This window comes from Melanotaenia boesemani, chromosome 2 (genome assembly GCF_017639745.1).
Source record: "Melanotaenia boesemani isolate fMelBoe1 chromosome 2, fMelBoe1.pri, whole genome shotgun sequence".
Lineage (NCBI taxonomy): Eukaryota > Metazoa > Chordata > Actinopteri > Atheriniformes > Melanotaeniidae > Melanotaenia > Melanotaenia boesemani.
This window is the reverse complement of record NC_055683.1, coordinates 6,209,309-6,281,397: the sequence shown is the minus strand read 5'-3', so window position 1 is coordinate 6,281,397 and position 72,089 is coordinate 6,209,309. Positions and strand designations below refer to the sequence as shown.

The 72,089-nt window shown below is 40.3% G+C and overlaps 2 protein-coding genes and 1 pseudogene across 2 annotated transcripts in view; 2 read left to right on the top strand and 1 right to left on the bottom strand.

The window, feature by feature from the left end:
• The window catches only part of LOC121654212, a 6,305-nt gene extending 5,940 nt beyond the window's left edge, over window positions 1-365 (top strand). The window contains exon 7 of the mRNA XM_042008239.1: window positions 1-365. This exon is cut by the window's left edge and continues 231 nt beyond it. The gene's annotated coding sequence lies outside the window, so the exon portion shown is untranslated.
• A 123-nt stretch (window positions 366-488) lies between these two features.
• LOC121654576 lies at window positions 489-3,075 on the bottom strand. Its single transcript, XM_042008788.1, has 5 exons — window positions 2,816-3,075; window positions 2,538-2,663; window positions 2,070-2,210; window positions 1,406-1,529; window positions 489-1,182 (listed from the first exon to the last, which is right to left on the bottom strand). The coding sequence occupies exons 1-5, from the start codon at window positions 2,981-2,983 to the stop codon at window positions 965-967; spliced, it is 777 nt and encodes a 258-aa protein (XP_041864722.1). The 5' UTR covers window positions 2,984-3,075; the 3' UTR covers window positions 489-964.
• Window positions 3,076-39,546: 36,471 nt separating this feature from the next.
• Window positions 39,547-54,828, top strand: LOC121653685 (annotated as a pseudogene).
• The last annotated feature ends 17,261 nt before the right edge of the window (window positions 54,829-72,089 follow it).

The window sequence follows — 72,089 nt, the reverse complement described above, 5'->3', positions numbered from 1 at the left end:
AAGGGAGGAAGTATGAGAGGAAAGAAGAACAGTTGAAATAGATGGTCAGTTTAAATGTTAATGTACTGCTGTATTGTTGTTCAGGGAACTTGTCATTGTAAAGTGCAATGGTGTTTTAGGACAGACTTAAAAACAAATGCATTTATTAAACAATTGCAAAGTTTTTCCTCTAAATACTTTGTGACAGAGCCCTACTTGATTTTAGACCATGGCTAGATTGAAAAGGCTGTTGACAATTTAGTTTAAAGAAAAGCTCTACAAAATGTGAATGGTCCCTTTTCATCATTGTGTCTCTGAAGTATAATTTTATCTGCTCATTTGTCATTGCTTAGTGAAATGGTATAGGGGTACTGTGCTGTCACCGTGTGAAATTCAAATTTTTTCCTTGTACTTTGAAAAAATAAAGAATTTGGAAAGAACCCATCTTCTGCTTAGTTGTTCAAGAGATAGTCAGGTGCAAGAGTAATATACAGTAGGACAGTTTTTACCAAAACTTTATTGTAATGTTACAATACAGTTAAACTAGTGGTATGTCGATTGCATACACAAGAATCTTTACTTGAACAAATTCTGCAGAATCCCAAGATGAATTTTTATAGTAAGTGATTGCTCCACAACAAAACTGAGTTGGACTATTGTATACACTATACAATATATAGCATTTCAAGTACCTGAACAATTGCAGTTTTTTTTTCTCCAACTACATTTTAAAATGCCTATGTCACAGGTTGTACTGTATACAAAATTTACTAAAGCACCCCAATTTAAGTGCCTGAACAATGGCAGTAAGACAATATAGAATTTTTTTTTCAAAGTGACAAGTGCAAGACCTTATTTCAACCTGAACCTACTAAACAAAACCAAAGCCAGAGGCCTTCCATCAAGTCTACGAACAATTACTTAAAACTATGCATCAATTAGTAGCAGTCCCCACCCCCTTTTAACACCTTGGGTCACATTTGCACTACACCATCCCAAAGCCAGAGCTGATGGAATTGAGGGCCATCATCACATCTTGGTGGAACATTGTGTAGGTCTGGTAGTGGCAAGGAAGCTCCAATGTGTGCAAGCAGGTGTGCGCTACTGGATAAGTTGAGCGTACAACCTTCATGTAGAGACAACTCATTTGCTGCTCCCAGCCAACCCAGAACCTCATGAGGTCACGCAGCACCTCTGGTGATGCTATGTAGAATAACGTTAAAAATGTGACACCGCAAATGCAAGTATAATAAGATGTTATTACAAATGTGCAAACACTTAGCAATAATAGCCGATCTACAAGCGTGCAATGTGTTGTGCAATGTTAGTAGGCAAGCTTGTAGATCTGCAATTTCACTGAACAGCCATCTATTATAACCAAGATACTACTGGAGATGCAACGCATAAGGAAATAAGATACCGTTACCTTCCTCTATGAATCTCCTCAAAAATCCAGTGACTGCACTGATGTTCATCAATGGAACAGGCTCGTCCTCTTCCTCATCGCTGTCACATGAAGGTTGTGGCCAGCGAATGGTCTCGATCATGGTCTACAGTTCAGATAAGAAGTATTTCATGTTAAGATTCTGAGTGATTGTGTTAAGCAGTTATCTCAGCTATAGCATTGCGACTGAATGTTTGTCCAGTAACAGGAGTCTGTTTACAGCTTTTTAACAGGAAATAGATTTTCATTTGTGTCAATTTCCTCCCATCATGAGAAAAACAAATATCTTTGATAATACTTTAATTCTGTCCGCTTATTTCTTTGTGATCACTTCCAATATCACTTGATTACCCAGCTGCTTGATTTGATTTTTTACTGAATTAAACTAGTATCAGTATCCCTAACTGACATTTTTTATTTTGTTAGGACCTAAAGAGATCCCTGTTACAGAGCAAACACTCAGCATCACACAATACTTTGAGAATACAGAGCAAATAACTTATTTTAACATGGAAAATAAATGCTGTAAGATTAAAACTCAGATGCTGCAGGATGATCTACCATCATATGGCATTGAACTCCAAATACACTTACTCAAATCTTTAAAATATGCCAGAAATGATAATCAAGACACATGCCATCTTACCTGTGAGTTAAGTTCCACATTTGACTCCCTTGGGAAAAGTATGGGGTGGACATCTGGTCTGGCTGAAATTAGCGGCCAGATTCCAGTTTCTTTCAGGCCTTTCCGGATCTGCTTAATAGGCTGGATTCCATTGTGAAGTACCTGCAAAACAGGAGTGACAGGACAGAAGGTTGTTATTGCAGACGCTAAGACACTATTTTATCTTAAAAGTCATTACAGGTACACAGATACAACACAAGTGTAACAATAGCCAACCTCCATTATTTATCCCAATTGCTGCGGCTGGTAACACTAGGTTAAATTCAGAAAACCTTTATTTGTCCCACAGTGGAGAAATTTGCAGCTCAACAGCAGCGAATAGACAAAGGATAAAATAGCAATAAGAAAAAGTAAACAAGTCAAATTGTTAAATTTATATAAGTAGTCTCATGTCAGCAGTATGCTGTCTCAATAAGGTAAAATGCTTACTGCTTTTGTAAGCAGCAACTGGAACAGCCAGTCATGATTGGTGGAGGTAGGAGTAGGTTGATACCAGGACAGGCAAAGATCAGTCAAACTGTTGGTTTCTTCTGCAGTAAGTTCTGCCTTCTTGAGCTACAGACAGGGACACAAAAAGTTTGTAAAATTTCCCCAACACTGACCAATAATTTTGCCATCATTTGATGATACATATGCAACACATGCAGCACTGTGGTGCATTGATGTATTACAAGCTAACTTTTAAGTTAGCTTGGTGAGTTACTCACCAAACCAATAGTTTCCCGATGATCAAGATCAGCAACATCCTCAAGGGTCAGAGCTGCTGCGGCAGTTTCAGTCTCCCCCCCAGTTAACAGAGTCACGACAGCCAAACTGAGTCCTGGGAATCCAGAGCCGCCATGAATGAAGTTATGGCCAAGAATCCGACCAGCCATCTGAAACAGCTTGCATTCCCGAAGTACACCAGCTACTGAGGGAACCAGATGATCTTTTTCCCCTTCAAAAAGGGGTGTAAGACTAGCAGAGCCTTAAAAGATAAAATGCATAAAAGATATTTCAAATGAAAAAAAATAAAATAAAGGCACCTGCATTCATCTAAGCAACCCATCTACTGAAAAGGTGACAGGATTCAAAAGAGAGACGCTTGGGGGTGGAGGAGTGAGGTGGAGTCTGAAGAGGTGAGTTTTCAGACAGCGTTATAAAATTGCTTGTTGGCAGGTCGGAACACAGGAGGGTGTTTAAGGAAAGGCTTAAAACAGACTTTGTGCTAGGCGTTTAAAGTGAGTGGGATGGGGTTGGAGGAGTGAAAACTTTACGATAAAGTAGATGTTTAACCATGATGGCGAACACTATCTTTCTCTTTGTCTCCTCCGGCCGGGTCCAGTGTTAAAGGAATACTTCACCCTCAGAATGATGTGCCTTCATTTTCTAATCATCCTCATGCTGATTAACACTCTGGAACACTTTTTTGACATTTATCATGCAGCCAGAGATGTGGGGAGATTTTCACTCTTCATCAATTATGTTACAGTGATGTTGAACGCCGTCAGTTCAGATAGGTCCATAAAAGTCCACAAAAACTTGGCAATATTCCTTCATACTGTGACGCATACATAGTGTCCTGAGTGGGTAGCATCCATAATTTTATTGAAACTATATCATTTAGTATATTATTTTTATGGCTTTAACAGTAGTGCACGGCATTTCGTGGATGAGTTCCACAACACAATGGAAGCCGCAGCAGACCAAACCATCTGGGGAGTGCGTACAGCCCATATTCTGACATTAATACAAGCGTAGAAGAAGAAATTTGCTGTTTATACTGTGCTAAGCAACCAAGCTGAGGTCAAACAAAAGGAAGAAAGAAAAAGGGGCTGTAAGCGCTTCCCGGATGGTTTGGTTTGCCGAGGCTTCTATAGTGTCATGGACGTTCATTGGGGAAATGTCATGCACTACTGTTAAAGCCGTAAAAATATAATAAATTATGTTGTTCCGAGTTTGGACGGTACCCACTCAGGACACTTACAATAAATTGGACAAGCAGTATGGAAGAATATTACCAAGTTTTTGTGGACTTATCTGAACTGACGGTGTTCAACATCACTGTAACAGAATTGATGGAGAAGGAAAACCTGCCCACCATGATAAATATAAAAAGAGTGTTAATCATCATGAGGGTGAGTAGAAAATGAAGGCACATCATTCTGAGGGTGAATTATTCTTTTAACTTGTATGCCATAAATTAACACAACTTGTATTCAGGGTTAAGATTTTTGGAAATCTAGACTAATCTTTGGATCTTGTGTTGCCCAATGTCTTAAATTAGAACTGCATCACCTTTTCAAGGCCTCCCTCATGGTAGGAGCACTGGGCTGAGTACTCAAGGGTCTGCTGCTTCCAGCCATGACTGGGGTGGTTTGGTCTGATGAAGACAACTTGCTGCCCAATAGTTCACATAAAGATTTAGCTGTACGCAGGACCAAAGGTGATAGTTCCTATAAAAATATAAATAACCAGTGAGTAAAAAAGTCATCAAAAGACACAGGCAGACAGAGTCACAGATACATGAAATGATAAAGCAATGCTTATTTTGTGATTATCTTATGTGCCAGAGCTCATTAATGTGAACTTGAAGATATATTCTTTTCCATAAAATACATTTAACTATCAAGGAATTATGACACAAGATCCTCTCCAGTGAACTCAAATGAGTTGGCTCACGGCTTCTGAGACATGGATCAGATTTATTTTCGGATCAGCAAAAAGGAGAAAAAGGACCAGATAAATTTAACTCTACTGAAGTATTTTTCCCAAATAAAACATTAAAACTTAAAACTAGTTCAACTCTATAAAAACAAATGAAGGTGCAACATAGGACATATAATAAAACCTAAAAAGCAATGAAGGTATCATTGCTCCCTACAGTGAACATGAAGAGGGGAATACATTTTTTGCTTCATACTGCACATAACTACTTTCTTCATCAATAAACACAAGCAGTAAGATTATGAACTAATTCCCTGTTAATTTTAGAAGTATTTTACAAACCACTCTGATACTGACAAACATCTTAAACATGTAAACAATTATGCTGTTTTCCAAATCATTAATTAATGAACTTTGTTATTCTATTGCCAGAAAATCCAGAACCATCATGATGATCTGTATTGAGAGATGGTCCAGCAGCCCTCTGATGCAGATATTATTACAAGCAGAGTTTTGTCCCCTCCGTCCGGAAGTTCAGATGTTTTCTCGTTACGCTTTATGGCCAGAAACATTTCCCTGTGACTATTCTAGTCAGTTTGTAAGTGAAAACATAAAATATTGCTGAAGTAAGCATTTATTGAAGGGTAGTTCGTCTAATCACCTGCGCATGCTAACCGCTAGCTTGCCAATTGCATTTCCCGTAGACGTTAGCGTTAAGCTAACGTATCGGTTTTCCAACATGTTTGTGTGTAATGTTACGTGATGTCATTCAGACATTGAAGGTATTTCCAATGAGATACTGATGTATTCTCTGTATGTCTCCTTACTTTCACAGTTTTCCTGAGTAAATGTTTCTAAACGAAATAAAAACCTTGATTTGACATAAATGCCTTGCCCTGTGTATATACATAGCCCCTTAGTTTATTTTCATACGAAAGTTCACGGCTATAATTATTCATAAGTATGCAGTGTCCGAACCACTTGTCTGATGTGTATAACAAATCAAGGGGGTTGAAAATCGGTATAAAATTGAGCAAGTAGTGGTTATTTATAAACTACATGCCCCATTAAATTAATGTTAAAAGTGAGCGAGCGGCCAGTGGTAAGATGGCGGCCCAGTGTAGACGTTCCAGCGCACTGGCCAGCAGCGCGGGCGAGTCATCTAGCCTTTATTTTGTACATCTATGGGGGACCCGGAGCTGCACACGAACAGTCTTTCACTTTGTTTGGACATTGGCTAGGCCCCACAGGTTGCATTTTTAAAAACTCAGACGTCAGAAAGAAAGTTCTGGGCTACAGCCCTACCTGACACAATGTCTGGACTGAACTGAACATAAAGCATGCAAACATGTAACTGGGCTGAGCAGAACGTTTCAATTGTTAATTCGATAACATTACATGATTTACAACGAGGGAATGTAAGATAAATGTGTTACTTACAGGTTGTGATTGTTGCGTCTCCTCCATGTCTGCCCGCTAGTTGGACTTGAACTACCATGCTCAAATAGCTCTGCGACAGGTTTAAAAGTATGGAGAAAATGTAAGGAGCAGTATGATTGGCTGAATGCAAACACACCTGATTGACTGATGAATCTGTCAATCACACTCGGAAATTTGATTGACAGATTAGTCAACCAATGGTGACATTCGTTACCCTGCGACGTCAGGGGAGTCTCAAAATCCACCGCAGAGAATTCTCTCACGAATGCAGAGATGTTCACAAATGAGAAGCAGTTCGTAAATGCACGTTCAGCAATTCGTATAATCTTACAAGTGTGCCTCAAAATTATATTTGTGAATCAGAGCATGTGCATTTGTGAAACAGCAAGTGTGCATTTCCGATTCTGAAATACAAATGCAAACCAGAGCATGTGCATTTGTGAAACAGCAAGTGTGCATTTCCGATTCTGAAATACAAATGCAAACCAGAGCATGTGCATTTGTGAAACAGTAAGTGTGCATTTCCGATTCTGAAATACAAATGCAAACCAGAGCATGTGCATTTGTGAAAAACCTGGCGTGAGTTCATTCCTATTGAGACTGATCTGGCCTCATAAATTCAGGGTCTGCACACTTCGAAGTGCACAGACTACGTAGGCTACAGAGTGTCCTCCGTAGTCTACACACTTCGAAGTCTGCTTAACGTTCATGAAATGGGACAGCCTACCTACTCTAGAAGAATTTCCCGTAGCAACAACACAGGACATTGAATCACTTAAACCTCCGAAATTACTCGTAGGAAATGTCAGTAGACGCTGAACACGGAGCACAGTAAAAAAAAAAAAAAAAAAAACGGTTTGAGGCTCTGTTGTTTTCCAGCTGGTACACACTTCATTAACCCCTTAAAAGTCACTGAATATCAAATATTACCGAATTTTAATGTCACCATTTAACAAACATGCTTTAAATGTACTTGATTTTGTAACGTTTATACTAAAGTGTAGTTAAAAAACATACTTTTTTTAAAATAAAACTTTATTTAAACTTAATACGACTCTTCTGAGGTTGCTGATTCGCCACCGTCCTGTGCGCAATGAATTGTGGGAGAAGAGAGGCCGTGAAGGATGCATCGCCAGCAGCCTTCGTTTGAGGCCAAACGAAGTGCGGATTCGAAGGGTGGATTCGGAGGGTCCTTCAAATTCTGTGAATTGGGACAGTACTTCGCGCACTGCGATGACGTATGTGGCCGACGAATCCGCACTTCGAAGTGTGCAGACCCTGAATTGGGACACACCCATTAAGTTCTATCCATGTTTACCCTGTTATCTTCCCATCAGCCACCGCGGAGCCAACGTCATGACGTCACATTCGCGTCCCTCATAACAAAATGTCTTGCAAATGTAACTTCTCCAAACAGCAATGGCGACTTTTAACATACAATTAGCTAAAGCTCTGCTTCGTTGTATTAAGTACGCGCCACTCTTCGCTTAGCTTCTTCACATCCCCACTTCCGGTCAAACACAAATGCACTACGTTCCATGGTATACAGCGCGGTGATGTAATCCTTTCTCCAACCACAGTGCTGCCACCTGCTGACGTAAATAATAACCACAACGTACAACTCTTCATTTGGGGAAACTTCTTCAATTAAATAGTTTACCTTTCTCATACTTATTCTCTGACAAGTGTTGATTTTACCTTGCAATTCAACACTTTCTTGTTTAAAATATTTTTTTTACAAATACTTTACACTTTTGACAAAAAAAATAAAAGGAAAAACAATTATTACAATCTCAAATGGTCCACAAATTATAATGGCTTTCAGATGAAACCCAAACCTTTCATTTGCTCAATGTCTAAAACACTGCATATTTTACTCCCTCCCATAGCTATCTATAGAAAACTTTAACACATAACCTCAACAAAAAAATTAAAAACCACCACCACAAATTACCAAACAATTTTTTTTTTATTTTAAATTACATAATAGTGTAACTGAACATGATAATTTCTTTTAATCATCCCTCTCCTCCTCAGTTTGAGTGGATCCATCTACAGCTTCTGGAATGCCATGACATGTAAAAAACAAACAGAAAACAAAAAAGAATTCATGAATAGTCAGGAATTACTATATACATCTTATTCAAATTTTCTAATACTTTTTTTTATTAACAATTACAAAAAATAATAATAAAAACAAATAAAATAAAAATAAATAAACAAAATAAAAATAATAAAAAAATAATCTTATTTAAGTCAATGAACAATGTCACCTTCAACTCAATAAATTTATAGCAAATTGTATCAATAGTGTCAACTATGTTGGGGTATACAGTCTAAATTAATTTACCCTACCCATATCAGTTGTTTGCCTTTTAAATGAATGTTTACTGTATCAAATTATGAAAAATAAACACAAAATTAACACATTAATCACAGCACAATACTTGATATACCTAATATATATAACTTTGTTTACATCAATTTACAGTTATATTATAAACACACTTAATATCCAATCACCAGTTTACTTGCTTTCAAATAAACCTATAAATGTAGTACAATTTATTTGACAGAGATAATGTCTAGTTTTACAATGTTATAAAGAAGTGACATCTTTTTCAAACCCACATAAAAGCCAGTTAGAGGCACTCATCCCGAACACAATAGTAGCTTTTATCTTGGATTTTTATTTAAAATAATGTATCTATTCAACAGTCTACAAACGTCTGCTATTGGCAGTCTTTGCCCTATGACTTTGTCATTATTTTGTTATTTTATCTACAGGTGAGTTTTACATACTAGTTTAATTTTAAATGTATTTTGTTTGATTTTCTGGTTCTCATTTATCCTTTCCACTCAGAAAATCCTGGCCTTTCACACTGTAGAAAATAATCATAAAACAACATTGCAGACCCACTTCCTGACACCCCCTTTATTTTTAGCTGACAAAAACTATGACCACAAATTGTCTAATTAATCATCCACTTATACAAAATTACTTACAAAATACTTACCATCTTTCTGGAAGATGGATGACACCTCAAGGACTTCAATTTTCAGCCTAGCCTCCTGCAGTTCAGTTGATTTTTTCTGGAGCTCTCCTGACAGGACTGCTGTCCTCCGCTCTGCAGCCTTTTTAAGGCGCATGTTGCGACACAGCAGGTCCAACACAGTCCGGTTTGCAGCAGACACCTTTTGAAAAACCTCCTCACGGGTCAGGCCTTGATCAAGACACGCATACTGCAAATACAAAAATCAATATGTTAACACATAACATCATCCATCTATACTTCAGCTGCTCACTGTCCAGTGAACAGCTGATGATTCAGCCAACAGGGACAAGATTAAGTCTCTGTCATTAGTTTCAAGAAACAATTTGAACATGAAAACATCAAAGGCTGATTATAAAATTGTGGAAGTCAGAACATCAAAACAGTGAAGATTCCATCCTTTTCATAGCTTGACAAGAATATAGAGGAGAGCATCAGGTTACTTGATGTCCATGTCTCTGCTAATCTCACCTTGTCCCCAACATCTGTTTTCAAGTTAGGAAAGCCCAGCAGAGGTTTTACTTTCTTTGCAGACTGCATCAGCCCACCCTCTCTAACCCCTGCTAAGAAACTACTACAGACACATTATTGAAAATGTCCTCACCTACTTATGTACAGGGTTATTTAGCTAAACACAGTGAAGAAGACACCTCCTACATGGGGTAAAAAGTGCAGAAAAAGTTCATGTTAACACAATTACTGAGAACACCTGTTGGATTGTCAAAAACCCAACACATCCTGTACATTCCCTCTTCTCACTCCTTTCTTCTGGCAAACACTACATAGCATTTAAGTCCAGCACAGGCCTCTTAAACAGATTTTACAACTACCTGTTTAACACAACTCATCCCCCATAGAGAAACTACTGGAGTAACTGTGCTTAAAATAAATACTAAAATCTCAGGGACAGTAGAATCACAGTACAGACTGTTGCTAACTCTACTGTTTATAGTTTTATATAAGAGCAGTTTAACTAACTGCTATTGACTCACTAGTGCTATTCTGCAGATGAGATTTCAACCTATTTTATTGTAATATTTGTTCTTTACTATTGTTATACAAATTTCCTATTCCATTACTTGAAATTACTCTTTTACTTTAAGTTATTTTTAATTGCTGTTATGTACAAATAACCTTGCAGCTATTACTGTACAATGCTACATAAATAATTATCTCTCTTCTGCAACAATAACCATAAAAAATTACTGTACTTTATTCAGATTCATTCTAAGTAATTATGTGCATACTAATAACCTTCTGCAGCTGCTGTGTTTGAAACTATAAGCCATGTCATTCATGATCTCAAAATAACTAAAACAGATATATTACAATGCTATAGTGGATTTGTAATGTTAATTATACATATTTACAATGCAATAAACATTTTACTTACCTACACCAACAAAACCATATAAGACATGTTTTATATTGCACCTCCACTATAACTGGGAACTTTGCTACTTGTTTTTTTTATTAATGCTTTTAACTAAGTAACCCAGTAAGAAGTAACAGACAGTTTTTGCCATTAAAGATTTTTTACAAGTATTACCAATTACTCAAATGTACTGTTAGTAAATCATACCATAATAAAACACTGCCTTAATGTTGACCCAGTATGAACTTAAAGGTGAAATCCTCTCCTCCTTCATTTAATTTATTTTTAAAATGGGGGTAAATTATTTGTTTTTAATATTTAACTTTTTGAAGTTGTGATGCATTTATTCTTTAATAGAACTAGGTTAGAATTACACCTTCACAATCCGGAAATTACAAACAATGCATTTAAAACAAATAGGCCATGATTAATCACTAGAACTAAACTTTAAAAATATTACTAATTTACTTTGCAACATCCTTAAAGAATAAAATATTGGAAATTATAAATTTCTGATAGTAATAATCTGTGTTGTCTCAATGAATCCTCACATGCAGCCTTCACTCTGATACAACCATTTCTGCAGCAAGTCAAACAGTATATTAGTTCAGGCCTGCTGCTCACATCTCTAATCACATAAATTAAAACTGTTGGCTTCCCCCCATTTATCTGTCTACACACTGTACGAATGCTACTCTGAACCGACCATGCATGAACTTTAGAAAATTCGCTTCTTAAAACGGGCAAAATTGCACAAGCAATTGCTCTAAAACATCATTTACTTACAGCGGACAACTGCAACTTGTCACGGACCGACAAAACTTCGGGGTCGTTTGTGCTGGGAAATTTCGACGGAGAAAGAGCAGCCATACTGAAAGACGATAAATAAATACATAATATAAAAAACAAACACTTTAACTTAATACTATCCTTAAGATAAATGCTTTACAACTAAACTAAGTTAAAAAAAAATTAGAACACAATACTGCATGCACAAACCTTTCCTCCAAGACGACAAAAGAACGTTTCAGTTCTAACCTTGTCTTATAAATATTTAGGGTGGAACCATTTCGTACGATCTAGCGCAGGGGTGCCCAAGTTCAGTCGTCGAGATCTATAATCCTGCAACTTTTAGATGCAACCCTTCTCCAACACACTTGAATCAGATGTCATCTGCATGTCATTCAGCTCTGCAGAGGCCTGGTCATTTGATTCAGGTATGCTGGAGAAGGGTTGCATCTAAACATTGCAGGATGGTAGATCTTGAGGACCGGACTTGGGCACCCCTGATCTAGCGCTTCGGATAGGTTAATTTAAAAACTCAAAACGAATGAGGAATAGCAACAGCGACATAATGATCCAATGGCAAAAAAGTTAGTTTGTCATATATTGAAACAACAATAACACAATCTACATAGCTACTTTACAAAGAAAAATCTATCCAAGTCATGCTTCTCAATGACATCAATGTCAATATATTTGATCAACATGAACTTCTACAAATGCACAACACTTAAAAAATACTTGCAATTCTTGTCACTCACCCAATCAGAGCGCTGATTAGACGAACATAAGCCACTTCCTACGAACATTTTTTTGCCATATCTTTATTGAACATATATACAAATACAACAAAATGCATATAAACATTACAGTTGTTGTTTAGGCCGCTTGAACACAGGATGAGCTAAGAGAGCAAAGTTTAAACAATCTTTTCCAACAATATGAACAATTTGAAAACTGACTCATTCTCCACTCTCTTCAAAGACCTCATAAATAAACTTCGATTGGATCTCCAGTAAATGAAACTTCGTACGAACAACTGTCCCAGTCACAAACAAGGAAACAGATGAAGAAAATAACTTCAAAATAAAACTACATAACCAAATACAGGAAGTGACAGCTTCGCTCAATTAAAACGTCCATTGCTTACCCAGGTATACATCATGAGATTAAAACTCTCAGCATGAAAATATTTCTATTAACAATAAACAGTAAATTACTTTAAAGTTTAAATATACTATTTCTATACTTGTTAATCACAATAACACTCATAATATACATATGAAATAGACAGTTTCATTTTTAGATAATAAGCATTATAATAACTAACTATTCATAGAGAACATGATATGATAGAATAATAATATTAATGCACTATAAAATAATATAGTAATATAATATAAAATATCAAACATTAGATTATGTAGTAATGATAATGACAGTAATAACAAAAATTTAATAATTTAATTATTTTAATCATCTGTCATAATCCTACCATGATGCCACTGTAGAAATCTATATTCCTTCTAAAAATACATAAACACTGATACAATAAAAAAGGAAGAAAAATCGTTATATTCCACATATAGAAAGCAACAGCTTTAAAAATCTTAGCATATTTTATGAGTATAATGCCATATATACACTATTAAAATGTGCAAAAAATGAAATTTAAATGCTTATATCATCAGCCCTCATTACTTAACAAATGGAGAAAATTTCGCAAAGATTTTGGCAACTTGTCAGTACCTAGATTAATCAAACAGAAAATCAGATCTATTTAGTTAGAATCTTTTCATTTGAGTTAATGAACAAAGAGGATGCAGTTGCAGAACAAGAAGTAAAGTGTAAAGAGAACATGTCCAACAAACAACAAAATAACTATCAGATAATATAAAAGATGTATTCTCAAATATTTTTTCATCTGCTTGGGGTCAACTGCATAGATCCAAATGTTTAGATTAGATTTAAACACATTATTTGCATATACAATTAAAATGATAAACATCCTGATCGCATCTACATGTTCAGATTGTTCCAGTGCTAACTCTTACAACACAAACAATCAATTCAAAGTCTAAATTATATGACATGCTACACTGGCTAAGCAAGAGGTTCAGAAACCATGCAAGGGAGGCCAATGACTTATTTGACATTAAATAAAAATGATTACATAAATAAAAAATACATAAACTAATTAAATACATTAAAAAATGTTCATTTTGGCTTTCATGTAAGTTCATCTACAATAACATAACTTGTTGACTTTGTCAAGTTTCATGAACATTAATATCATGAGATGGAGTCACCACATCAGAATATAATCAAATGTATCAGCATCAGATAATTCATACCTAAAAAATTATACATGAACTGCTCATAACTAACACAAAACATATAGAATAGAATAGAATAGAATAGAATAGAATAGAAATACTTTATTAATCCCTTTGGAGAGTCCTCAGAGAAATTTGGGTACCAGCAGCAATACAACACCAACAGTAAAGCAGGACAAGCACAAGACACAATATATACAGGTACAAAGTGTAACCTCCCCCTGCCTCTGTTGCTTGGTTAAGCAAGGGTTGTCGAGTAAAGCAAGGGGGATGGCTTCTAAAACTAGGTTCTATGAGGAGATTGGCTCAAGGCTATCTGCTTAGTCACAGTGATAACCCTGTAGTGACCACCCCAATAATACACGCAGAACGGAAATTGAGGAAATCAGAGGTAGAAATGTATTGCAACATATGCACTTTTAGCAGAAAAATAGAGCTACACAGTATGGGAGGCACAGGTTTACCTCAACAATCCTGTCACCTTTACAGATTTCAGTTCAAATAATTTAACAAAAAAACCTGAGATCTCAGAAAACCAATTGAAAGAAAATAAACAATGTAATAACCCAAAACTGAGTGCACTCAGACTGTCCTACCGCCCTTCCTCACAGTACTGTCCAGGGACCTTAATGCAGCTGGGATGGATGATGGTGCTGTGGAGGGGACTTTTGATGAAGGGGGGGGATGGGGGAAGACGTGAAGATGCTGATAGACCAGGGACGAGGATGGTGGCGAAGAACCAGACTGAGCTCCCACGAAGATTCTCACCAAGGAAAAAAACCAGCCTGCACAAACGCGCAGGAATTTACTTATCCAGTCCATGATGAATTTAACTTTACACACAATTTTCTTAATAACTACTGTAGTCAATATAAACATGAAATAACATAACATTCTGTATTAAACCAGGTTGTACTTTGGTTTGTTTCTTTTTACAAAACACTAAATTATTATATACAATTGCATTTAACAGTCTAGCACTGTAAGTAGCATAAGCACAGAAATATACTCGCACCATGCTAAATTGAACTCTACACACTGGCTGAGCACGTGTAGCATTTAGCAGGCCAGCACAATCGGCTACAGGTATTTACACACAGTAAACCACCAACACATTTATAAAACCACTCATAGACACTGTAACAATCATCTCAGTTATCTTGGTTCACATTTTATCCTGACTGGTTTTGACATAACATAATACATTTCGTTACAGGTTCCTTTTAGCAATGCTTGACAGTTTGCTAAGGCTTCTAGCATGCTAACACATAGCAGCCTGGCTACAATAACTCACCAGGATATCAACTTTTCAGAGTCGCGTAGTCTCACGCTACTCCGTCCGAAGTCACAGTTCTGAATGAGTTAACCGCTTGTATTCTCTGGGTAAGTTCCTTTCCGGCTTAAATCTTTATATCTCTCTTGTTATATCTTTCTTCTACAAGTTAACTCTAATCGTTCTCTGATTGTTCAGCAACAAATGCGACGTCGGCAGGAAAAAAACAGTACGTGACAAGGTAAGATGGCCACTCCTACTCATTTTTCACCGCTGAAAACGCGGCACAACTAACTGTCCACCTTTTCAAACGAACAATCTCTTAGTGAGGGGGCTAACTTAACACACAGGAGTGATACCTCCTTCCTGCCAGCCTGTGTTTACAATAAAGCCTAATTCAACGTCAAGGCTGTTTCAGGGAAGGCTGACCCATAAAAAATAATAATAACAATAATAATTCAGGGGGGGGGTAAATCAACTGGGTTACAAAAGCAAAATAGAGGCAACAAGGTGCAAGAAAGGCACAAATAGAATGCAATAAATAACAATAAGATAAGTTAAATAAAACAATATAAACAAGCATTGCACACAGTAGAGGTGGTACAGATTCCCAGTTCACTATTGCACGTATAAGTTATTTCAACTGTTTGTATGGGTTATTGTGCATGTGTTCTATCAGGCGGACTGCACACCTCCCTCTCCCCTCTCCTTCTCCCCCTCCTGCCTAATGCAGAGTTGTACAGTTTGATGGCTCGGGGGACAAAGGAATCTCTGAGCCGGTTGGTCCTACTCTTGGGGAGGAGCAGCCTGTTACTGGTCAGGCTTCTCTGTGTACTGATGACAGTGTGCAGAGGGTGACTGGCATCATTCACAATAGCCAGTAGTTTTTTTAGTGTTCTCCTCTCTGCCACTGTCACCAGGGAGTCCAGCTTCATGCCAACCACAGAGCCTGCCCGCCTGATGAGTTTTTCCAGCCTGTTAGCACACCTTTTTGTCATGTTACCCCCCCAGCAGACAACAGCATAAAAAAGCGTACTAGGCACCACATACTGATAGAACATCCACAGGAGTTTCCTGCAGATGTTAAAAGATCCCAGTCTTTGCAGGAAGTACAGACAGCTTTGGCCCTTCTTGCACAGGTGATCTGTACAGCATGTCCAGTGCAGCTTGTTATCCAGCCACAACCCGAGGTACCTGTAGTTGTCTACAGTCTCCACCTTGTCGTCCATGATGGTCACTGGACGTGGTTGTGGGCTGGACTTCCTGAAGTCAATAACCAGCTCCTTAGTCTTTAAGGTGTTAAGCTGGAGATGGTTCATCTGACTCCAGGTGACAAAGTCACTGACCAGATTCCTGTACTTGTCCTCTCCATCATCCCTGATACACCCCACGATGGCTGTGTCATCTGCAAACTTCTGGATGTGACACAGCTCTGAGTTGTAACAGAAGTCTGAGGTGTAGAGTGTGAAGAGGAGGGGGGCCAGCACCGTCCCCTGGGGTGCTCCTGTGCTGCTAATAACAGTGTCAAATGTGGTGTCCATTAGCCTGACGTACTGCGGTCTCTCTGTGAGGTAGTTACCAATCCAGGACACCAAGCAGGGGTCCACCTGCATCTCCCTCAGTTTGTCCAGAATCATCAGGGGCTGGATTGTGTTGAAGGCACTTGAAAAATCCAAGAAGAGGATCCTCACTGTGCCCCTCCCCTTATCCAGATGTACTTGGACACGGTGTAGGAGGTAGAGAATAGCATCCTCCACACCCACACCTGCGCGATAGGCAAACTGTAGGGGGTCCTGGGCCTGTTGCACTTGGGGCTTGAGGAGATTGAGGATGAGCCTCTCCATCGTCTTCATCAGATCAATCAATCAAGATGTTACTGTCAGTAGTACAATATTCAGAAAACATGTACGGTCTCCTCTATACACCACCATTCATTAATTCTTTCCTACAGGCTTTTAAATATCTATTAAATTATGTACATTTTTGGATGCCCTGCATCTTTGAGATTAATCCATTGAATGTCTCAAGAATAGGATTGTTACACTTAAAGCTGCAAGGGCTGACAATCATATTCTTCTCCACATTGATCTTGCAGCCAAACTGGTTGATGGCTTCTGCCATGTGTCTGCCATGTGTCTCTGTCACCAGATGACTGCAGTCCAATAGACTACGTCTAGAAATAGAAACGTTCTAACTTAAATTGCTTTTAATCATTTTAATGTAATTTATTATTTTATTGTCTTTCCCCACACGGAAATTTTATTTCTTGCATTTTATCTGTTTTATTTCATTAATTGCATTTCTTTTAATCTTTTAATCTTTTTTTCCCCCTTTATTATTGCTTTCTGCAACCTGCTGAAATGTTTTATGTAAAGCACTTTAAATTGTCTTGTACATGAAATGTGCTATACAAATAAATTTGCCTTGCCTTGCCTTGCCTTCCCTTGCCTTGCCTACCCAAATAGTGCTGATACCTGAAAAAGAAGAAACATTATGGATGTTTGAAAGCAGTTTAAATAAATTAAATGAAATAGTATACTGTTTCAGATTTACACAGTCTTTAGATTTCATATGAATGGAACATCAGTGACAATTATACAGAATTTTTAGATTTAAAAAAAACTTAAAAGTAATCATCCCTGCTGCCATTTCTTATGCACAATAATTGATAGAAAGCTTTTGTCCTGACCAGCAAAACTAAAGAAGGAATTGGATGGCAAAAGGACACTTTCACCTGTTACTATTTCAAATAGTTAATTTCAACTTGAACCAATACATTTCTACATTTTGTCTAATCAAATACAGCAAAGGATTTTACATTACTTGAACTAAGTCACATCCTTTTCTAAGTCTAACAGTGACCTCATATCCAAGAAAAACCTTAGCAATGATAACTGAAATGCAGTAGAGTGGAATGCCTGGAAAATATCTTTCAACTCATCATTTACCGCCAGTCCTTCCCCTCCACCATCCATCTACAGAGATTCTTTACTATTCCAAAACAACCTAATAAAAATAGCAAAAAAAACAAACAAACAAACAAAAAAAAAGCAAACAACAAAAAATAAATAAACAAACAAGAAACAAAAAACTAACAAAAAAAATAAATGAATGAAAATAAAATAAAATAAAAAAAGACAAAGAAAAGATCAGGAGAAACTTATTCTTTCATGTCGTGGATGGATGTCTGCTTGAAGACAAAAACTCAGAAACCAATCTTAAATAGTAGAAAATGAAAAACAAAAAAAACTAACAAAAAATTATTCATTCATTCATTCATTTATTATCTTGACCGCTTATTCCATGTCGGGTCGTGGGTGACCTGGAGCCTATCCCAGCATTTTAACAGGTGAGAGGCAGGGTACACCCTGGACAGGTCACCAGTCTGTCGCAGGGCCAACACAGATAGACAAACAACCATTCACACGCACACAAAAAAATATATATATCTCATAACATCTTGGTCTTTGACACTTAATGGAGACAAATCTGACATATTTCTGCAAGCAAGACTTGCACTTGCCAACACCATACTTCTCTTCTACTGACAGTAGCCGTAACACCATCAGCAAATCTTACATACGCCACCAGAGGGTGCTAGCTCCTCCCACAAGTAGCCCTGCCCTGGAAAACAAGCACTCCAATTAAAGCACAACACACTGAAAATACAAAGAAAGTTCACACAACTACAATCCACATCCAAAAGAAAGCCAATACAGTATGCAACAGTGATGCAAAGTCTGAAAGTGACAACATAGCGGAGGCGTGGCCTCAAACTTTCATATCTCGCCATGAGAGACGACATTGATATAACTTACATATGAAACAATGTATCTTAACCAAATTGGCCATGCATGATGTCCTTTCCATGCTGACCACATCTACATGTCCTGATGTTGTCACCGCCATAGCCCCGCCCCCTGGAAACAGGAAGTTCCACATTTTTACCATTGAAAACCTTAAAAACCTAATCAATTTAATCAATATCATTCCTGGAGACCTCATCATTGAAAATATCACAATCTCCATACACCATCATGATTCAAATGGCTGCCTGGGAGGTTTCAGTCTCTCGCCATCAAACAGGAAGTGGCTATAACTCTGGACTCAGTTGACCAAAGGATGTGATATTTGCCAGTTGTCATTAAAGTCCCAACCTGAACATGTTAGTACATGATCAAACACTATAACGCCACCTACTGGCCATGTTGATATCTGCGGATCTTCAAACCATGCTTTTGTTTGTATTTATTTCACACAATTGGTCAGAACATGGTCATGAACACTTCTGATGTCATTATTTGGCCCATCGATGTACCAGGTGATCCTCAGAGCGAGACGATAACCATCCAAGGCAGAAAACCTGGGTACGAGGGAGCATGCGGTTACCAGCGAGAGTGACCGGTTAGGGGAGGGAGATTGCCGGCTGGTGGGGCGGTGCAATAGGCCGCAGCGGCACCAGAGGTGCGAGGGCCTTCATCACTGCTTGCAGCTTTAATTTTTTATTGTTTTTACTATTAACACGGCACAGCACACTTTGTTTATATTTGAATGTCAAACTATTTCAAAAGCTAATAAAAAAAGTAAATAAAAAGTATTTTAATCAGGCACACAGAGGGCACCTCACATGTAGGGTCCTACTGAAAGGGCCTTAGAGTGAGGACACCGAAGTGGGAAGATCAAAGAGCGATGTTGCCACTGGTATTAAAACGGACACAATCAGCTCTACAAAAGGCTTGTCAGAAAGCATATGATAAAACCACCAGCACTTCATTTTAATGGTTTTCTGCCAACTGTCGGTGGGGTTTAAATAATTACAGGGATGATGGCTAGCGCTAACATGATGTAGATGACCTGGAATGAATGGCAATATAGTTACCGTTACATGCGCTAATTTTACGAAGCTAACATTAGCCAACGTTCAGCAAATCAAGCCATTCATGAGTTAACGTTTGCACACGTTAGGTAGTTAAAAACATTATTAACCTTATCTTCGTTAGATGGAGAACATTTCTAACAACCTTCTTAGCTGTCTGAATGCCACTGCCCAGGCAGCTAACATTATAAGGAATTTGCTATAATAGCGTCATGATTAAATTAGTCACTGTGTGCTAACGTTGTGTCATTTTGCAGACAATGAAGAGAAAGTCTTCCAAAGATATTGAGTGTGTCTCAAACCGCGCACTTACGTGAGTGCACTGAAAGGTAGTGCGTAGTGCACACTATCATTGGTCAGTGCCGACCCAAATGGAGCACTGAAGTTTTGCACTTACCGGTAGTGAAATACCAGAATTTGACCGCAATTCTTCTGCCTGCCAACAGATCTGCCTGCTTTAATTCAACTTAAAGAATGCATTTTCTACTCGTGATTTTACTTTTTTTTGTTTACCCCTTACTTCCCCCCACCTTTAAACTATGTCGCAGTCAACGGCGATGCAGGATCCTCTTTCTATTAGCTGAACGTGAACTGGTACGTATGCCTATTTATTTTTTTATTTACATGACCCTCCTACATGTTGCCTGATGGCAGCGCCGCTTAATTGGCTTAGCTTTGCGGTAAAAGTCCGCCTGACTAAGTTCTTTGCAAGAAGTTGTATAAATAAATCCAAAATAATGACTTATGACCTCAACTGTATTAGTGTACCTCAGTTAATAGAAAGCACCATCAGCACACATTCATGTGTGTTCACATGTCTTCCCCATTTCTATTAGCATAAAGTGCAATTCAAAACATTAGTAAAACAGCTTTTAAATATATAAAGAAATCTTCACTGAATTAATGTACTTTACATCATATACATGTTTTCATTGGTGTGTACACTGATACAGTGCACATTTGGCAAAAGGAACTCAGTTATACTTGGATACCATAGTTTTAAAAAAAATGCAATGTAGTAAGGAAGATGATAAAACAAGGATGCAGCAAACTTGTTATTGAAACATTTTATTTAAATATTTCTCTCTTGCCTCCCCATCTTCTCCACAGCAGCGTCCTAGCCCCAGGCAGTACTGCCACATAAATGCATCAGTGCCACTGCTGGCTCGTTACTTTGATGGCCACAGTGACCTACGGGTTGACTTCCGCCTGTCACGACAGTATTTAAAGCCCTAACGGCTGTGTTGGGTACTGAATGCGACCATGGTTGGGGCTCAGAAATTGACACCTTGGTGTTTCTGTTCTGGCTGCCCAGCGCCACCTCTTACCGTGTGGTTGCCAGGGCGTTTGACATGCCTCGGGCAACTATTCACCGGGCAGTGCAGAGGGTGGGTGCGAAGATTGCTGGCCTCCTCTACCAAGTGGTCCGCCATCCCACTGCAGGGGATCTACCTCGCTTGGGTGCCCGTTTTGCCCGTCTAGCTGGATCTGCAGCCTTCAACCGAGTGGTAGGAGCCATAGATGGTTGCCATGTCCGGGTGAAGCCCCCTGCAGAGGACGCCGCCTGTTATTTCAACAGAAAGCTGTTCCATTAAGTCCAGCTGCAGGCCTTCTGTGATGACACTGGAAGGTTTCTGGATGTCTTTGTGGGATACTGTGGGTCAGTACATGACGCCCAAGTCCTGCAGAACAGCCCCATCTACTACAAGCAGTCCTATCCCCCACCAGGTTACTGCATCATTGGAGATGGTGGCTACCTATGCTTGTCGCAGCCCATCTGCCTCATGACGCCCTTCAGACAGCCTGTCCGCAACCACCTCCAAGCTCGCTTCAACTGCTACCTGTCAAAGGCGAGGTGTGTTGTAGAGAGGTCCTTTGGGATCCTAAAGACCAGATGGAGGTCCATCTTCTTAAAGGCTCTGGAGGTGAAGGTCAAGTACGTGCCAGAGGTTGTTGTCTGCTGCACCGTCCTCCACAACATCTGCATGAGCAACGGGGACCTGCTGGAGCCAGATGCTGATGCTGATGTCAGGAGGGCAGCTGGAGAACAACCAGCAGCAGCAGCAGGACCAGCACCAGCACCCCCATGAACAGTCTGTGGGGCTAATGAGAGACAGAGGATGGCAACAATCTGTTACATCCCAGATCACGACTACATTTGGCTAATTGGAAAAGAAATTGTGTGCGTGTCTGTATAATAAACAAGTACAGTGTAAATTTATTTAATTTTTTTAATATAGTTTCAAATTTATAGAAAAATATTTTTTTAGCAATGAACATAGCTGAACATATAACATAATGAACATAAAAAATAAACATTAGACACAAATCTTTAATTTTTTACAAAGCAGCTCTAAAACCATGGAGCCATGAGGCGCTCCTCCCTTCTAGCCACCTCCCTGTCCCTCCTCTCTTCCCTTTCCATCAAATCCCTGTAAAATCTTTCCTCCCTCTCCATCATCTCCCTGTGCCTCCTTTCTTCTCTCTCCATCAGCTCTTGGTGCCTCCTCTCCTCCCGTTCTGCAGCCTCTCTCGCCTCTCTTTCCCTGGCCTCGTCTCTCCACTGCTGCTCTCTCTCCATCTCCTGAAGTGCCTCCATATTTTGCCTGTCGCTGTCTTTTAAGGCAACCAATATGTCCTCCACCCTGTCTACCCGCCGTCTTTTTGGGGTCGACAGGGTGGAGGTGGTGCCCGTCTCCACAGGATGGGGTGTGGTCACTGCCACCTCCGGGCTGGATGAGGCAAAGAGGACAGGTGGTGTCACAGACGGCCTGCTCCCTATTGCCTCATTGTGGCGGGGTTCTTCGCCAACCAATAAAACAGGCAAGTCGCTTGTCAGTTTGTGGTGGATTTATTGTGCCCGTGGCTCCCAAACGGTGCTCAGCAGTGCAAGAAATGTCCAAAAACTCCAGTGCCAATTATATTTACATATTTACAAAAAGAAAAAATAAGAAAAATAACAAACATACCACTTTTGTCTCTCTCTAGACCAGCCAAAAATAATCCAACCTTTTGTCTCCGCTCAATCCTTCCAGTTGCCAGCAATGCAACTCAATGAATGACTCTATCCTTCTTCTCAGGCTTCCCTTTAAATACTCTAAGCCCCGCCCCTTATGCTTAATAATCCTTAATTTCTACAAATAAATCACTGTAGTTAAGTTCTTGTTATGTTTCCACATAAATAAAATAATTACAAAAATAACACAAATTCTACACATTCGTTTCGAATATTCATATTAATCACAGTAGTAGAAACAGCAAAGTAATAAATGGTTTTTAAAAATAAAAATGTTTGGCGCGAACCGGAGTGCTCACGTGGTCGTGACGTCACTTCCGGATGTCGGCCAGGTCGGCTACTTAACAGTGGGTTGGATATGGCCTCGGGTTTGACCAAAGCCACAGCAGTGACAGGAAGAGGACGGTAAGTAACCAGCAAACGCCATATAATCAATAAGCCTAGCAAAATATTAAGTGTGCACCCTTAATAAGTCGCTACGTGAGGCAGACTGTATTCCTGTGTGGTTTACTGTTGTAATATGACTGTCGGACTTTGGCGGGAGTTTGTCCCCGGGGAACTGACTAGGCGAGTATGTGTGTGTGTGTGTGTGTGTCGGTGTGCGCGTTTATGGACTCAGTAGGGACAGCTGTCAGTGACGAGACGGCTTCGTCACATTATCCCTCTCTTCCCCAAGGTTGGCAATGTTTGGCAACCGTGACAGATAGTCTGCTACGACATTGGATTTTCCAGATCGATGGCGGATGTGGAACTTGAAAGGCTGCAGTGAGAGGTACCACCGTGTAAGCCGGCTATTATTGTCCTTCATTGAACTAATCCAGGTAAGAGCACGATGATCAGTCTCTAGATCAAATTCTCTGCCCAACAGGTAATAGCGCAGACTTTCTAATGCCCATTTTATTGCCAGTCCTTCTTTTTCAATGACAGAGTATCTGGTCTCACGGGGAAGTAGCTTCCTGCTCAGATACAGGATGGGTTGTTCAGCTCCTTCCTCACCCTGGGCCAGGACTGCTCCGATTCCCACGGCTGATGCATCCACTTGCACCAGGAACTTCTTGTTAAAGTCGGGGCTGCGCAGGACCGGAGATGAACACAGCTGTCCCTTAAGGGCTCTGAAGGCTTCCTCACATTCCTCATTCCAGGCCACAGGGTTCTTCTGGTCTTTGGTGGTAAGTGCTGTAAGTGGGGCAGCGATGGTTGCGAACTGCGGTACAAAACGGCGATACCAGCCAGCCAAACCCAGGAAGGAACGAACCTCCTTTTTGGTCCGTGGTTGCGGGCAGTTAAGGATGGTCTCCACTTTGTCCACCTGTGGCCGTACCTCTCCTCGTCCCAGCTGGTATCCCAAGTATCGAACCTCTTGTTTAGCCCACTCACACTTGGCAATATTTAAAGTCAGCCCGGCCTGCTGAATGGCTCCCAGGACTCTCCTCAGATGTTTGATGTGCTCTTCCCAGGTGTTGCTAAAGATGACCACATCATCCAAATAGGCAGCACTGAAGTCTTCATACCCCTGGAGGACCCTGTCCATCAGTCTCTGGAAGGTTGCTGGGGCTCCATGGAGGCCAAACGGCATGACCGTGAACTGAAAGAGGCCAGCAGGTGTGCGAAAAGCTGTGTAGGGTCGGCAGGAGGGCTCCAAAGGTACTTGCCAGTATCCTTTGCACATATCCAGTGTGGTGATGTACGTGGCAGATCCAATTCTTTCCAGCAGGTCATCAATTCTTGGCATGGGATAGGCGTCAAACTCTGAAATGGCGTTCAGCTTTCGGAAATCGATGCAGGGCCGTAGTGAGCCATCCTTTTTGGTTAGGAGGACCATTGGGCTACACCACTCTGATTCTGATGGCTCGATCACCCCCATCTCCAACATGGTTGTGATCTCCTCCTTCAGTTTCCCAACCAGCTGCTGAGGAACACGGTATGGACGTTGTCTGATGGGTTGGTTGTCCTTTAACCGGATGACATGTTGCGTGACTGAGGTTCTGCCTGGCGTTGCTCCAAACAGGGACGGTGCCTCCTGGAACACTTGTAGAAGGTCTGATGCTTGGTCTGGTGTGAGATGGGAAAGCACTGGTGTTGCAGTCTGGGTTAAGGTGTCCCAACCTGGGTTTTCCTTCTCAAACTCTTCCTCTCTCACCACTAGGCCCACCGTCGCCACCTGATTCTGAGGTTCTTTCCATCTCTTTAGTAGGTTGACATGGTAAGTCTGTTTCGGCTTCTTCTTCTCAGGATGATGCACTTCATATGTCACAGGGCCCATTTTCCGGGTAATGGTGTACGGTCCTTGCCACTTTGACAACAGTTTACTGTTGGAGGAAGGAAGGAGTAGGAGCACCTTCTGACCCGGTTTGAAGTCCCGCTGTCGTGCCTGCTGGTCGTACCATCTCTTTTGTGTCCGTTGTGCCTCTTGTAAATTACTTTCTGCTTCTTCTTTGTATTTGGCCAAACGTTCTCTCATCTCCAGGATGAACTGCACCACACCTCTCTCTTCTGTGTTGCTAGCAGGACCTTCCCAGCTTTTGCGGAGTAGATCCAGGGGTCCCTGGACGTCCCAGCCGTACAGGAGTTCAAACGGGGCAAAACCGGTGGATGCTTGAGGAACCTCACGATAGGCAAAGAGGAGGAAAGGTAACCAGCGATGCCAGTCCTTACCCGTGTCAGCCACAAATTTCTGCAGCATTCGCTTCAAAGTCTGGTTGAATCTCTCGACCAGTCCATCAGTCTGCGGATGGTAGGGTGTGGTTTTAATAGCATGGATGCCTAGCTGTTTGTGGAATTGCTGCATCAGTCTGGAGCAGAAATTGGTACCCTGGTCTGTCAGTATCTCATCAGGGATCCCCATTCTGGAAAACAGTTCAACCAAAGCATGGACAATGGCTGAAGAAGTGATGGTGCGCAAGGGAAAGGCTTCAGGGTACCGGGTAGCGTAGTCGCAGATGACCAGGATGTATTGATGTCCCTGGCTGCTCTTTACCAGTGGTCCAACAATGTCCATGGCAATCCTTCGAAATGGTGTGGAGATAACTGGAAGTGGTTGAAGGCAAGCGCGATCTGACCTGTGAGGAGTACATGTTTTCTGACAGGTTGGGCATGTCATGCAGTATGACTGAATGTCTGTGTACATACCAGGCCAATAAAACCGTGAGCTAACGCGTATGTAAGTTTTATGTCGTCCAAGGTGCCCAGCCCATGGAACAGTATGAGCTAAATGCATTACCAAGGGTCTGCAGCTAATTGGGATTACAAGGCGTTTGTGGTTGTCACTGCTTATATATAATATACCATTTTCAACAATAAAGAAATCATTCCCCACAGGATTAACATTCCCAACATCCATCACCTTGGCAAACAGGGGCTCCAATGTGCTATCTTGCTTCTGTAATTCCACAATATTTTCAGGTATCTCCCATATTTTGTCTGTGTTTAAACCTTGTACATTGTGTTCAGTTATACCAAGCTGTTTTTCAAAACGACGTTGCCGTCTAGACTTTTTAGGCCCTTTTATGCCACCCTCACACAGACTACCATCCAAGTCTGGGAGAGGCATGACCCCAGCCTTTGCCTGGGCTCTAGTAATAACCGGACAAGAAACACACTCCTGGTCATTAGCATTAGCAGTATTATTGGTGTTAGCATCAACATTATCATTCCCAGCAATTTCATCAATCTCCCCTTTCTGTAGCAAACACATCAACACTGGCAAGTCCCTCCCCAAAAGAAGGTCCACAGGCAGATTATCTACCACCCCAACAGTCAGAAAATAAGGCTGCTCATCGATTAACACAGTTATTTCAGTCTGAGGGTAAGCATGATTATCTCCATGAACACACACAATGTCTGTGGTATTACTGTAGTCCATATTACCAACTGGAACAAGACGTCTGCTGATGAGTGATGTAAAGCTACCACTGTCAATTAGTGCTGTTACAGAATCACCATTCACTGTCACAGTTTTATATGCGCTCTTCCTCATTTTGTCATTTTCAGTTGGTTCTAGCTCATTTCTGGGTACATAACATGCACCAGTGACTTTTGTTTTTTTCAGTGGACAAACTGAAGCTTTGTGTCCAGGCTGCTGACAATAATAGCAAATCAGTGTCTTACCGGTTGCTGGTTGTTCAGTCCCTGTGCTGGTGATACCTGGAGGATGTCGTACTGTTGCTCCCCGTTGTGTCCAGACCTGCGATATCGGAACGGCTGGAGGCCGTACGTTGGTGGTGGGTCGAGCCAAGGTGGTGGTACGTGTAGATGGTCCTCCTCTGCGTGCATTGAGGTACTGTAGAGCCAGTTTTGCTGCTGTCAATCCATCTGCTGGTTCATGCTCCTTCACCCAGGTTCTCACCTCTGGCGACAGGACGCGAAGAAGTTGCTCCAGGATGATGGCCTCCCCGATCTGCTCTTTGGTCCGTTGCTCCGGCTGAATCCAACGGCGGTAGAGTCCTTTTAAGCGGTGATATGTCTCAGTGGGCGTTTCTCCATGTGGCACAGATGCACAGCGAAACTCTTGTCTGTATGTCTCTGGTGATATGTCAAACTTGCTCAATAAAGCTTCTTTCAGGTCTCTGTATGAGTGCGCTCTATCCTCATCCATGGAGGTATAAGCCTCCAGAGCTTTTCCTGAGAGAAGGGGAACCAGTCTGCATGCCCATTCAGTCTCTGGCCATTTCCAGGTTTTAGCCATTCTTTCAAAGCGTAACAAGTAGTTTTCAATATCCTCTCCCACCTGATATGGAGGAATCTTTGGTTGTGTGTGGTATATAGAGTCTGGTCTCTGCTGGTCTGATCCAGTTACTGCTTCCTCTGCATCACTCGGTGGCGTGAAAGAGCCAATATCACGCCGGCGAGGGGCAGGTGTAGGCAGTCTTGGGCTACTAGCAGTTGCTGTGATGGGGGTTGATGTCGCGGATCCAGGAGCTGGAGCTTGAGGTCGCGGAGGGGCAGTAGGTCGGAGGGACACCCTGAGGTCCCGCAGTTCACGCAGTAAACCCTCTTCCCTCTTCTGCTGGGCCTCCAAGAAGGTCTTCACCACGGTGACCAGGTCCGATGACACCCCTGATGGTCCAGAAAAAGCCGGAGACGTCCCCTCCTCTTCCTCCGAGGTCATCTCTGTGTCCCAGCCGGTTTCCTCGCCACCTGCTGCACCGGCGTCCTGGTCCAACTCCTCCTTTGCCTGTGAGCGTAATCCAGTCCGTCTGGGCGGGCGAGCTGACCTTTTTCCACGACTTGCCATCCCACTTCTGACACCACTTGTGGCGGGGTTCTTCGCCAACCAATAAAACAGGCAAGTCGCTTGTCAGTTTGTGGTGGATTTATTGTGCCCGTGGCTCCCAAACGGTGCTCAGCAGTGCAAGAAATGTCCAAAAACTCCAGTGCCAATTATATTTACATATTTACAAAAAGAAAAAATAAGAAAAATAACAAACATACCACTTTTGTCTCTCTCTAGACCAGCCAAAAATAATCCAACCTTTTGTCTCCGCTCAATCCTTCCAGTTGCCAGCAATGCAACTCAATGAATGACTCTATCCTTCTTCTCAGGCTTCCCTTTAAATACTGTAAGCCCCGCCCCTTATGCTTAATAATCCTTAATTTCTACAAATAAATCACTGTAGTTAAGTTCTTGTTATGTTTCCACATAAATAAAATAATTACAAAAATAACACAAATTCTACACATTCGTTTCGAATATTCATATTAATCACAGTAGTAGAAACAGCAAAGTAATAAATGGTTTTTAAAAATAAAAATGTTTGGCGCGAACCGGAGTGCTCACGTGGTCGTGACGTCACTTCCGGATGTCGGCCAGGTCGGCTACTTAACAGTGGGTTGGATATGGCCTCGGGTTTGACCAAAGCCACAGCAGTGACAGGAAGAGGACGGTAAGTAACCAGCAAACGCCATATAATCAATAAGCCTAGCAAAATATTAAGTGTGCACCCTTAATAAGTCGCTACGTGAGGCAGACTGTATTCCTGTGTGGTTTACTGTTGTAATATGACTGTCGGACTTTGGCGGGAGTTTGTCCCCGGGGAACTGACTAGGCGAGTATGTGTGTGTGTGTGTGTGTCGGTGTGCGCGTTTATGGACTCAGTAGGGACAGCTGTCAGTGACGAGACGGCTTCGTCACACTCATCCATCAAGCTGTACCACTTCCAAGAAGCGGCAGTGACCCCACCCCCCTCTGTGCTCACCCCGGTTCGGGGACGCTTAAGGTCCTGTAGAAATAAGACTACCAAAGAAAACATGCGCTACACAGATGTCTACACAGCACTGTGATTTTAGTTTATTTACTTAGACCGTTTTACTGTACATGGGCCAAGACAGCATCTAACTTTGTATTTGGACACCAGGTTCTCCCATCTTTTCTTCAGGGCCTTGGGCTCCACCTTACCCTTAAGGCCTCTTTCTTTTAAGAAGACACTGGTGAACACACATTGGCAGTTCATATAAAACAGAACATTTAAGTTTATATGTACTTTACTTTGCAGACTCTTTTATCTAAAGTGATGTAAAATCTAAATATAACATTTGTTCCATTTGCCAAGAACAGAAAAACACAGTTTAGAGCAAATTACACTATTTTGTGATTGTGTTTTGCCTGTAGTTAATAACTACCTATAAATTATTATCTGCCCACATTTATTTGTAATTATTCAGCACCTAATTTACACAATTATGCAAACATGTATACTTACTTGTAAGCTTCAATACTGGCATGCCTCCTCCCTGTGAACAAGCAGGGATTGGCTGCCCGCCAGTGAATGAGCGCCCTGCTGTCCTCATCTGTCCCTGCAACATCCAAAATACCTCAACATTAATAATGATAATAATTTAAAAAAAAAATCTGGTGGAGCCAAGTAGAAGAAAATTACACACCTCAAACCTTTACACATCAACAGCAATTATACTACTGCAATTTACTACAGTTACAGTTAGCTCGTTATCTTGCAGACCTTTGCAGCAATTTTGTCTTTGGTCACAAATATCGATGAAATAAACACATGAGAATGTAAATAAATGCAAATTGATAATAAATGTGCAATCTAATGGAGAGAAGAGTCAGTGTGCTGATGTTCATTAAGGTTGTTTGAGCAGTTCAATGCTGTAGTTGCCATATACATTGAGAGGAATAAGTCTGTTCAGGTATGCCCAAAATGTCCCTCCCAATATGCCATTATGGGATAATAGAATATTATTATATTACCCTATATGGCATGCCCCCAGACCCCCTAGCTGAATTTGGTTCCCCACCCACACAACCAAGGCTGTAATATATGAAAATAGCCTTCCCTATATAATGGCAGATAATTTCAATTAGTCTTTTTCTAGGAAGACTTCTGATCAGAAGTTCTTATGTGCCATAAGCTCAAACTGACCCACTTCATGTTTTTGTTCAGCAGACTACATGGACTTGTGTAGTTACGCATCATAGACTTAATAACCTTTGGCCACCCTACTATTTTCTCTGGCCACCATATGGCCACCCCTTAAAAAAAAAGCTCTGTGGGCATCCCTGCCCCCAGGTTCAAACCTCCCCCCAGTCGAGGCTCGAACCAGCCACCTCCTTGCTGTGTGGCTGTGGTGCTAACCACCACACCTCTGTGCACAGTATTCTATTTTATTTTACATGAAAGTAAAACTACAGAGTAAAATCATATCCTGGTTGAATCAGTGTGCAGAGCAGAGATGCTGACCTGTGACCGGCTGCTCTGTGGTAAGTTGCATCACAGCAAGAAGGTTCCTGTTCAGTCTCGGCTGAAGACTTTTTATGTGGATTTTGCATGTTCTCCTTGTGCATAAATAACTTTCTCCCACTGTCCAAAAAAAAAAAAAAAGAAAGAAAGCATGTAACTGGTTGTTCTGTATTGACTGTAATAGTGAATGTGAGTGATATACCTGCATTCATTGTCTCGGGGAAATCACATAAAATTACTTGAAAAAATGTATGAAAAAAAAAAAAACTAACAAGTTAGCTTAAGGCTAATGTCTATGGGATGAGAAAACTGCCATAATCTGAAACTGAAAGAAAACGTTTTGAAACTTTGAAAGTCAGTGTTTGAAAATTTAATACCTCAAATAAAGTTTTGCAAGTCTGAAAATAAGTTTTGGAACCTTGAAAAGTATTTTGAAAGTCTGACAAAAAAGTTTGAATCTCTGCAAGTATAATTTTGTACTTGAATTTTTATTTTTCATAAGTGCAACATGCATATTACAGAGTTTCAGCTTCACATTTTCAGAGATTCAAACCTCTTGTTGAAAAAAAAAAAACGGCTCCGGGGGAGGGACAACGCATCTTCTAACTAATCGTTTCCCTTGTGAAGTATTAGTCCAATCACATGAAAGAACGCACAGTTCTTGTCACCGTTGCCGGGCGCTGAGACCAAGCTCAAATCGTGGCACGGCAACTACCGGTTGTGGCCGCGACTTGTCACGGACTGCCAGAGCCTGCCGAAGCGGATGGCCCGACTCTCCACAGCCTAACGTTTATAACCGTAAACAAATGTCTTTAGGCACAGAAATGTTGGTGGATGTAAGCTGCTTCAACCGTGCTGCGGCAGCTCTTTGGAGCACCAGGGAACGGGGGAAGTGCCTGCAACCTACACCAGGCATGAACCAGACGGTAAGTATAATGAGAGGATTAATGTGATTTTATGTACAGAATACGAGAATAAAACCCCACTAATAAAGACACCATGCTGTATGTCAGTGGTCACTTACAAACAGTTTGAGGAGCCTTATTTTCGTGAGAGCACCATGACATCAAAGTCACGTGTACGCACACCTCACGAACATCAAACTTGTGCCAATATAATATCATGTTCGGAGTACGGTTATTACTGAAAGAAACGGAATGGATCAAGTACAGTATTTGGAGAATTTGACAAAGTGAGTTAATAAACACGCAGTGTTGACAAATTAATTGCATTCTTTTAATCTAAGAAGAATCAGAAACTCCATGGAAATCAATATAAAATATAATCTGAAACAGCTGCCATTGTTGCCATGAGCTGCACAGACAGCATACAGCTGATTTTGTTTGTGGAAGCTGGTGTTGATAAGATTAAATAAAAAATACTTTTATCATCCAATTATTGCTAGTGTAATAATTAATCACTTAACCTTTAATTAGTCCTCTCATTTTTTCTTTTGTTTTGGGTTTTCTTGCTCCCAATCATATAAACTATGCTGTAGTTTTAGCTACTTAAATCTCTTCTGTTCTACGCTGAATAAAATTAACATTTTTATTCCCCCAGCCCATCACAGTTTGCCAACCAGTTGCCGCTGCCTGCCACGACCCCACAAGAATGCTGCTTGGCACCAGGTCTGCCTTTGTTTACAGCTGCTGCAACAGATACTGCACCCACAAGCATGTCCTTGTATTGGTACAGTTGAAGTCATAATACATTGTTTTGGGGTGTCCAAACCCTTTCTGATAGTTTGTTCTGTGTGGTTGTCCCAGCTAAAGTTAAAAAATGTAACCTGTAGTTAATTCATAACAAACATTTTATTTAAAGAAAACACTTAACCTGTTAGTTTTTTTTTATTAGTTTTAACACTTGTGCTTTACAAACTAAAATGTTAAATGTTTTGTGTGTGTCTTTGTAGGTGTTGCTGTTTAACTAAAAGTTGATTTGTTGGCTGTGGCCTCCTTTATGGTAATTCTGGACAAATAAAAGACAGATGATACAGCATTTAGCAGGAGTGCTGTCTTTAATAACATTTTTATAAAGAAAAAGGACAGAGTCTGTAGATAATCTCCACTGGAGTAGGCCAGTTTGCCAGATGCTGTGTTTTATTATGATCATTAAACAATCTTAATCATCTTCAAATCTGGCAAAAACTTTGTAGTTTTTTTAGCAATGATTTCAACGCAGAACATCTCATAGTTCTTTCAAAAATAAAAGTTCAGAGATCTGCTGGAGAACTCTCATGAAGTTCCTCATCCCAACTTTGCAAAGCCTTCGTGTCTCATTTTGTTCATCTTTGCTCATTAAGACAGCTGGAAACACAACTTCCACTGAAGGTTGTAGTTCGGCACCAATCAGCTGCAGCCATGATGTCACGTAGTAAAATGCTTTCCTGCGAAAGGGCACAAATAATTTTTAAGTTAGTTTTCATATTAATTAAGATGGACAAAGATGGATTTTTCAACATTTCATATTTAATATCTTTGTGGCCTTTAATATACAGTAGGTAGGTAGGTAGGTAGAGAGGAAAGTTGGTCAGTGTGAGAGGATGACGTACAACAAGGTGTCCTAGAATGGGATTTGAACCTTGGCCACATTAGCACCTTTACAATGTGCAGCTGCTCAACCAGGTGACCTAAATGACATTCCTACATATCTTGTGGGTTTTTTTTTTCTATATGAAACACCTGAAAGTAGTTTACCTATAAAATTGAGTTTGGGCATCAGTTAAAATATTTATTGAGCAGCATCCGTCAAGGTATGGAGGTTAAAAATGTCTCACCTGTTCAGTTTCTGTGTCTTCAACTGGAGTCTTATCTGCAGGGCTGCAAAAAATCAATGAATAAAAAGATTAATACTCACATTGAGCAACGTATGGGTGTGAAGGAGACCATAGCTACCACAAAATCACTGTCCTGTACCTTTCACTGTCCTTGGATGCACTTTTCAGAAGCACACATTCTGCTTCATACCTGAAATGTGGCCTTTTTTTCCAACCACAGAATCATAACCTAAAAACACATAAAGAACAATAGCTATAATAAAACAAAAGTGTTAATATTTTAAAATGCTCATATTTACAGTCAGTTGGATTCTATATATTAATTTTGGTGCATATCTTCAGTAGCTCACCTCAGGCAGAATGAGCTCTGTGACGAATTGCTGCTTTTCAGCAACAGAAGAAGGCGATGACGGCGTCTTGTCCAGTCGCTGGATGCTGCTAAGTCAAGCAAAGACAATAAAATCAGTATATGTTGATAGAGGAGATTGGTAATATAACAGCAATCTCACTGGCATATATGTACCTGAAAGAGCATGTTTTTCCATCTACCTTTTTTTTCCCTCTTAGTCCTCTATATATTTGTAATATGTCAATAGGGTATGTCACTTCTTTCTGCCCAAAACAACAAAGCATACTACAAACATCACTAAATAATGCAAAAATAAAAAATAAAAATATATAATTTTCTCTGTAATGTTTCCGAAGGGTCGGATCCAATCCTGCATGTTTCCACAGATAAAGTCTGTTGGAAAGAACGTAGCCTTTCTCCAGATTTCTTTGCAAATTCTGTATTTGAATAATGTTTAGTTGTGTATAAAGTTTTATACTGTCTGAACAACTGTAAGCACCGTCGTGGCTAGTGTTAATTTTATCAGCCATTTTAAAATTTTGTCTCAGTTTTAGTCCAGTTTCGATCGCGCTTATTAGTTTTTATCACATTTAATCAACCTCATCTCATTTTTATTTAGTCAAGTTTTAGTCGACTATAAGCTGAGCATTTTAGTCTTTTAGTCCAAGAAAACATAACTTTATTGTCTAGTCTTAGTCAACAAAAACTGTCAATTTTAGTCTAGTTTGTCAGGACAAACATTTTACCCTTTTAATTTTGTCAGCAGATAATACTGAACATTGTTAGTAGTTAGTAGAACTTTGTTAAATGTAGTTTAACATTGTTAAACTACATTTAACATTTAAAACTCATACTTAAAATATAACAATCCTATTTTATGTAGAAATTATTACAGGCATTTTTATGTTTATATGCATTTATTTATATTAATATTGATGCCAATTCAAATCAAACGTCCTTGTGATGGTAACCTGAAGACAAACAGAACAGCATTTTGTTTTTTTTTAGCTTGGAACCCCATTTTGATATCAGAAAACTCTAGCGACCCCAGACATTCAAAACACAATTTAACTGTTTTTTATACCACATTTAGACAATTTCATGTATGAAAATGCAGGTTAAAGTTGTTTTGAATGAAGTGTGGCATATTATTTTATCTAGATGATTTGTTTTAGTACGTTTTAGTTTGCATCCATGTGTAGCTGCTGAAGTGTTTTGTGTTCACTATAGTTCGCTTGCAGCTCCTAAATTAGCTCATACTTCTAATCTAGTCTGCTTTAATTAAACTTGCAGTCCAACTGAAAACATAGTTACCTGACCAGTAAAACGTGTCTAAGGTAGCAAAAATTCAACTTCACACATAATTCTACCAACAAGTGGCTACTATCACTACAAGCTACGCAGCTAGTAAGTTAGCCAGCGGTTTGTGGTCGGTTTAATGTTCTTGTTGGAAAATGACAGCCTTTGGTTTAATGTTACATTAAACAACCACCACCAAACGTTTTGTTAACTTACCACCATGTCTTTGTGCTGAACTGCGATGTGTCGCTTCATGTTTGTGTTTTTCCTGCTACCTTGTGCCTTGTTTTTCCTTCTTCTTTTTTTTTCCTTCAATCTAGCGAGAATTGGTGCATATATCATGTCTTCTCTTTCTCTGTAGCTCCGTGCAAAGCAATTAATGTTTTATTTTTAACTTTTTACCGACTCCACCTCCTGACTGGCCCATGTGTGTAAACGTGCCTGCTGCATGTTTGAAGAGGGGCGTGTGTGAGTGGCCAAAGACCCGAGGAGGAGGCGGAGGAGACAGGATTTGACAAAGTCATATGATACAATAATATAATTGTTTTCTGGCCTTAAAAGAGCGCATGAAAATAATCTTTTAAACTTAAAGTTGAATATCAAAAAAGCGCCAGTCATTTTTCAAGAAATTATGAATGTCCATTCTCACTATGACAGATAAGTGGTTATTAACTAACAAAATAGTACGACAGTATATATGTCTTTATCAATAAGAGGTTTTATGTTTTATAGTGTGAATATATTCATAAACAAAGTTTCTACCATGGTATTAAATCAGGAAGAGCCTCATTAAAATAATTACTACTAAAATAGAGATTGTGAGTATTTAAAAAAATGAAAATGAAAATACTAATATAATAAATAATATACAGCAGAGAGGTCATAACATCAAATTTTCTCATTTGTTTTGATTGGTGGTTAACAGAATATTTTAAAATATAGTCAAAAAGTAAATATATGCAATTATTGTGGCATTGATCTGATTATCTATTTTACTGGTAATTTCAGTCTAAGTTTCTCAGTATTCTCTGTAAAATAGCAATACTTATATCTGCAAATAACTAGAGTGTGCACATCTGTTTTATTTCTGTAAATATTTTATACCTTAGATCTTTTATTTATTATTTATTTCTATACTGCTCTCTCTGCACTGACACTGGGGATGGCTTAATCTCGTTGTACATGTGTATAATGACAATAAAAGGCATTCTATTCTATTCATTCTATTCTATTCTATTCAAATGTATAAAAGATATTAATTCCTTTCTACATAGTTTAGGGTGTTTTAAGCATGATTTTAAGACCCATTTATTAAATGTGTCTTACAAAATTAGAGGTGCCTTTTTTATAAATTCAAGCCAATTTATTCACATTATCCACATTTTTTTATTTATTTATTTTTTATATTAGAGCCACATTTACTTGCAAAATAACATGAAGGTTAATGTTTTTAATTAGGTTGATATATTTTTAAGAAAAACAAATGAGCAGAATTAGAAATAAGTTTGTGTTATGGATCCCTTCTGGTCTAGGGATGGAAGGGCTGGAGTAACACAACAAGCCAGAAATAAAATTAAAATAAACGATAAATTTACAAATTTACTGCTATTTACAAAAAAATTCAACATAAAATATCCCTTTCAGGTAAAATACAACAACAACAAACAAAGGGTGTCCTCTAAAAGGAACTGCACTCTAACAGGCAGCAAAACATAACTTGTTTACAATAAAAAACAAAAACACAAAGGAAACTTAACCAAAGAAATCCTATCGAAAGAAATCAGAGTCAAAATAAAAACCAAAATAGCTAACAAAAAGGATTCTAACAAAGCAAAAGAGGGGAGCCTCTCCTAATTATGAAGCTCCCTAATTACAATCTGTAAAGTTAACACTCTGTTTTAGCAAACCGTCTGTTGAACAGCCAGAACAGGACTCCGCTCAGAGTAACAAAACCTGAACAAAACAATCTAAAGTGTCCACTGACACCAAACTATACACAAAGTCATAAAGTGTGCTCTTAGCAAAACAGTTCACAAGACATATAGTTTTCTCCACTAACAACTGTTAAGCAATTGACTAACAGCTCAGAGAACCAAACAAGAGGCAAACTGTGTCCTACTGACACAGCTGCCATGATCAATGACTGGTCCTCCTTTTTAAGGACAAGGCATCACTCAATGATTTCCAGCTGGGGGTTGCGGGAGCAGTAGCGACCAATTGGCAAGGCAGAGGGAAGGAACCGCAGCTGCTGGTCCACAGCCAATCCCGAGACAGCACTGGCACAGCGGCATTTGCATTTCCAAGTGTAGAGTGACAGGCCGGAGGCCAATCCAGAAAGGCCAGGGACCGTAACAGCCCCTCCCTTAAAATCTGGCCACAGATTCTCCGAACACATCTTCAGCTTGCAATACAGAAACACAGGTTAAACCATCACGAGTACGCATACAATCATATATAGTTCTAAAGATGTGAAAAGGCATCCGCGAAAAGGTTATCCACTCCCTTTTTTTGCCTAATCTCCAAGTCGTATTCCTGCAGAATGAGTCCCCATTGCATTAATCTCTGATTATGGTTATACATGCAACTCAGGAAAGTTAACGGATTGTGGTCTGTAAATACCTGAATGGGCATTGGAGAGGATCCTACATATACATGGGAGTGTTGGAGCGCCAGAAGTAATGACAGCGTTCCCTTCTCGATGGTAGAATAATGCAATTGGAGTAATGCAATTGGTGTCGGCTGAACTTACGGGAGAAATAACAGACAGGGTGATCAATCCCATTGTTACCAGACTGGAGGAGCATGGTGTCGGCCACTGCAGCACTGGCATCTACATCTAGTTTAAAGGGTCTCTCCATATAAGGAGCAGCTAACACTGGTGCATTTTTAAGTAGAGCCTTTACACTATCGAAAGCATGTTGGCACTTGTGGGTCCATAGAAATTCCTGCTTGGGACTTACTAAGGACGTCAACGGTTCAACAACTGTAGAGTAATTTCTACAGAAGTTTCTGTAATAACCTGCCATCCCCAGAAAACGGCGTAAGGCCTTTCTGTTTTCTGGAATAGGGAACTGGGTTATCAAACTCACTTTAGCTTCCACCGGACGCATGACCCCCTGTCCCACCTGTCTACCCATATAGGTGACGATAGCGCAACCAAACTCGCACTTTGCAAGGTTCAGGGTTAAGTTTGCGTCAGCTATCCGTGCAAATATTGTATCTAAAGCAGACACATGTTCTTCCCATTTCTCCGTGAACACAACAACATCATTTAAGTATGTGGAACAAAATGGAACGCTGAAATGTGGCAGGAAAGTATCAGGCATAACAAAAGCAGAGATCAATGAAGCATTTGGTGTAAGTGGAACTTGCCAGTACCCTTTTAACAGGTCCAATTTACTGACATATTTCGCAATTCTGATTATATCCACACAATCAGTCTGGAGTCAAACACTTTGTCTGCAATCAGCAAGCAGGGTGTGCTTTATTAGACCAAAATCTGCGCTCATAGGTGCGATTTAAGACCCAGGTCAGGACTAATTTAACCCTTTTGGGGCTGCTACTTATATTCAGTTAAGGGCTTGGCTAAGCGTTGCCAACTTAATATTTTATGCAAATTCTTCTGATTAAATTTAGCTATTAATTTCCAGAACCGCCAATCTAACCATGTCTCAAAAATCATATTCAGAATTTTTTAAAAGACTCTACCCCATAGTCGGTGCCCAGCACACTGACGACCCCCACGAGACAGGTCCACCAGGATCTGCGTCCTTTCTTAAAATTCACTTTGTGTTGATGTAGGAGGACAGCCACCCCGCCACCTCACTCTGAACTCTTACACAGTTGGCAGGCAGTTAGTGCAACTGTTAACCGGGTCAGAGTTAGTTCAGGGTTATCTTCAAAGAGACCTGTTGTCTTTTCAAAGCCAGCTGTCCAAACTGCTGCTTCAACAGCTAAAACAAGCCTGATTACTGCTCTCTCAGATTTAACTTTTTCTATTCAGCTGTGAAACATCAGTAACAAGGTTTAATGCTTCTGATTAGAACTTATTTGCTTTATTTATGGGCCATCAAATCCAACTAAAATCCTGTAATCCTGTGTTTTAAGGGTCCTCTCTTTCTATCTTTTAGTTATTCTGCAGTCTGTGATTAGAGTTTTTTTTTTTTCCAACACACATTCACATACAACACAGCTCAGTATAATGCACACACAGTAGGGTAACAGAGGGCCATGTTAAAATGAGAGCTTTTCTACTAAGGGTTTTCCCAAAATATTACACAAATACAGGAAATAACAGTTATGTAAGCTGTTATTTTCCTGTACAATTACTGGTCTCAAGTGATTGTAAGTCACTTGGTTTCAAGGAAACAGCTCTTACTCTTTCCATGGACAGCTCTCTCACTTTCAGTTACAATTAATGGTCATGCAGTCGCACAGCCTATCACAGACCACAGGAGGAGTTTACAAGAGCAGCTATAATAACACTAACACACATCTGATCTAAAATTATACACTTACTCGAGAGGGTCAGAGCATCTCTGGCAAGGCAGCCACAGCTACACAGACAAGGCAGAGCAGAGAAAACAAACAACAGAAGGTAAGTTGCTATTCCAGACTCTGAGATTTTTAAATCATTGGAGTTTCATTCTCTGATTTCTCCATTTTAAAGGAAGATTTTGAATCTTTGGGTTTAAAAATTTTCACCACAACGACAGAAACATTTTACCAGACAAGATGTGTGATTGCTTGTTTATTTAAAGTTAATTTACAGATAATATGAAGTTCTTGTTTGGTTTGTTGTATAGAAACATTCCCGTATTCTTTCTTGTCTTTTGGATACATGGACATTGAATTCTAATTTAATTTGCTAATATTCATTTTACCTCCGTATGAAAATACAATTCTAATCTCAAAACCTGTTAAAACTACACTGAGAGCATAAATAGGTGCATGTTAAGATTGGTCTGCGCACATATATTTTTATGTAAAAACCTTTAAAGTTTTATTTAAACAAACTTTGTCCTGTTGCTGAAGATGAAGAGCAGATAAAATGGAGAACAATGACAGTACAGCAGCAGGAGGGGAGACTGAATCTGAAACCAAACCTGTTTCCTGTGGGACAAATGATGAAGGTAATAAAAACAAAATATTTTTTCAGATATCCTTTTGTTATGATGGCTAAACTTATTTGTCCTCTACATTCTTTTATGGCCTTATAGTCCAGATGGAGGAAACTAAAGCTGACACAGAGGTAGGGAGATTTTTTTCTCTAGCTGTAGTTTTCCTGAAATTCCTCTCTAGAGTTTAAGTTGTGACTTCTTTACAAGTTCAAGATTTTTTCATGAAGTCTAACATGGAAAGCTAATAACTAGGTAAAATGACCTTTTTCTTAGTATGATCCAGTGAATAATTCTCTTGATGCTCAACGATCTGAGAAGAGAGATGACATAGAGCAGGAGACTGAAACCAAGTCTGGATCAGAGGCAACTACCGACAAAGGTAGGACCATTAGTACAAGACTGATTTTATGATCTAACATTTCTACTTTATTGAACTCTGTGACTTTACCACTCCCTTTTATCTTTTTAAGTGATGGCTGAACTCACACTTGTGTTAATTGGTGACACAAACTCCATCGAGATTGGATCGCAGAACTTCCTACTTGACCATGATGAGCAAACAAACGTGGAGCAGTTTTCATCCAAATTTTACGATTTATGTGGTCGACCAATCTGTGTAATTAACATGCTTGGTCTGCCAAACGTTGAAAAAATCCCATTAAATCAGGCAGTTTATGTCTTTCTCCTGCTGATACCAAATGGCCAGCACAGCATCCATTACAGATCAGGAATAGAGTGGTTAGAAAGAACTTTTGGAAAAGAATGTCTTACTTATGTTATGACAGTCCTGACTCATAAGTCAGATGAAAAATGTGAAAATGCACTTGCAGACCTGAAAGCAAATCACAGTTTTGATGATAAAAGATACCACACATGTACAAGAAGTATGATAGCTGTAAATGAGATAGTAGCACTCTTGGAAAAAATAGATGCAATGATCTCTGAAAACAACCCACAGCATGACAAGAGACAGATGTTTGCAGTGAATAAAGAGGAGAAACTGCAGCAGGACCACAAATCCCACGAAGAAGAATGGCGAGGAACATGTAAGATTTTAATATGAACAGAATTTTTCTTAACTTTACTAAAGGCAGGCAAATTAATTTGATGTCAAAATTCATAAAAAGTGAAAATGGGAGCAGGACATTTGTCATGAACACTTTTTCTTCTTACATTATACAGCAGAAGAAGTGATGGAGACTGCAGCTGAAATCAAGTTAAAGGTAACTTCTTTAATGTTTAGAATATTATAGGGGCTTATAATTTCTCCGTACATTTTTGTAAAGGGAAAACAGGTCAAATCTTTGCAAGTGATAGGCTTTCCAGGTAAATTTTGAATAGTACATGATTGTTATGCTAAACAAATATCTAGTTCAACTTCCGAAACCCAAAGAGTGAACTCCCTACTCAGCTTGAGACCTGCCTGATGGTCTCCACCGGAAGCAGCTGAAAGGAAGCCCTTCAAAATAACAGACAGATTTTACTAGCACCCACATTCATGACAACAACGGCTGGCTTAGCCACAACGTAACAACAACCCAGGGATCTTCTAGGCGATATAAAAAGGAGAGTCTACCCCTACCAGAAAGAATCTCCCGGACAAACCCCCATTATGTTATGACCCGCATCAGGGGCATGACTGGGCGCAACACAAAAGAAACACAAAAGTACGTCGGGACAGATGTAAAAGTTAAACACAACACATTTTATTGACATAAACACAAACACCGAATGAAACCTGGAACAAAGGTAAACAAGTGTTGGAGTTAGTGAAACTGCTGAAAGAAACAAACAAAAGTTAAATCAGAAACCATACACAACCCGCCAAGTAAACCATATCAAATTTAACAAACAAAAGGGTGCCCTAAGCTTGGCTCAATAACTCAATAACAAAAGACAGCAGTTCCCATAAACTAAGTGACCTCCACCACAAAAAAAAAGCCTAACCTAGCCCAACACAACAAAACCTATAATACAAAGGATAACAAAATGGCAGAACACAAACTAAGGTGCAGTAAAGCTTAAATCGAAACTGTGTGTATAACGAAGGTGAGTCCAAACTAACCAAGACTATAACCAAGTCCCCTAAAGGAACACGAACAGCCAGGTGTCCCCACTGTAAATACAAAATAGTCTTGCACCCAAAAGGACCACCACATAGCACAGCAAACACACAGAAAAGCCATGCCACCATACCTCTGCCAAACACAACGAGAAGAGGCCACCTGCGCTAATCAGCCTTTCTCATCTAAAGTGAGGGGAAGCAGACTGTGCTGTCCGCTTCTCCCTCTGACTAAACACTGCAGCAGACCTTTATTTTGACTTTCCACCAAGCTGCAGTTTGATTGGCCGAGCGTGGAACCAATCAACGGGGAGGAGACTGGGGTGCATTTGATCCAGCCACTCAGAACCGACGTCAGGGCCAGGGATTTGCATCTAGAACAAGCCCCAGCTGTACGCAATGAGTGGCACTCATAACAATAATTAATTTAGATAGAACGAGGTCAGCATAACCAAATTTTAAAACCAATTTATTTTTCTGTTTTGAGAGGTATGTCTTCTTTTAAAATATATTAATAGTAAACAGAATTTGTTTTTTGTAAATCAAAGTTGAGGTGAGGAGTTTACAGAACAATCTTTATCCCAAAGGCTCCAACAGGAGGAAGGTAAAGTTAATTTTATCCACTTTTTCAGTGCAATCCACCAAATGAACATTGTGATGATGAACACTCAGACAAGAACGACGACACAAGAGAACAACCTGAAATGAAGTCTGGACTTAGTGCGCCAAAGGAGACAGGTAATACTTTAAAGAAGATTTTTACTCAAATTTAACACACAGCCCAATTAGACAAAGTATAAACATATTATTACATTGCTACTTAGCAATAATATAAACACATTTAATTAGAAAAAAAGAAAGAATAAGGAATATTAACTAACCATAAAAAGTTATTTCCCAATTAAATTAATGAAAAAAGATTTAAAATGCAAATGAAAGTTCTGATGGGGAACAAGATCTTATGACACTCCAGGATTTCATTGGGAAGCTTATCATTCATGCTGAAGTCACTCCCATGAAGCATTCTTACGCAATGCTTCACCTCTTCTCTTTGTTTATGGAGCATGAATTTAGCAACTATTGGTCTTGGTCTAATTCCCCAGAATAACCTCCAGCAGGGAAAGCTGGGTGTCGAAGCTGGATAACGTCTAATCCAGGGGTAGGCAAGTTAAACTAATGAGTCATTGTGCAGATCCTTATAGGCTGTTGGATCCATTTAATTTGAGTTAGGTGTGCTGGAGCATGGGAATTTGGAACAAAATTTGGAGCAGGATTTTGGCTCTCGAGGACCGAACTTGCTTCTGGTCTAATCGATGGAGATTAAGATATCTGCTGTGCAGTTCCCGGTGGGAGAAGTTGGAGATGTTGCTCTGGAGGATTCTTCATTGCAAGTTCTCTTGGAGCTGGAGCCAGCTTTGGATGACATTGAAGCAGAGTTGGTGTTTTTCCCCATAATGATCTGATGGAAGCTGTCCTTGATGAAATTTGTCTGCCTCGTCGGATGCTCATTGCTGTGATCCAGAGTGACTGGGTCAGCGTGGTTTTAGTTGTCAATTACTTGTTTTTCACTTATTTTTCCATTAATCTGGCTGTAGAATGTGTTTGTTTAATTCAGAAGCGTGACATGTTTGATCCTGCCAAGTCTTGCCAAATCTTGCATACAGCATCCTCCTCTCGTCTTCCAGTTGTATTCTGGGAACTTAAGTTGCCTTCTCAGATGGACTTCAGGCTGCCAGTCTGGTGCCATGGTGAGATCTGGAGGACCCTGGCCTATCTTGTGCTTTCTCTCCAGCTCCGATGAAAGTGATGGACTGCCTTGGGGGGGTGCTGGTATATGCTGTTGTTGATTGCAATGCTAACAAGGCCCTGAGGACCTGGCCACTGCACCGGTGATACCTTCCATCTGGAAAACCAAAAGGGGTTTGACTTTCCAGAGCTCTGTCTAGGGGATTCTATGCTGTTCAGCATGCTCCCCCTCTAGGATATCCCCCTGTCCAGGCTCCTCTTTGGTACATGCCAACCATTGTGGCCTGTACAAGTTTATACTTTTCCATCCTTCTGGCTCTGTCGTATTGGAGTTTGGAAAAACTGCCATGTCCTGCCAACACTCATCAGACTCCTTGCTAGTACATCCAGGATTTGAATACACCTGGAAGCCCCGACTATAGGCCAGGGAGTCAAGTTTATCCTGGCTTGTTGAACTTTTAAAGAGCTTGAGTCACAACGTCTGTGTGTTCTAGACATCCATGTACTCCTAGGACCTCCCATTCTCTACTAAGGTGTCTATGTACTGAATTTAGAATAGGTTAAACTCCAATAAAACTATACCTATTTAGTGCTGTTTGTTGAATCAGAAATCAAGAGGATGATGTTGAGGATCAAGTTAACAGTTTATTAACAGCTCAAAAGCAATTTAATTACGGAGTCTCTGGGTTCAGGATACATAACCAAATAAAACATGGGTCAGGTCAAGAAGTCTGAACATCCTTCCATGAATTTTCTAAGGCTTTTATAGAATGTAGGTGGATCTTTGGGAGGACCTCCTTCTTATGACACACACACACACATGGCTGCGAACAACTGTGAGTCAGCTGGCCACTTTAGGCGTTTTGGAGGTCCAGTATATCTGTGAGCTGAGAATTTGCTGTCTTATGCATTTCATGTCAACATTGGGCGCATTTTACTAAAAGATATATTATAAAGCACAATAAACACAAAATAGGCGCATTCCGACAGAGAAGTTCTAAGAACGCAGTTCTAATAACTGTCCTAGTTCTAAGAACGGCCCTTCTCCAGGGGAACTGTTTCATGTTGCATTCGCACATGAGTTGGGGGCGGTAGAGGGACCGATGTGACGCATACGTCTGCGACAGTGGCGTGTGACTTTAGCGCCACATAACAAAACAAAACCCGCTAAAAACAAAACAACACGGCAAGCTAACACGGAGAACGAAGAGATCGTAGTGTCCATTCTCTGCTTGATGGAGATGTTACTGATGGACGATACAACCAGGCGTCTGACGTCGAGGCTGGAAGGCTCCTGAAAGTGAAGATGAAGAATCCAGCGGCAGGAGATACGCTGCAGACAAAGGAGACGACGTGTAAGTTTAACTTATTAAACATGCGCCGATTGTATACGTGTCTTATGAGTAAATGTTTCAGACGGTTCACTACTGTCTGTGTTGAGCAGATTACAATAAGTAAATATTTCAGACGGCGGGTTTATTGTAACTCGTGTTCTGCGTTTCAGACGTTGCTGCAGCTCATTGAACTCCTCACCGTCTGGCTGGTCCGGAGCAAAGCTGATAACTAGTGGGAAAAGGTTGTTCTCAATTCTACCGATGAGCAGTGGATAGAGAATTTCTGTATGTCCAAGGAGACATTTCAATACATCTGTGGCCGCCTGAAGCTGCACAGGAGAGGATGGACACAACCACCTGCTGCAGATACTGAAGGAGATGTAGAACAGCCTGGATGCTTTACCTCCTGCCTTCCAGATAATCACTACACACCTCTTCATAATAAGCATCATGTTCTGGAAGTTCGACAGACAGAACATACATGTATACATGATGTACACATTTAAAGAGGAAATGTTCCATAGAAAATGTATCATTTCATTTTTTTTTTCTTTTTTTTGTGTGTGTGTGTTATGTGCAAAATAAAGATCTCATTATCTGCTATTAAGCTTTGTGTGTTTTATGGAATCATCAGTAGAAAGGTGGAGGAGTAATCCATCACTGAAGGGTTGGTTGTGACTGAGTTATGGTTTAGAATTATGAGGACATAGTCACACTGATTTAGCATGTATGAAGGTAAAAATATAAAAAGGGTGGTGAAATGTTTACAGGTGTGTAATTTGATGCCAGATCTTGGTTAAACATGATAAACTTCGTTCTGTGATATGGAGCATATTATAAAGTTGATAAACTAATGTAATTTACACCCAGGATAAGACTTAAAATGTAGCGACCAAAGATGGATTATTTAATATTTCATAGCTGTAATAAGTTAATAACTACTCAATATTTTTATTAGCTAATATTTTATAGATGTGACCAAAGCAAATCTAAAAGACACAAACTGAAAACTTCAGACTCTTTACAAAGTCATTTATTTTTTTATAGTGAATACAGCAGAGCAAAAATAACTATTTACATGTGTGTATATGCTCTGCATATCACACTGGCTTTTCCTGCCGCACGCAGGAGTCATTTGCTGCGGCGTTGCCCGAGTAAACATGTCGGTGGTACAAGCTGTCAAATTTACTGTTTTTTCAGTTCGTCTCGCTCCGGTTGTCGTGGTCCTTAATTTATTTGTATTCTTGTGTGAGTTTTCTACGTGCGCTGCTTCACGTCATCCCGCGTTCTCTGACTGAGAGCTGATCGTCAGGAATATTTTTATATTTCGTTGCGAACCTTCAAAACCTCTCTGAAAATCCTCTGTGGCGTAGACGGTCAGAAGAGCTTCGACCTCCTCGTCGGTCCATTTATCGCTTGCTCTGTTGTTGTTTTTGTCCGTATGTGCAACCGTGGTTTTTAAATGTGGCGGGGACTCAAAATGCGGAAATCTGGCAAGGGGCGTAGCCACCAGTCACGAAACACCTACATCATGAAGGTACCTATAGAACCCTGTTCAGACCCTGCCTCGGAGCAGGAGCTAAAATGGTTATAGGAACTGGGGGCTTTGGTCCCTAGTTCCTATATGTCGGAATGCGCGAAAAAATGGCCTGATTCCTGAAAAGGTTATAGGAACTGCAAAAGGTTCCTACAGTCGGAAAGAGCCTAAAAACTCTTCAGTGCCCGTTCCTCAAGAGTAATTCAGTCAGTGTTGAGACACCATTGTAACTCCCTGGGCACCTTTAAAAAAACCTTGCACTCTTTGCGTTCAGGTACCAATATTGTACCCCTCGTAAAAGTGTCATAAAATGTCAATAATACATTTCTTAAAAACATTTTTAACATCAGATCTTTGACAACTTCAGATCTAAGCATATATATATATATATAGAATTTTTTAATACATTTAATTTTTTCTTTGTTGTTGTTTTATGCACCTTGTCAGAGATTTTCAATGAGAAAAACAAAATATGCATAATTTCCAAAAATGTGCAAATTGGAATATTTGATATGAGGTTAATACAGCCTTGACTAGGTAAATCATTAATAGGAAACAAAGATTTTTATGCATTTTTATGAGCATTTATTGTTTTAAAAAAAATAAAAAATTTCAGACCACTTTTTCACTTCAGACCTAACAATAGATATGGACATATTTATTGTATTTTCATAATATATACCCTTTTTGTCCTAAAAATCCTCTCTCTTGATCAAGACAAAATAATAACAAAGCTTTAGCTTAGCTTTAGCTACCTCCATTAGTTGGTTAGCTCTTGTTAGATCTGAGTTGGCTCAGTTAGCTCTTAGCGACAAGCAGCTCAGAGTTTGATAGACGTCAATCATCCACCCCCACGCTCACAGCCCCCCTCTCAGCTCCGCTACTTTGCCCATTTTTATATTTTCCGGGGAGCGATGGCAGGCGAGACGCTACCAAGATGGCGATGGTAGGAACTGAGTTTCACTTTTGCTCAACAGAAACCTACGGGATGATGTCACGGAGGCTTCATCCATCTTTTATATTCAGTGTATGGTGTAAACACATATACACAAAATATATTCTCATCCAACCTAAAACATATTTTTCCTATATGAAGAAGAAACTATATGAATAAGATATCGAGATCTTGATCTTGAGACAAACATTATCACATGTAAGGATAATAGTATGTCTAAAATATGTGGTTATAATGGGAGTCAGTGGGGCCAAATCTGCCCCGAACACAAAGCATGTCCATCTTGAATGTACAGTATCGCCTGTTCTATACATCTTGCAAAAAAGAAAAAAAAGATACCATGGAATTATAAACATAATAATAATAATAATAATAATAATCCTTATCAAGTTTCATAAAATTAGACTTTACACATGATGTTGAACTGAATAAGCAGAAGGTACATGTTTGATCCCCAAAGGTTTGCCCCAAGGGTTTTTCCCTTCTACACTGAGCAGTGAGATTATATGAAACTGCTCAATGGTATTTGAATCATCTTCTTTGGGAATCCAGACAGTATACTTCCATTGGGTGTTGACTTTGTCTCTTTGAAAGATCACTTTTAACATCTTTCAAAGTTGCACAAGTAGTCTTGGGCACTGCTTAAAAACTATGTGGGACTTTACAAGGACCACGTGTGGACCCTGCTCTTGCAGATTTCATTGCTTTTATAATCTCTTGGGGGTGTTGAAGGAGACAATCAGCTCTGGAAGCTTTGAGTGCCTCACATGAGCCGAGGTCTTGCTTTCTTAAGGGGTTACTGAAGATAATGTTGAGATGATGGTTAAAGTCTTCTAGAAGACCTATGAGATTGCTTCTTTTTACCTGTCCAGGGAGTCTCTTGGCGAAGCTGAACAGATTAGACAGGACTGACTTGTTTATACTCCCTCCCTTTGCATTTTCTTCTGTCCCACTCAGCCCGTCTTAGTGTGATGAGCCTCCTTCTTAAGGTGTCCCAAATATCAGTCAGGGCAGGTTTATCCTCCATCTTTGCCACCATGAACTGATGATTCAGAGCTTTCAATTCTTGCCTCAGCTGGCTGATTGATAGATACCACTGTAACAAAATAATCTATAAATAATAATCTCTCATTGGTTTGTAGCAGAGACTGAATGAAATAACAATAAAACAACATAAGAACATATGCCTCATCAGCTCTCCCTACATTTTAAAATATTTATTTACACATCAGTTTAATTTAAATACTAAAATGTTATATTTTAAGGTGAAAATCAATTCTCAAATATAGATTGCTAGTATAAGAGAAACAGATACTTCCGAATCAGTCCACACATCACTAAGAATTTGTCTACTCAGATAACCACATAGCACAAAAGCATTTAGTTTATTAACTTCATTATATAAACAGCAGAAAACACAAAGACCTCTGGTTCCTCAGTGGAAGGTACTGCCATGATTGTGACTGTGTTCTGTGCCACTTCTATTTTGAAATGTCCTTTTCCTATCAATATATTATAATAATGTTATTGTTATGTTATGTTAATGTTATAAATATATGCTTTTCTACAGTCACCTGTGATATGGATCTAAGTGGAATCAAGGTAAGATATTTATATATTCCTGAGGAAATAAAGGGAAAAATTCTTCAGAAACACTAAACAAATATTTATTTACCATTTCCAGCAGTCAAGGAATATTAATGAAGAACACGTTGGCACAAAAGCTCAACAGGAAACTGAGATACTGCTCAACAGACTTCACCTTCAGGACAGCTATCGACAAAAAATGTCACCAGCAGACTTTCTTAAAATAGGTCCACCTGTGAAACAGAGCAATGAAACCTGTGAGAAAGATTTAGCTCATACGTTTCTTCAGAGGTTAATGATGTTGGATTACAGAGCCAGATATATTCCTGCAAGACAAGAAAGCTCTGAGGTGAGCCATTCAGAGGTTCCTCCAGAGTCTGACAGTATTGATGCAGATGACGATGCATTTTTGGCCACCAGTGAAGATTTTAATCAATCAAAACAGGCTCATGTGCACCCAATGGATGTCCAAATGGCCGTATTTCACTGCTCAGACAGCTTTCTTAAGCAGAACATGATCACAAAGTTGTCACAGTGTCAGTACGCCCTACCTTTGTTTGTTCCTGATCCTGTCTCAATGGATATTGAGTGTCCTCTGTGGACATTCAGAAAAATAACCAAAACATGGAAGAAAACTCAAGGTGACCTTAAGACTGTCAGCATGAAAAGCATGCCAATCTGCAAAGCTGAAACACCCTTGGTGTCATTTTTCCGTCTGGGTTCACTTTCTCTGTCTAAATCTCAGCTGATGAACACTTTGATCAACGACCGTCACAGCACCTTCTTCCACAGAAACTGTCCAGGTAGCACCAAATCTCGTCATTTGATGGAGGGTGTGGCAGAGATTGCCTGGTACTGTCCTGCTGGAAAACCCAATGATTCCTTCACTGACTGCGTTGCCTTCTGTAATCTTCATGGTGATTCTCTGTTGATTGAAAAACAGCGTGAAATACTGACTGAAAAATCTTCAGTCATTGTTCTTCTGCTTCCAACTCTGGGGAAAAGTGAGAATAGTTGGACAGTTGTTTCATCTCTTCTAAAGTCCACAAAACCTCTGATTTGTCTCATTGCTGATAGTGACTGTGTTGTAGTTCAGGCTAAACCAGGAAAATACAAACTGGGGTTGAAGGACAGAAGCCAGTCAGATGTTTGTGAAGAGCTGAAAGGGATTATTGGAAAGATTTTGTCTGGACCACATACAACCTTCCAGCTTGAATCTTTGGCTGAGGTCTCTGGGATCAGAGTGGATGAAAATGACTCAGTCTGCCAAAAAGGGAAATCTGCTGCCATGGAAATAGTGAAAATGATTGCGGGGATGGATGTTTCCAAGATCAAAGAGAAATTTCTCCCTTGTGAAGGCCAACTTTGGCATAACTGGTGCAGAATAAACAAAGAGCTGTATCACCTCAGAGGAAACATTGAGAAAGAAAAAGAAAAAAAGGGAAAACAACTGATGGAAATACGACAGAAACAATGTGATGCTTCCTGTAGTGAACTGATGAAGTCATTCACTAAAAGCCTCCTGAATCTGCCATCTAAAGACAAAGAATATTTTCTGAAGTGGACTCAGATCCTAATAGATGGACTCTCCACTGATGATCTCTCTTCAATTCTCCAAAACTATGATGAAACGTGGTCTGAGGTCTTGGATTTGAAGAAGAAACATGATAAATCCACCTTGTTAAAGGAAAAACAAGCAGAACTTGAACATTTATCAAAAAAGCTGCAGTCAGCAACTTTTGGCTTGGAGCACATCTTCAGAGAAATGGGACAGATCTACGAAGCCCATAAGTCTCAGAAGATACAAACAGGAAGCCGACACACTGACTGGGTTAAATACTCTGAGCTGGCAGCAGATCTGATGATATCAGGATACCCCATGGAGCTGATGGACAGTGATGCAGGTCATGTTCCATTAACATGGATCTCTAGTCTTTTACAGGAAGTCATCAAGAAACTGGGTGACCAGAGAGTGTTTGTGTTGTCAGTGTTGGGCGTACAAAGCAGTGGGAAATCAACAATGCTGAATGCCATGTTTGGACTGCAGTTTGCAGTGAGTGCTGGCAGGTGCACCAAGGGTGCCTACATGCAGCTGGTCAAACTTTCTGATGAAATCAAGAAAGACTACAACTTTAACTATGTTCTGATTGTGGACACTGAAGGACTGCGTGCTCTTGAGTTGGCCGGTAACATCACTCTTCATCATGATAATGAGCTGGCAACATTTGTTGTTGGTGTGGGAAACATGACATTGATCAACATCTTTGGTGAGAATCCAGCTGACATGCAAGATGTCCTGCAGATTGTTGTTCAGGCCATCATGAGGATGAAGAAAGTTAAGCTCTCCCCAAGTTGTGTGTTTGTTCACTAGAATGTCACAGATGTTGCAGCTGTAGAGAAAAACATGGACGGAAAGAGACGGTTGCAAGAAAAACTGGACAAGATGACTCAACTAGCTGCAGAGGAAGAGGTGTGTGATGTTGAGTGTTTCAGTGATGTCATTGCATTTGATGTGCAGAAGGATGTGAAATACTTTGCCCAGTTATGGGAGGGAAGTCCACCTATGGCGCCTCCAAATCCTGGTTATAGTGAGAGTGTCCAAGAACTGAAGAACATCATCCTGTCTAAGGCTTCAAAGTCTACAGGAATCCTTCTGTCACATTTCAGCAGCAAAATCCAGGATCTGTGGAACGCACTGATGAAAGAACACTTTGTGTTTAGCTTCAAAAACACTCAAGAAATTGCAGCATACAGAAAACTCGAGGTCCAGTACGGTAACTGGACCTGGACCCTGAGGAGTGAGATGCTGAAAATCGAAAACCATCTTCATCCCAAAATTGAAAAGGGACAGCTCGACAAGATTGAGAACAGCTATCTTTCTAAAGAAATGAACAAAACATATGAAGAATTAAAAAAACAAATGGTGGCTTACTTTGAGGATGACAGAGACAAAGAAATGTTGGTTCAGTGGCGGGGCCAGTTTGAAAACAAAATTAAAGAGTTTCATGAGGAGCACATTAGAGAAGTGAAAAGAAAATTGGATGAAGTTATCCAGCAGAAGAATGCTCGAAAAAAGCTTGACAACAAGAAGACAGAGTTAGAGAACAAGCTGCTGCAAAAGAGCAAAGAGCTTGCACATCAGTTAAAAGATGTTATAGAAAATGAGGAGGAACTCAAAGTGCAGTTTGACTCTGTTTGGAGTTACTGGGTAGCTGAACTAACTTCAGATACAATACCCATTAAGGACATCAACCTGGAAGAAGATCAGTTTAATGTCCTTCAAGTCCTTGGAATTGAATGGGATCTCATCAATGAGTCAAAAATCAGTGGGAGATACAGAAATCTGTCAGAGACTGGGAATTACTTTGGCTATGCAGCCAAAAGGAAGTACCAGAAACACTTAAATGAATCTCAACCATCTCAAGAAACTCAGATGGAACCCAAGAACACAAGGAGAGGCTGGAAAGATGTTCTGAAGTCTGGATTTGATTATGTCAAACAAATGACAGGACATGCCGCAACAGCACAAGGAGAAGTTAGACATAATGAGTCCAGAAATGCCTTTCACCATGATGACCAGGAAGCGATCAGATTCTTCATCAACAATGTGGAACAAGAATCACTGAAGGTCATTCAGACCAAACCTGTAGCTACACAAGGCTACACTTCAACTTATCTACAAGAAGTGGCCAAACATGTTCAAAAGAAAGTGACAGAATTTGAATCAGAGCGAAAGTGTATCTTCAAGAAGAAGTTTACAGTTGATCTCTTACTGTATGTTTTAGACAGTGCAACAAGTTGGCTTTTACAGTCACACAAGACGTACAAAGAGAACAATGATGCCCTCACCTATTTGAACAGCAAGAAGATGGAATATTACAACATTTTCAAAAGCTACTGCAAGGGAAGCTCATCTGCTGTGGTATTTGGAGAAATGATGTGTGAAAGACTGAAGGTTTCAGCTGTTGAAGCCGTCATTGATCAGACTTCAATTGATCTTGCTGGAGAAATGAGATGCAGTCTCCCAGCATTCAGTGGGAACAGACTGAACCTGGAGAAACATGTGTTGGTGTCACTTGCAGAGAAAGAAGACTTCAGTAAATTCAAAACCTACATAAAAAATCCAAGGAAGCAAGTAGAGGCTTTTATAAAAGAAGAAGCGAAGAAATACATCTTTACAAATCAGAAAGAAAAAGCACAGAAAATACTCCAGAAGAATGTAGATGACATCAATAAGCTCATCAAACAAGCTTTATTTGAAGCAACAGACAAAGTGAAGAAGCAGGAAGGAAACATAGACATGTGGGTAAAGGTGTTTTCCTCCTCACTGAACAAGCTGACACTTGATACCATTTTTTGTCAAAACTTCAGAGACATCAACAATTTTGACTTTCTTAAAGAAACGTTAGAGAAAGGCCTTGTAACCGTCACTATGAAGATGATTCTTCTCCCACTGGATAAAGTGATGGAGTGCAGACAGACACCTGATCAAATCCTCATTGATCAGCTGTGTAACTGCTGCTGGAAACTCTGTCCTTTCTGTGCAGCTGTTTGCACCAACACCCTGAAGGACCACAGTCCTGATAAACACAATGTTCCTTTTCATCGACCCTCTGGAGTGAAAGGATGGCACAGAAGAGACACAGTGGATCTGGTCATTGATTTCTGCACCACATTAGTTGGAAGTGACAGAAAATTTTACCCCAGTCATGACTCACAGGAGTCGGTTCCTTATAAACAGTATCCGACTGCTGGGGATCCGTATGCTTCTTGGAGGATTACTGCTGATGAATCTAAGCTAACATACTGGAAATGGTTTGTATGTCATTTTCAGAAAGAACTGGAGGAATACTATGAATTGAAATTCCAGGGCAGAGGAGAAATTCCCGATGAATGGAGAAACTACACAAGAGAAAAAGCGATTGAAAGTCTGGATGATATGGTGAAGCAGTGAGAAAACTGCAACCGTTGATGACTGTAGATCTGTCTGTTAAAACTAAGTAGGAGAAACGGCTTGCATGAAGCCTCCAAACTACATGGAACATCACCTACTCGGATAGTCTGATCAATATATACTAATTAATTTCAAGAGTTACTCAAGACTGTATGAGGTTGAGGCATCCATTAATATGGCTGCAAGCCAAATGCAACATGTTAAACACTGAAGTTTTTTTCTTTGCTTTTTTTCAGTAATTTAAATGTGGCTTGGGGAAATTATGGCAAAGCTCAGAATTAGTAAGTACGTGACAATACATGACTTAAATGTCACACATAGAATTTTTTCTTTTTTTTTTTTTTTTTTTGCAAGTTCAATAATGTGCAGAAGTTTGTTTTGCAACCAAATGGTTCATTTATCCTTATCCTACATTCAATATGTGTATGAATTCGAAGAAAGAATGAAATGATTTGAGTTGTCTTTAATGTGAACAGTTTCTGAATAAACTTGGAGGTTAGCTATGACCTTACTCGTTTTGATTTTTTTTTTTTTTTTTACCTGTCCTGTCCAGCATCATGACAGCAGAATAATAATAATAATAATAATAATACATTTTATTTCTTGGTGCCTTTCAAACACCCAAGGTCACCGTACACAAAAGGAAAAATAAATAAAAAGACAATAAAAATATAAATTACATAAGAGTTAAAACAGATAACGGACATTGATATAAAAATTACACAAAACAGTCAGTTTACATGGGTTATAGGGAGTATGCCAGTTTAAACAGGTGGGTTTTGAGTGCAGATGTGAATGATGGAAGGGAGTTGATGTTCCTAATCTCGGATGGAAGTGAGTTCCAGAGCTGCTCCCCATGGTAGAGAGACGGGCAGAGGGAACACTAAGGTGAACGGAGGAGGATGACCTGAGAGCATGGGAGGGAGTGGCAATATGGAGGAGATCAGACAGATAAGGAGGGGCCAGATGGTGAATACCTTTGAAAGTGGGGACCAGTAACTTATAGTTGATTCTGTATTTTATTGGGAGCCAGTGGAGTTGTTGAAGGACAGGGGAAATATGTTGAAAGGAAGAGGTGCGAGTCAGGATACGAGCAGCAGAGTTCTGGAGAAGCTGCAGTTGCTGAAGTGATTTACTGGGAAGACCAAAGAGGAGTGAGTTACAGTAGTCAATGCGGGATGTGGAAGAGGAAGGTGGAAGAGAGGAGTATGGTTTGGAGAAGATGTAGAGCTGGGTGTCATCTGCGTAGGAGTGGAAGTTGATATTATGTTTACGGAAAATGTAGCCAAGGGGGAGAAGATATGTGATGAACAGAAGGGGGCCCAGGACCTGGGGTACACCAGCCGAGACAGGGAGTGACTCTGAAGTGTGGGTCTTGAGTTGAATAAACTGTGTGCGGTTAGAGAGATAGGAGGAGAACCAAGTGAGAGGAGTATGAGAAACACCGAGGGTTGCCAGTCTATTGAGGAGGATGCTGTGTGAGATGGTGTCAAATGCTGCACTGAGATCTAAGAGGATGAGGATCGTGAGAAGACCGGAGTCAGCTGCCATCAGCAGGTCGTTGGGGATTTTTAACAGAGCAGATTCTGTGCTGTGAAAAGGACGGAAGCCAGACTGGAATTGTTCGTAAAGGTTATTGTTAGTGAGGTGTTTGTGGAGTTGAGAGGCGACAACCTTTTCGAGAATTTTGGAGAGGAAGGGAAGATTAGAGATGGGAAGAAGGTTATTGAAGTCAGACAGATCAGCACCAGGTTTTTTGATGAGCAGAGTGACAGCAGCAGCCTTGAAGGCTAGTGGAACATATCCGGTGGTGAGGGAGGAATGAATGATGGCAGTGATGTGAGGAACTAATGAAGGGAGACAAGCTTTGACTAGGACTGTAGGGAGAGGGTCGAGCAGGCAGGTGGAAGGTTTGGATTTCTGAATCAGTTCAGAAATATCAGATGGGGATGGAAGAGTGAAATCTGAGAACAGGTGTGGGATAGAAAGAAATGGAGGTAGAGGGTCTGCGATGGAGAAAGCAGCTCCTCCAGTGGCAAGCTGTTGATGGATGTTAGAGATTTTTGAGGTAAAGAAGGACAAAAGGGAATTGCAGAAGTCAGGTGAGTAAAGATGAGGAGGGAACGTGTCCGGAGGTTTTGTGATATTATTGAACAGTGAAAAGAGAGATTTGGAATTTCCTTCATTAGAACAGATTAAACCTGAATAGTATGTGGATTTTGCTGAAGCAATACAGTCCTTATATAGAAGAATGTGGCTATTGTACATGTCCTTATGAATGGTGAGTCCAGTTTTCTTGGAAAGGCGTTCAAGCCGGCAGGGTGGGAGTGAACCATGGAGCAGAGCGGGAGAAGGAAACACATCTGTGTTTCAGTGGAGCAAAGATGTTTAGAAGGTTGTTGAGGTTATCATTGTATTGAGAAACTAAATTATCAGGAGTGGAAACATTGCAGGGAGTTGGGAGGTTATTTATGGCAGAAGACAGTGTGTCGAGATTGATATCCTTGATTTTCCTGAAGGAAATTAAGCGGGGAGGGCGGTTTTTATAAAGAGACACACTTATTTTAAAGGAGATTAATTTATGATCAGAGAAGGGAATGTGATGGGCTATAGAATCTGTAGGAATTACACCAGAGCAGCGAACCAAGTCCAAAATATGATTTTTGGGGTGAGTAGAGAAATTTATGTATTGTTGTAGTCCAAAACTGTTAATCCTCTTTCCAGGATCCAAAGTCTCTGGAAAGAGGATTATTGTCCTTGTCCATATGAATGTTGAAGTCACCAAGTATTATCGTATTTGGAGAGAGTGAGGATAGATGGGCCAGAAGAGCCGCAAAGTCATTCAAAAAGTCCTTGTTGGGTTTAGGTGGTCGGTACACAATACATAGAATAATAGGAGTTGAACCAGAGAGTTGTAAGGCCATGTATTCAAATGAATTAAGCGCCAGAGCCTCAAGTGGCTTTACTTTCCACTGCTGGCGGGGAATCATCGCGAGACCACCGCCCCTACCGGAGCCGCGAGGTTTACACATGTAAACAAACTCAGGTGGAGCGGATGAGTTGAGATGAATAAAGTCGTTGGGCTGTTGCCATGTTTCAGTTAAACAGAGAAAATCCAACTTACAGTCCGAGATGAGATCCTGGATGAAATCCCCCTTGTTTGTAAGAGAACGGATGTTGAGCAGACCGAAGTGGAGTGTGGTGACGGGGTTAGCCGACCTAGCCAGGCGGGCTAACGCAGCATGATCAGCTGCACGGCAAATCCTCAAATTCCCAGGATTCACCCCGCGCCGACGGAGTCGAGGAGAAGAGGAGCGGTAGGGTTGGCCCACAAAGCCAGCGACAGGTACAAAGCAGACATCAGGAGGATCCAGGGAACGCCAGGGAACGCCAGGGCACCGCGTATGATCCAGATCCCAGTTGGGAAAACGAGGAGAAGCGAGCCAGGGATGTCTTAAGCCTCACCAGATGACCACCGCGTTTGCGGGAGCGTTTCTGCCGCAGGAGGAGGGCCGACGCCCTGAACATGTGAGCCGGAATGCCCGATAGCAACGGGGGGAGAGTTGTATGATGGCTGTAGCAGACCGTTGATGGAACTCCAGCATTATACTGAAGTTCCAGAAGAAACTGATGATCATACATCAGCAGAGATTCCGAAAGCAGCGAGCCCAAGCATAAAATCAGCAAAAACTTAAACCAAAGGGAGAGCAACAGACGAGCAGCCACGTACACCGGCACCATCTTCCTCTTCCTATGCTAACGAATGATGGTCTGGCTGCCATATTGTTTCATACAAAATTACTCCAAGAGGAACCTTTTGGACATGGGGCTCCCCTTGAATTCTACATGTTATTCTTTATCATTATTTTAAATATGCATATTAGCAAGAGAAAGGTATGAAAAGGGATAACAAAACAAAAGGCAGAAAACAAACCACAACAACTGCACAACATTTCTTGATTTATAGACCACACACACTTTCATTAGCCTTGTTTCCATTGAGCAGTTCGGTTCGGGCCAGTATTTTGTGTGTTTCCATACTGCACCATTTCTGGACCTTCTTCAGTTGTAGGCCCATAGAAAAATTTCTATGGTACGGTTAAGGCGGAGCTACTGGCATCGCCGATGAAATCTATTGATTGGTGGACAGAAAAATGTCACTGCCCACGACAAGAACAAGCGCAACACAAACAATGCTGCTGTTCAGTTCGTGGTTCAGTTGCACATTGTATTTGGGCATTGGAAAGATACTAGAAAAAGGATGGCTGCAAATAACAGTAAGGTCTGGTCGGCTCTGGAACTACAAACTTTCCTGGCTATAGTTGGCGATAGTGTGATTCAGAATGAGCTGGATGGAGCAGTGAGAAACGAAAAAGTGTACAAAGAGATATCTCAGTGGATGGCAGCCGAGGGATTCGAAAGGACATCCAAGCAATGTCGGGTAAAGCTTAAGAAGCTAAAAGAATAATGTAGAAAAACTAAGGATGACAACAGCTGTAGTGTAAACAGCTGAAGTATTTGGAGGTGGTATTTGGACGACATTTATGGCCACAGACCAGCAAACAAAGGCAGAGAGGGAGGGCTGGACTCAGCACTTCTAGAATCCATAATAGATTCTCTTGGTAAATATTTTCCCACTTGGGATGAGTGTTTTCTATGCTAACTAGTTAGAAAGTCACAGCACACAACCATTCAGTCATTGCACAACTTCTTTGTAAATTCAGATGAAATGAAAGGCTGGTAGCTAGTATCTCGTCGCTTACTAGCTTAGCATCCTATTGTTTCCTACCTGATGCTAACAGCTATTTAAGATCGTTAAACATTCACATCCTGTGCAATATTCTCGTTGTTTGTGAATCAAACTCGTGATATTTGCATTTTCAGATTTAGTTGAAGGACTTGACACTGATGCCTCGTCCTTTCTTAACAAGCAATACTGAGACAGCGGCAGAAAACTTTTATTTGGTTTAGCTTCTATTTATGTTTTTATTTTATTTTTTTAAATAAAGTGGTGTTCTATCTAGTACATTTTTTTGTGCATTTCTTATTTCTATTAAGTAAAATATGTAATCGGTTCTTTGTCTACCATATGTATAATAATTTCTAATTATATATAAATATATTTATAAATCATAACATATAAAACGAAAACAATTATAATTATAGATCAAGTTATTAACCTTGCTACTGGTTAAAATAGGACGTGAAATAAGGTTCTGTATAATTATTCCAGTTTAAGTATATAGGTTATTAAAGAAAGATTGTAGTGCCTTGTAGCAGCAACACTTATGCATCTGCTAAGCTGATATTTCACATACAGACTCAAACAAAAAGTTAAATAAAAAAACACAAGGAAATGAACAAGGTAACAGAATTTATTAAATCAAACAATCACTTAAAAAAATATGTAGATGCTATGGGTGTGTCGGCTTTCATGTAACATTGAAAAAGCTTGTCAAGTGTTGAGGTGCTGCATCAGAGCCTCAAGTACTCCCCTCTTCTTCAGCATCCCGAGATTTTAGAACTACTGGCTCTTCTGCAAACATATCCAAATCCTGCTGGTAGTCTTCTCCGTGACTTTCACAAAGATTGTGAAGAGCACAGCAAGTAAGCACCATGGATTTGACAAGTTCAATGTCACTGTCATTCCTCTTTAAAAGACATCGCCACTGACCATATAGTCTCCCAAATGCATTTTCAAATACGACCCGGGCCCTGGATGTTTTTTTGTTGTAGGCTTGTTGTTCTGCTGTCATTGTCTGAAATGGTTTCAGAAGCCAGTTCTGTAAAGGGTAGGCAGGTAGGAGTCCCCCAACACATAGTAGCCAACATCCACACCCCCAATATTCTTTGTGCAAACAGGGTACAGGCCTCCCTGCCCAACCAAGTCCCACAGTGTGGACAATCGCAGAACCTGAGCATCATGCAAACTCCCACGCTTTCCTGCATTCACATTCCAGAATAGTCCTTTCCATCAACAACTCTCTGGAGAATGATGGAATGCCAGCCTTTTCTGTTGAAGTAGTCGGTGTGGTATTCTTGTGGTGCTATTACTGGCATGTGTGAGCCATCAATAGCACCAACACACTGTGGAAGGCCCCAGCTGTTCTCAAAGTATTAAGCCATTTTTTCAAGCTTTTCCGGGTCTGGAAAACAAATCATTTCAGGAACTGACAATGTGCTAAGTCCTGCACACACCGATACACTGATGATTTACTGACACCAAAAATATAATACTTCTGTATTCCCTGTTGGTTGCCAGCTTCCACAATGCAATGGCAACTCTTTTCCTCAGGGGTAAACAGTTGGTGTTTTGCTTCTCCATCGCTGGATGTAGCCATGCTCAAAGGTATGAAAATGTTTCCTCAGTATGGTATACATTTTAGGACATCCTCGTAGTCAGAGTCAGGTGTCCGGTGTTTGAGACACACTTCGACTCTGACAACTTTTTTTCTGATGACTTTTTTTTCTGACTCCGACTGACAACTTTTTTTCTGATGACTTTTTTTCTGACTCCGACTCTGACAACTTTTTTTCTGATGACTTTTTTTCTGACTCCGACAACTTTTTTCCCCAACTCCGACACTGACATCTGACAACTTTTTCCTGATACCTGATGACTTTTGTCCTGACACCTGACACCTGACTCTGACTCAGAGGATGTCCTAAAATGTACACCGTACCTAAGACATTTGGAAATTGTGGACCCACTGCATGTGTGTGAACCCCGGGATTGTCACATCCCACCACTCATTGGCCTGGCTGAAAGCCTTAATAACTGGTGCTGCTTCAACAAAAGAAGAAGCATCTGAAGAAAAAAGAAAAAGAAACACAACTTAGTAACACTATTAAATCAAATGTAATACAACATAATATTCCTTACAAAAAAAGGGCATGTATAAAGGGGAGCAACATAAATAAGGAAATGTGCGATTTAACATAGATATATATGAAACCTGTATCTTGTTAAATCATGTATATCCTTTCCATCTTATATTGTTTCTTTTTTTTTGAAGGTCCTTATTTTTATGTTTTATGTTTTCATAAACACAAGAAGTTAACAAAAGACTGCTGCATTGAAAACCGAGAAGTTGGAGAACATCTCGCACGTCTCCTTTTTATTCCAGTGCAGTTCATATTTAAGTTACCATGTAATATTTTTTGGGGTACAGAGGTTATTTTGTACAAGTTAGTAAACATATGAGTACAACTACATGACATACATGATAACATGTCATGAAGTCGCTTACCCAGTGGCGTATCTGTCATTCCACCGCAAGGCCCAAACCAGAAGTTTTCTTCTCTTTTCAGCTGTGTTTCTCTTTGCCACCCGCAACCTTCTCTCGTACAATGCGGCTTGTGATGTTTGTACAAAGAACTACAAGCTAAGCAAAACAAAAACAAGCTGCTGAATGGCCTCCATTGTTGTTTGTTCAGTAGCGTCTTGTTCGGTGTCGTCGCACTAGTATGACGCCACGCTAGGCATTTGGTCTAAACACCACCACCCAGTGGCGGTCCGACTTACTGTAGAAACGCTCACCAGAATTAGCTGGACCATTCAAAAACGCACCGGACAGTACTGGCCCGACCCGAACCCCTCAATGGAAACAAGGCTATTCATCTATAAGTCAGTCCTGTAATGCAACCACAGGCTTACAGGTGTGGGGTTACAGGACTGACATATAGGTGAATGAATGTGTGTGTGGTCTATAAAACAAGAAATTTTGTGCACTTGTTGTGGTTTGTTTTCTACCTTTTATTTTGTTTGTTTATGAGTGACAGTAAAGATAGTTAATCTTACCAAAGAATGCTATGTGTTCTGACCAACACCCCATGGTGTACATCATAACATTCTTATCAAAACCTAAACAGTCTTCCGTGAATATCACACTATTTGGTCCTTCAAGATGACCCATGATGATGAAAAAAACAAGGACCAAGGTTTCCCTTGCCCGGACGTGGGTCACCGGGGCCCCCCCTCTGGAGCCAGGCCTGGAGGTGGGGCATGGAGGCGAGCGCCTGGTGGCCGGGCCTTTGCCCATGGGGCCCGGTTGGGCTCAGCCCGAAAGGGAGACATGGGCCTCTCTCCTCTTATCTAGGGTCCTACTGAAAGAGCCTTAGAGCGAGGACACCGAAGCGGGAATATCAAAGAGCGATGTTGCCACTGGTAATAGAATGGACTCTAACAATCAGCTCTACAAAAGACTTGTCAGTAAGTATATGATAAAACCACAAGTACTTCAGTTTAATGGTTTTCTTCTAACTGTTGGTGGGGTTTAAATAATTACAGGGATGATGGCTAGCGCTAACATCTGGATGTAGATGACCTGGAATGCATGGCAATAAAGTTACCGTTACATGCGCTAATGCTACGAAGCTAACGTTAGCCAATGTTCAGCAAATCAAGCCATTTATAAATTAACGTTTGTACAGGTTAGGTAGTTAATAACATTATTAACCTTATCTTCGTTAGATGGAGAACATTTCTAACAACCTTGTCAACTTGTCTTTAATAATAGTTAACGTTAGCTGTCTGAATGCCACTGCCCAGGCAGCTAACATTATAAAGAATTTGCTATAATAGCGTCATGATTTAATTAGTCACTGTGTACTAACGTTATGTCATTTTGCAGACATTGAAGAGAAAGTCTTCCAAAGATATTGCCTCCTTCTTCTCTAAGAGACAGACAGTTACAGCATAGCAGCACAGAGCAAATGCTATGCAGCCAGAGAAAGAATCAGAGAGAATGACAATGTGGCTACACCTGAAGGCAACTTGAGCCTACCGCAAATGTTTCCCTGACTTCTGCGGACGTCAGTTATACTAGATTTATTTCTCAGAACAATATCACAGAGTTGATCAAATCCTAGACCTTTTCTTGGAGTGTAATATTACCGTCCTTGTGCTTCTTCGATAACTGTTATTTGTTTATTACTTCAGCTTTAGCTATAGTGTAATGTTGAAAGTGTAGTGCTGTGTTGACAAGAATTTCTCCTTTGGGGATGAATAGTAATAGTTAAAAATGATATCCTGATGTTGTAATCTGGGGGCTGTAGTAACACTCGGAGACTAAATCATCTTATAGAAACAGCAGGCTTTGTTTATTTGCATATAATGATCAATATCTTTTACAGTAGATTGCTCAGAACAGCTGGATCCCGACCAGCCCAGGCCTCCAGGTAGTTGACCTGCTCATGGACCAGCAGGTGAGGATGATGTTTTCCTGGTGGTAGAATTGATGTTTAACAAATCACTTCTGAAAGAAGGTCTTGTCATTATATTTTTTTATAATAATGACTGCTTTTCTCTGTCATTCTAGACATGTCCCAGTCACGAACAGATGGACCAAAACAGCCATATCTAAAGGTTTACCCTTGGACCGTGTACAACGACAGGAGACAGGGCTTCAACTACAAGTGGTTCTCCATTCATAAGTGGTTGGAGTATAATAATTTCCATGTTTACTGCTTATTGGTCACACAGATCCCTGAGTGAGTGAGTGAATTTTTGCCCTCTCTTTTCCATTTTACCCCAGTAATTTTGTCTTTGGTCACAAATATCGATGAAATAAACACATGAGAATGTAAATAAATGCAAATTGATAATAAATGTGCAATCTAAAGGAGAGAAGAGTCAGTGTGCTGATGTTCATTAAGGTTGTTTGAGTAGGTCAACGCTGTAGTTGCCATATACATTGAGAGGAACAAGTCTGTTCAGATATGCCCAAAATGTCCCTCCCAATATGCCATTATGGGATAATATAATATTATTATATTACCCAGTATGGCATGCCCCCAGACCCCCTAGCTGAATTTGGTCCCCCACCCACACAACCAAGGCTGTAATAAATGAAAACAGCCTTCCCTATATAATGGCAGATAATTTCATTTTGTCTTTTTCTAGGAACAGGAGTTCTTATGTGCCATAAGCTCAAACTGACCCACTTCATGTTTTTGTTCAGCAGACTACATGGACTTGTGTAGTTACGCATCATAGACTTAATAACCTTTGGCCACCCTGCTATTTTCTCTGGCCACCATATGGCCACCTCTAAAAAAAATCTCTGTGGGCATCCCTGCCACTGTGACATTGCTGACAGCTGAGGTTATTCGGGATATATCTGTTAGGCCTTAAAAAATGACTTTTGTGATGAATAGGTTATGCCTACAGAGACTGAGGGCAGGGGCATTGCTAGACATAGGGCTCTACAGGGGCCCAGGCCCCCAATTACTCACATTTATGAGTGTTAAAGAATTAACAGTTTTATGTTCCATCTGCTTCTCTTTGCTAATCTAACTGTTACTATTGCTTCCAAACCACTGCTACTGAAACTGAAACAACAACAACAACAACAATAATAATAATAATAATAATAATAATATGGTTGAAATAGACTTTCTGAATAAAAAATCCTCCTTTTTGTGTGTTGTTAAACAAAAGTGAAACAAACAAAATAGAGAATTTATAATCTAATTAAATGTATAAATTCATATGGATTTAAGTTAGAAAATACTTCCAAGTGAATATCAGATTAGCCGTGATGAATTTCTGATCATTATTAATCAGTGTTGTCCCCTAAATCCGGTCTCACACCTGATTCAAATTAATGGCTCATTAGCAGACTTGTGCAGAGCTTGTCAGGGACGCTGATTAAAAACGATCACTAATCACGATAACACTAATTATAGGAGGTGATTTTAACATTATATTGGACAGATATAGTACCACAGGAAATCATTGAGTCTGGAATAAATAAGTTTGTTGAGAAAATAAATATAAATCCCTTTTTCCTCCCTCCTTCCCTGTATGGATGGGACAGGGCTTCAAATTAATTGGAGGGCTAACAGATCCTAATGGGGAAACTGTCTTTGACAACACTGGAATTGTCACCATCGCACCAGACTGCGCCGAACACACCTGCGACTACTAATCACCGCCGCTCACCTTCTCCGGAATACTAAAGACTCACACCTGCAGCCAATCACTAACCAGGCCTTATAAACCCCAGGACACCAGTCAGTATCTGTCGGACCTCGTTCAAGCTACCTGAACTCTTCCTACTTCCCTTCCCCGGTCCCGACTGACCCTGATGATCTAGTGGATAATACCAGTTTGTGTTTTCGTAAGAGACCTTCTCCAGCCAAGATACCTGTTCTCAATAAATCTGTTAACTCTGTTCTGTCTCAGAGAGGTCCTTCATAACAGGAATAGACACTCATTTTTATTAAGATGTTCCACAGGGAGCACTAAACCAGTGTGTGTCCTATGTTCCTAAAATGCCAGTATGAGACAAAACAAAGGTTTTGAGTAAACATGTCCGCTCAAATCTGAAGATTACAGAAAATAAGTTGCCTGAGCCACATGTTCACTGCACAGTAACATTTATATGAATATTCCTTTAGATGTGCTTGGATTTTTTGTGGCAAAACAAAAGGCGTTTTAATGATGGATGGTCAAAGTGATTTTATATTTTACAACATTTTTTCTAACTGGATCTCTTTAAATTTTAATTGAATATCAATGCTGTCAAAGAAGCCTGCAGTCATCTGAATAACGCTGCACAGTTTTTAACTTTCTTCAAAATAAACCAGTGTGTTGTGTTACATACTGGGTTTTGGTGTTTCACCCTCAGGCTTTGCAAGTTCTTGTGCTTTCTGACTTGTTGAGGGTCCTGTTGATGAACATAAAAAGAAAAGTCACAGACAACATACTTGCACTCTCTTACTCAACAATCTGACTACAAACACCTGTTCATTCTTGTGGGACCACAATGGTCTTTTTAAACTGGTAGTGATGAAGACTAAGACTTCCGAAATGTGTATTTAGCAGTAAAACCCTGTTTTTACAAAAGACTAAGGTTACATGCATAAAATGCCTGATGTTGGATCATCATCGCCAGACATTTGTGCTGCTCTATTTGGTGTTGAGGTTGCTCCTGGAAAATTGAAAAAATATACACTACTCTCATGTGAACTTTGTAGGATAACTATGGGTGCAGATTCTGACTCTGGGGTGGTTTCCAGGCTTCTTTTAGAGGATCCTGAGTAGGGATGTAACGATGCACTCAAGCCACGATTCGATTCAATTCACGATTCTAAAGTCACGATTCAGATTTTTTACGATTTTTCTCAACAAAATTAATTGTAGCGCAAGTTACTTTTGTTTTTTATTTGAACATCTGGCCTTTTGTCCTTGTATCAAACTATAACTTTGTTGTTTTACTAACAGAACTTAACACCAAACAAAATAATAATTATACATGATATGGAAATGATCACAAATCCTTTTATGACCAAAAGATGTTCTTTTAATTTGTTTGAACATTTGCATTTATGTCTTTGTATCAAATTGAACTTGTCTTAAAGACAGAACTTCAGAATTTGTTATACAATCTAGCTGTGAATAAAACATCTCACATTTGAATACCAAAAAGTCAACTAGCACTTCTTCAACATGATTTCTTGAGCAATACCAGCATGTCTGTGTTGTAATATTTGCAAAGTCACAATGGCCTCCTGCACTTCACTTGGTTCAGAAGTGGCTGGTAAACTAATGCTTCTTTGGCATGTTTTTCTTCAGAAATACCAAAATGTCCACATTCTCAGGCAAAAGCTGTGATCTCTGCAAAGTCACAATGTCTCATGCAGTTGAGAAGACGCGTTCACTTGGTACAGAGGTGGCTGGTGTGGTGAGATAGGCTTTAGCCAGGAGAGAAAGTAGTGGGTAAATCTCACTATTCTCCTTCCACCACTTGAGTGGACAACTTGTGAGAGGTATCGGTGCTTCACTTCTGTACCTTGAAATTTCTGTTTCAACCCCATTCATGTGGTTGCCTGGAGCTGCCTGTGCAGGTGTCACAAAAGTCCCTTCTAGAAGATCTTCCAAGGCTGTTTTCTTGGGAGGGGGAGGACTTGGCTGTGCTGTGGCCGTGTCTGTCAGCTCAGTAACCTGCTGTGCTGCAGGTGTTGAAGCACTGGGTTCTGTTCTTGCATCACTTGTGTTCTCCACATATAAGCTGGTCTATAAACAAAGTAAAAACACAAAAAGATCTACAAATCAGGAAAATAAACTAAAGGAAAAAGGCAAAAATATTGTGCATTATTTTTTATTTGATTTAATAGAAAATGCATAACTATAAATGTTATTTGAGCATTTTTACAGCATATAAATATTAATATTTATAATAATAAAATGGAATGTGGTTAATACCTGGTTATGTAGCTGCACAGCTTTATCCTTCAGCCTCTGGAACACATCCATGACAACACATGACGCTGGTTTTCCTCTAGATGAGGAAGGGTGCGAAATCTGGGGTCAACTGCAGTGCACTCTAACAGATGATGGTATTCCCTTGCATATCTGTCCGATAGGTTGCTCAGGATAGCCGCCTTTATAGAAGTCACTGTGACCGAGTCGTCTTCATATTGTCTCATGGTCTGCTCAATCATGTGCTTTAGGGGCAATATGAGGGATACTGTGGGGTTATGTTCATCACTGAGCACAGTAGTGGCTGTTTTTAAAGGTTTAAGAAGTTTAACAACATCCTCAGCATCACGGATGTCAGAGCTATCCAGTGTGTCAATCTCACGAGCATTTCGTCTTATGTCTGCGCTGAGAAGAGCAGCTGCTTGCTGCTCCAAAAAATGTTCTACCATATCCAGACTGCTGTTCCAGCATGTTGTAACATCCATAATAAGCTTGTGTCGGTTGTCCTGGTTAAGTGCCTTTTGTTTGGATGCTAACACAGCGGTTGCAGAAGGGCTGCGGTGAAAGAAGCTGACAATGCGCCTGATTCGACCTAAAAGGCGAGACACACGGGGCACAGCCAACCCTGCTTGAGTTGCTAAGTTTAACACTTAATATGGGGCTCCAGTCCAGCTTCTCTTACGGCAACATCCATATTCCTCGCATTATCCGTGACAACAGCGATGCCATGTTTTGGTCGTTCTAGCTTCCATTCCGACACAGCGTCTCTTAGTACTTGCGCAATGTTAGAACCACTGTGTGTCTTAAATAGAGGACGCGTTTGAAGTACAAAGCTTACCATTTCCCACTCTGCGGTAATAACATGAGCCGTGATTGTAACGTAGCTTTGTGTTGCCCTTGATGTCCATCCATCTGTAGTGATCGCTACATTAGTAGCCTCTCCAAGTACCTCAACAACATGGGCTTTGACTTGCCTGTAAAGTTCGGGCATCACCATCTGACTGAAGTGTGGGCGTGACGGAATGGAGTACTTTGGTTCTAAAGTTCTAATCATTTCTTGAAAGCCCTCATTTTCGACAGTTGAAAACGGCCTCATGTCTTTTACTATATAAACAGCGATGGACCTTGTAATAGCCTTGGCCCTTGGGCTGTTGTGGGCGAGAGGACTAGCAAATGTGTTTGTTAGTGTAGTTTGTCCCTTTGCTAGTCTTCGCTCCTGCGGCGGTGTTGGTGGCAAGGCTAGCTCGCTGTGGTGCCGGCTAACGTGTTGTAACATATTGGTCGTACTATTTGTGTACGTTATCAGTTTCTTGCAATGCTTACATGCTGTTTTTGTCTTGTCAGTAATTCGCTTGCCATTTTCACTTGTGAACACAGGAAAGCCAAAATGCTGCCACACTGCTGACTTCAAATTGGCAGAAGCGTCTTCTATTTCAAAGTTGCCTGCTGTCGCCATGCTTGCTTCTAGTTTATTGGCGCTGCAGCAGTCCACAAATGCAATACGCAATGACGTCTGGGTCAAGCGTGTCAGATTACGTACTTTGCGTACTGTGCATTCAGGAATTTATTTACAGGTCTTCACTAATCGATTAATTTATTTTCTACATCAATTGACGTTTTAACCAGTTTTAACCGATTTTTAACCGATTCACGAAGCATCGTTACATCCCTAATCCTGAGATTTCTTTAAAATAATAACAGAAGGGTTGAGTTACACTTCTGCTTAAAAGGTGAAAACAAGCTAAAAATGGTGTAACCCACCTGATGAATGAGACGGAAAAGAGGAGTTCTTCTCTGTGTCTGAGGGATCCGTGTCCTGTCCTGTCCAGCATCCTAACATACAGAACGGTGGTCTGTGTGCCATATTTTGCTTGGGGCAGGCACCCCACAGGCCCAAGGGCCACCCATTCCCCCCAGCTGAGCCTCACCCAGGAACCTGACGGGGCCCGACCGCCCCAGGCAAAACCACGGTGGGCCACGCCAACCCAGCACCAAGGCTAAGCACCCCAGGGACAAGAACATGTCTGCAGGTCCCCCCCCAACAAAAAAAAAAAAAACCTTTTTACCCCAACCTTTACCCATTCACTGGTCGGGTCCAAGGCACTACGCCCCCATCCACCCCGAAGGAGCCCCCGGCGGGAGGGGAGAGAGCGAGAAGGAGAGCAGACTCCACCCCCATGAGCCCTAATCCCCCCCACTGCCTACCAGGACCCCCGCCGCCCCCCTTCCCCTTACCCCTCCCTTAGTCCCAACAGACACATTGTAATCCCAAGGGTACCTGCCTGCCATCAGATCAGCCCGACCCCGATGGCATGCCCAGGGCGACCAAGCCCCGAGGCCCAGGAAGGGTCTCCCGAGCTGGAGGGAGGCAGCCCCCAGTCCCCCGGCCAGGGCCGATGGACCCCCAGGGCCCCCCAGTCAGCCCCACCCCCGACCCCCACAGAACGACTAGACCCCAGTACCCCTTCCCTCTATGTGACTAATCAGCGGGGTCCAGGGAGACTGAGAGGTAACTGATTGGTGTTTAATGGATGCCGATACAGTTTCTAGACTGATGTGATCCAACAGGATCTGTACTGGTTAATATTTAGATTGTTTTCAGACTTCCAGTTCACTAGAATAGTTTTCTTTGCGATACATAAGGCCGTGAGGACCATATGTGCTTTGTTAGTGTCTATATTAATGTCACTTAGGTCACCCAGTAAACAAAGTTTAGGACATGCAGGAATGTTACATCTAACCCATGTTGATAAATCCTCACAAACCTTATTCCAGAACTTCTGGACAGGCATCATCTGCTGTGTTACCTGTGCACTGTGTGCAGATATCTGAGTGATTAAGACCCATCTTGTACATCCTTTGTCCTGTATAATGCGTTCTATGGAGGACTTGTATTGTATGAGTTGTAAATTTGGGCTGTCTGTCATATTAAAGGCATTAAGACATATTTGTAGCCAAAATGGTTGACTAGGATTGATGGATAAATCTATCTCCCATTTTGAAGTAGGTAGGGAATTTGAGTCATCTATTTTTAACATTAATCTGTATATTTTTTAAAGTAATTTGGGGGTACAGAGGTCCATAAAATCTGCTACTATTGGAGGAAGTTCCAGGTCTGTTCGGTGAAGGGGGAATTTTGTGTGTATTATGGTTTTGAGTTGTTTATATTCTAAGAATCTGTTGCTGTTAATCCCATATTGTGATGAGAGTGTATTAAAAGATAAAATGTTTCTGTTATGGATAATATGTTCAAAGTATTTAATTCCTTTGTTAATCCATTGGTTAAAGTTTAGCATATTTTTGTTTAGTAGAATATCAGGATTGTTCCAGATGGGTGTGAGTTTACATGGTATTACTGAGGAGTTGTTTTTTTTGAGAAATTCCCACCAGGCTGTCAGATAAGTGCTGATGTTGACACTTTTGAAGCACTTTTGCTTTCTCTGCATCTAAAGAAACTATTATTGTTTCCAGGTTATTGATGGTAGAATAATCTATTATATTAATTAGTCTCCGCATGTTAACAGAGGAATATCTGCCCTTTATAAAGCCTATTTGATCAGGGTGTATAATGAAAGGAGTTACTTTCTCTAACCTTCCAGCTAATGCTTTGCAAATTATTTTAAGGTCCGCATTTATCAGTGATATGAGTCTGTAGCTAGATGGTATTGTGGGGTCTTTACCTGGTTTTAATAGTACAGTGATGGTGGCAGAGTTTATGTTTGGGGTAAGTAACCATTTTAATTTATTTGTGTCACCATTTTGAAAAATGTTGTGGCCAGCGTTGACCAGAATTCTTTATAGAACTCTGCTGGGAAGCCATCTGGACCTGGGGCTTTTTTACAGGGCATATGTTTAAGGGCTTCATTTAGTTCCTCCACTGTGAGGGTGGAATCTAAGGCCGTGACTTGTTCCTGCTGTAAACCTGGAAGATCTATATTGTTAAGAAAATGATGGATATCATTGTCTGATGGATCTAAGTGTGATGTATACAGAGTTTTATAGAAATCTCTAAAAATGTTGTTTATTGCATCTGGGTCATGCGTAATATTACCTATTGAATCTTTAACAGCCGATATGGTAGATTTTTCCTTATTTATTTTTAACTGGCTAGCTAAAAATCTTCCGGATTTATTACTGTGTTCAAATGTCTCCAAGCGTAATCTTTGCACCAGAAATTCTGTTCTCTTGTTGATTATTTCACTTAATTCCAGTCTAGCCTTCCTTATTTGGTTAATCGTTGGTTCATCTGGTGAAGCACTGTAGGCGTCTTCTAATGATTTAATTCTTATTTCTAATTCTAATATTTTTTTAGTTTTCTTACTTTTTTTATGTGATGCAAAAGAGATGATTTTGCCTCGCATTACCGCTTTCCCTGCTTCCCACAGAACACATGCTGAGACTCATGGTTTGTCATTGTTTTCTAAGTATATAGCCCATTCTTTTGTGAAGTAGCTGATAAAGTCGGGATCTTTAAGCAACACTGTATTAAATCTCCAGCTTTTAGTCGGTGGTGTGATTCTCGTGTTCCTCAAAGTAAAGGAAACTGGTGCATGGTCGCTG

Excerpts from the sequence above, each read along its gene's own strand:
- LOC121654576 (XM_042008788.1), bottom strand. The coding sequence starts at position 2,983 with ATGGCTGGTCGGATTCTTGGCCATAACTTCATTCATGGCGGCTCTGGA. Across the intron at positions 2,664-2,815 it reads ATCGGGAAACTATTGGTTTG|CTCAAGAAGGCAGAACTTAC; the intron begins GTGAGTAACTCA and ends CCCTGTCTGTAG. Across the intron at positions 2,211-2,537 it reads AGTTGCTGCTTACAAAAGCA|GTACTTCACAATGGAATCCA; the intron begins GTAAGCATTTTA and ends CCTGTTTTGCAG.